We start from the raw sequence: 72,089 nt of genomic DNA on the forward strand, positions 1-72,089 counted from the left end.
AACTCCAGGCTCAATTTTGATTAATCAAAAATCTGCGTAGTAGTACAGTCTGAAGATGCTCTTACACATTCGGTGTCAAATGAACAAAAATGATGGGAGGATATAGGTTTAATAAGTTTTACAATTTTTGAAGTGAGTGATGAATTGATGTTTAGATGTGTTCAATATTTTCTTATCTTCAGACATAATAGTGTAGGAGATGTTTCTTTACCTGCTTGATAGTTTCGACTGGGACTCCAATCTTCCTCAGAAGAGTCATTAGTCCTTAAATTAAATTCATTATAGACGTGAACTCATAATCATTGTTTTATTTTATGGCCTCGGTGCCCTGGCTTTTGGCCTTCGTGCCCTCAAAAATTGACAGCACAAAAGGCCAAGTGGCCCCGCCCCTAAAATAACAAAATTCCAGGCCTGCTTATTTAACGGTAACAAACTTAAGCCCTATATGTTGAAATTCCTCTCTTATTCATTCGTTAATTTATCACACAGTCTTACCTCAGTCAACTTCTTCCCTCCTTCTGTGAAAATTCAACATCTCAGACTTTGTATCTGTATGTTAACTCAGATTGATTTTACAGGAAAATGTGTCTTGAAATCTGACCTTGTGGTGGTTATTATTATATTATCTTTATAAAAGATGTGATGTTAATTCATGCATTAAAAGGGGTTCAGTAGACAGTGTTTAGTATTGTTTTGAGCTTAACACTGCCAGGTTTAAAAATTTGAAAATGGTTAACGGCACAGAATACTCATTCAAAAATTAGAAAACTAATCAAAAAGTAATTACATTACTCAGATATAGTAAGTGAAATAGTTACACTACTATTACATTTTAAACAGGGTAACTGTAACGAATTACTTTTCTAAAGTAACCTTCCCAACACTGACCACCACCCCTGGGGGCATCTCAATGTGGTGTTCTATGAAGTGGGTGCGACTGGGCAAGGGTGAGAACACATTGGAACACTCCTTTTGCAGCCTGGCAACATCTGTGAGTTGGGATGGCGAGAGGTGGTCTCCATAGGGGACCAGGGCGGGACAAGTGGCAGATTTTGTTTTAACCTCCGGCCCCAGCTCCTCCCTCTCTGGAACTACCATTGCCAATGCCATGGGGATCCCCTCGTTCCATAGTTTGAGCAGATTAAGGTGGTATATCTGCTGTGCCCCACTCATATCCATTTGCTTCACCTCATAGTCAACGTCCCCAACTCGCCATGTGACCTCAAAGGGCCCTTGCCACTTGATGAGTAATTTAGAGCTTGATGTGGCTAATAATACAAGAACCTGATTTCTTGGTGTGAATTTTCTAAGCCATGTCCCCTGTTGTACAGCTGGGACTGGTGCTCTTGTGCCTGCTGCAAATTCTCTTGGGCTCGGTGACTGAGAGTGTGGAGTTTTGTGCGCAGGTCAAGAACATATCAAATTTCAGTTTTGCTGTCAGAAGGCCCCTCCTCCCAATTTTTCCAGATGATGTCTAGGATGCTTTGAGGCTTGCGCCTAGATAATAATTCAAATGGGAAAAATCCTATGGAGGCTTGCGGGACCTCTCATACTGCAAACAACAGGGGTTCTCATCATTTATCCCACTTTGCTTATGAATCAATTTCTGTTTGTGTGTGATAGATGCTGGTGCAGAAAAATTTAACCCCCAGTAACTCAAAGTTCACAAACTGTGCGTGACATTGATTGATTGATTGATTACTTTATTCTGAACAATAAAGAAGATATAAAAATTTAAATAAAAAATACAATAATCAAAACATCATCATAAACAAACAGAATAGCGTAGCCACAAGGCAATAACATAACAATGTTCAGAAAGGATTAGGAAGAAGTAATAACTTATCCAATCCTAACCCTCTGTACCACCGCTAATCAAATGTCACTTTCCACCATAATAAACTATATATACAAAAGAAAACAAAACCAATAAACAAAAAAGAAAACATACCAACATACCAAAACATACCGACATGGTACAATATCGACCAAATCAAGTCATATATACAGATACTTATGTTATGCATATAGACACACATACAATACATATATACAGTACATACATATACACATACCTATAACTATACACTAAATACAAGAAGACCAGTCACAGACTTACTCTCAATTTCATCATCACCTATATAGTCTGCCTGTCCTCATTCTCATATATTTTTATTAACATGTTTTTATATAATTTTTTAAACAGTTTTATGTTGGTGCTATTTTTGAGTTCATTTTCCAGACCATTCCACAATTTCACCCCACAGACTGTTCTGCGCATACTTTTCAGAGTTGTTCTAACATTTACTCTCTTAAAATTCATTTCCCCTCTCAGGTTATACCCACCCTGCCTTTCCATAAACGTATTTTGTACCTCACCCGGAAGAAGGTTATGTCTTGCTTTGTACATAATTTGTGCAGTCTTGTGTTTAACCAGATCCGTGAATTTCAGAGTGTGTGCTTTTACAAATAATGCGTTTGTATGCTCAAGATATCCCGTATTATTGACGATTCTTATTGCTCTTTTTTGTAACGTGCATAACGGCTGCAGGTTAGATTTGTAGGTATTACCCCATATCTCCACACAGTAGCTCAGATATGGAAGTATGAGTGCATTATACAGAGTATGTAGTGATTTATAGTCCAGAATGTGTCTTGATTTCCCCAAAATTGCAGTAATCTTTGCTATTTTTGCTTTAACATGATTAATATGCGGTTTCCAGCAGACTTTATGATCAACAATCACACCCAGAAATTTTATTTCATAAACTCTTTCTATGGTTATGTTGTCAATTTTCAATTCAACTTGAGTGTCAAGTCAAGTTTATTTGTATAGCGCTTTTAACAATAAACATTGTCGCAAAGCAGCTCTACAGAATTTGAACGACTTAAAACATGAGCTAATTTTATCCCTAATCTATCCCCAATGAGCACGCCTGTGGTGACGGTGGCAAGGAAAAACTCCCTCAGACGACATGAGGAAGAAACCTCAAGAGGCAAACTCCGCCCATGAGTATGAGGCGCCTAAGGTTAAAATCTTAGTGCAAGTGGGATACACAATTAAAACACTTTATTACAAGTTACAACCTGCATATTATACAGAGAACCTTGATGAGACAGATATTTATGAGGATTCGAGTAACAGAAGTGTAAATGCTGCAGATGGACAACAGGGGGCAGTAGATACATTTACAACTCAACAAGATCATTATTATTATTATGTACATTTTCTATTTATTCACTTTTATCTTCTCAGATCTGCATTTACCATTTTATTGAAGAGGAGAGAAACTGATCTACACACACACACACACACACACACACACAGTTCTTCTGAAATTATTTGTCTCAGTGGAAATAGATTTCATAGACTTGTTTGAATGGTGCCAGTAATCCTGGTGTTGATTTTAAATAATTCTCTACCTAAATCTAAACCTAGTCCAGACGCATTTGACATGTCCTTCAAAAACTATCGTTGTAACTAAAATTAGTATAAATACACAGGTGATTATAGAAAATCGCGTGCTCTGATTGGTTGAGAGATTCTGACTATTTCTCAATAATCACCTCGAGCGACTCGGCAAAATGGCGGCTGATCACTTCGTCACACTAAAATTGCTCAGAAATTTAGTCTGAAACTATTCAAAGGTAAGGTGGGATTGTGATTTATTTTATCGATTTCAAAACAAAGGATTTTATGTGACTCGGCGTAGAGAAGCGACACAAATCTACGCCGTGCCATTATCATATTTGCATGCCACTTTTGAAGTTTGAAATGAATGATTTTTTAAAAAAAATAATCACCTGTGTAATTATACTAAAACAATTATCTGCCTCAGGCTCAGTGAATATTGGTGAAGAATAATCTCGACCTCGACTTCGTCTCACTTATTATTCACTGACATTAACTTCACCTTTGGCAAAAAATTGTTAAATAACGTTTCTGCAATATTCTAAAAACATTTGCAGTAATAATGCTTTGCTCTGTTATGTGATGCGTTATTGTGGTAATGTTTCTAAATGTTATGTTAAAAATATTTACAAAAAAGACAGAAATGCTGGCAGATTAAATGATGCCTGACCTGACAAGTCCATATCCATATCCATACCTCACACATCCTGATCCTAACCTGATTCGATCTTTTAACAGATTGACATTTTAGTAAAGTTATAAGAAAATTAAAGTTGCTCTTTGTTTACAATGCAGAAAACCAAAATCAAAAAGAAGATATATATGAATTAAAAGAGCAATAAAAGTTCTAAACCAAAAAAACATGTGCATCAAAAATATGAAAAAGCTCAGCTAATCACTGACAATGTAACCCTGGGAGGAACAGCCCTGTGGACGTTCATGTTGTCCCCTGAGTCGCTGCTCATCTGCTGTAGCGGTGTTACGTTTGTTGGCGCAGCAAAAAGCATCCAGGTACTTCCTGTACTGCTGCCTGACCTGGAAGTGGGAGAGAAGATGGACAAAAATAGAAAAAAAAGTAAAACAATTTTTAAATTCTATTCAAGTTTGGATCAAAACAAAGTGTGGAGTGCTGACCTCTTGGTTGAAGAGACAGTGGACCAGGAAGATGAAGGTGCCCTGCTGGCTAGCGAAGAACATCCAGACATATGATGATCTATAATCGTTGGAGAAAACTAAAAGAATCCAAGGGCAGCCGAGGATAAAAAACTGGGCCAGGCTTTTAAACATCACACATAGTATGAGTTTTTGATTATCGGTGTTACTCCTCTGTAAGTTCTGAAGTTTCTGCCGTATTATAGTGAAGCTCAAGTTGATGATGATGATGATGAAGAAGATGAAGTTTAACTGCACAGGAAAAAAAAATAGTTCAGATGAATTAAATGAAATAGGTGTTATAATGACTTTCATTACCTGTGATTTTTAATTCTTTACTGTGTGTAGTACTTACTGCAGTAATGCAGAGAAAAATTGAATAAACAAAACCCTTAGTTTTTGAGTACCAAGATTCCCTGCATAAAGAAAAACACGTAATACAATCAGTAAAAAAATAAAACAAAAACTTTACCGTCCCCTCAAGATATTTTATAACAGCAGATCCTGGAGTGGTTTGTTTCTCTGATACCACAGCAATTTGCAAACAATTAAAATTAAGAAGGATGCGTCCTATTTTTCTTCATTAATAGTTACATTTAATGTTATGAAATGTCTGTGAGACAAGTTACTTCCTGTTCTTACTTACATTATAGCAGCTATAAACAGTGGTTCCCTCACCAGTCTCTCTTTATTCTCGCTCTTAAGTTTAAAGCTAGACTGCCTTTCAGGGTCATAAATAGAATTTTCCCAATGCCCAGTTATCTTTGTTTAGTGACCGAAAGCTACTGAATTTGAATCGCAGACTTCCAATTTTATTAGTTTTTTTTTAATAGAACAATTAATGACTATTTCCACGTGTCCCTAAATTCTCCGCTATTTTTTCCTGCTTCACCATGACCCAATTCAAGATACTACGTCATGCACCACGTGGTGGGCTTTCCCCGTTCACGCAAGGCATTGTGGGATACAAATTTGAAACAGGAGAGAAAAATGGAGGTTGTGAGTGTAAAAATAAAATGTGAAAGACCAACTGCAATAACAGAAAGCGAGAAGAAAAGACGTTATGTTCTATACGAAGGAAAGGAAACGCAGGACCAAACTAATAAATATGTGCGCTCAGCGAGCACCTCGGTGTGATCAGCTGTTCGTTTAGCGACAGAATGATGGAACTGTCAGTGCACGCTCAAAGGGAAACCTGTAGATGGCAGTAATGCAACACTGTGGATGCCAGCTGCCGTAAAACCCAAAAGGAGAAGGTAAACCTGCGCATGCGCACACAGACTTCCTCTGTCTGCTTGACTGCGCCAAGCGAGCGATTTCATGCACATTATTTGCTTTAATCCCCTCAAATTAAATAACTTCCCAGCCACAGAATGGCCTGATATTTTGTGAGACATTACAGAAATAAACAGATATCACAATCACCACATTTCATCTCATCTCATCTCATTATCTCTAGCCGCTTTATCCTTCTACAGGGTCGCAGGCAAGCTGGAGCCTATCCCAGCTGACTACGGGCGAAAGGCGGGGTACACCCTGGACAAGTCGCCAGGTCATCACAGGGCTGCACATAGACACAGACAACCATTCACACTCACATTCACACCTACGCTCAATTTAGAGTCACCAGTTAACCTAACCTGCATGTCTTTGGACTGTGGGGGAAACCGGAGCACCCGGAGGAAACCCACGCGGACACGGGGAGAACATGCAAACTCCGCACAGAAAGGCCCTCGCCGGCCACGGGGCTCGAACCCGGACCTTCTTGCTGTGAGGTGACAGCGCTAACCACTACACCACCGTGCCGCCCACCACATTTCAGACGGAACTAAATTTCACCGATTTTATGAAATGCAAAGGCCATCTACTTTTAATTAAACAAAAATATGCAGCATGACATGTTACTAACAAAGTGCAAAGTGTAAGCTCCTCTGTCCTGACGATGTCAGAGAATGTACAGTTAGAGCTTCATGTATTTATTAACATATTTCCAATGCAGCTATTCGTCTGAAATGTACACTAGATATTGCTACACAGCTAAAAAATTCATAATATGAGTGTGATGGTTGTCTGTCTCTGTGTTAGCCCTGAGATAGACTGGAAAGCTGCTCAGGGTGAACCTTCTTGCTGTGAGACTACAGTGCTAACCATTGCACCACCATGCTAACCTGTGTATACTGTAGCTGATTCTAGAGACTGCTGTGTGTGAAAATCTTAGGCAATCAGCAGTTTCTGAAAGGCTCAAACCAGCCCATCTGGGACCAACACCCAGGCCACAGTTAAAGTCACACAGATCACACTTTTACTTCATTCTGAGGGTGACCAGACATCTGATTTGGGGTTGTGTGTCCCGAGTCCCGACAAAAGTCTGTCAGGACACGGATATGTCCCGGTTTTCGCCACTCGCGACGTTTGCGACTGAGCAGCGTGGGATCATTAGCGGAGAAATGTCTGCATTTACTATTTTGATGAATTGACCGGTGTGGCAGCGGGGGCGTGGTCAAGCATCGGTCTGTGACCGGAGGGCGGAGTCAGGGAAGGTAAGTGGCAGAATCACTACATCTGATGTGAATTAATATGTTTGTGTGTCTTCCCCAGTGACCGCACTCTATATAAGGAGAGAGTGCGAGCTCTCTCCCCAACCAGACGACTGGAGTGTGTGCGTTGGCTGGGAGAGTTAAAAGTTTGCTGAAAAGTGAAAATAAAAAGAGTTTTGTGAACTCAGTTCTGACCTGCCGTCCTTCTGTGCTCCACCCAACCATACAGACTGTCACAGTGGTGCTGAAACCCGGGGCTGAGCACAGAAGGACGGCAGGCCAGAACTGAGTTCACAAAACTCTTTTTATTTTCACTTTTCAGCAAATTTTTAACTCTCCCAGCCAACGCACACACTCCAGTCGTCTGGTTGGGGAGAGAGCTCGCACTCTCTCCTTATATAGGGCGTGGTCACTGGGGAAGACACACAAACACATTAATTCACATCAGGTGTAGTGATTCTGCCACTTACCTTCCCTGACTCCGTGGTCACAGACCGACGCTTGACCACACCCCCGCTGCCACAACAGGAATCGCAAACTTTCCTGGTTACTGCCCCCTGGCCCTGTGGCATGGGTGTTTATTTAGCCACATTATTCCAGACAACAGAACGTGTTGCCATGCAACAATAAAATAAAACATTAACTGGCGCGAATGTTCTTTGTCTAGCAGCTAGCAGCAGTAATGCCGCAGCAATTATGCCGAAAAGAAAATGTACCTTTTCCAAAGATTTACAGGGCACCTACCCCTTCCTCCGAGAGGTGCAGAACAATGCACACGAAGCCTACTGCACACACTGTAAGTGTTTTGTTCTTGTACTGAGTTGGGTAGCCTATGTGGCAAATGCTGTGCGCTGCTGTGGGGGCTTTCCTCGGGCTGTCGCCCCTCTCCTCCTTTACTGCTGTTTTGTTTGAGTGTATATTCTCAAATCACTTGTCTTTTTTGTTTCTGTTTAACATACCATTCTGACAGTTTGGCCATATTGCTGTGTTGAACAGCTTGTTGCACCTTCCATTAAAGTGTTCACTTTTGTACACATCTTCTTGCTTTATTCATTCAGTTGTGGGGAATGGTTAGTAAGGTTGATTCTGACCTAGGCTATGTTGAGGTCACATATCTACTTTTTAAGTTCATGCTATAGTGCATACAATTTTAGAGATATAGCCTACATGTGCATATGCATTCTTCTTGGTGTTCTCACAAACAGGTGAAATAAATCAGTTTAAATTTGGCCTATGGACATAGCCTGGCCTATTCTCAGCCATTACAAAATCTGTTGTCTGACCATAATTTAACTGATCTGTATACCACTATGCTACTAGATAACAAAATGCCTGTTTGTTTTATTTCATGTGAGATGTTCATAAATGTGAGCTTCAACAAAATGATAAGAGCACCTCTCTGAGTGTCACGTTTACGTAAAAAAAAGGTGTGCATGCACGAGCATGGTCGCGTGCAAAAGTGTCCTGGTTTCAGACTAGGGAAATCTGGTCACCCTACGTACCTGTATGTTCTAATGCACTGTGCTGCTGCCACGTGATTGGCTGCGTGGATAACTGCATAAACAAGCAGGTCTATAGTTTTTCCGATTGTAGTGGACAACTAATGTATGGATGAATGTAGCCCTGTGATAGACAGCGATCTATGGTGAACCCCGCCAATCACCTGAGGTTAGCTGGAATTGGCTCCAGGTTCCCCCGTGACCCTGACAAATAAGCGATATGGATAAGCGATGGATGGATGGATGGATGGATGGATGGATGGATGGATGGATGGATGGAATTAAAACAGTTACATAAGTTGTGGTCCACTTATTTGATTGGACAATTGATTGGCCATTCCAAGAGTACTGATATTTCGTATAACAGCACTTGCACAGTATCACTCCACTTCTCTGTGTTCACGACATAAAATTCTAGCAATAGTTTGTTAGAATCAGAGCCATGCTGATATTCAGTATAACAGCACTCTTCCCTGTGTGAAATTACTGAAATAAAATGAGGCAATAAACCCACCCAGTTTCCCACACTCACTCGATACATGTTTGGCTTCCAGTAAACCTCAGAAGCATGAACAGCAGAGTCGCCAGAGCCAGGGGCACACAGTATCCAATCACAATTAACCATTTCCAGCTAAACCCCTCCCCCTGCATTGATCTGATATTTGATAGGTTCTTCACAGATATGAAGAGCAGGATGGCTTCAATGAACATCCACAGACCAAATGACAAATAGAAAAAATCCCAAAGCCAGTCCAGTACTAGCTTCCATACCTGTGGAAAGAAAGAAGAATGTTGTTAGAACACCTGGTTAATAGATATTATTGTGAATGGCGCGATGCAGCCATATTGTGTCAGGTTACTACGCACACAAGTGTCGATACAGGCCGATACCTTTTGACTGATAACTGGGTACCCATTTAAATTCATTTCATTTTTATTTCATCTCAGTTAGAATAACTGCCAGCTTTAGGATTTTAATATTACAGTTTGTGTTGATTTTGAAAGTGTCCTGCCGAATGCATGCAGTTTTTCGTCTGACTGAAAGACTGAGAGTTTTCACGTTTACACTGAACATGACTTGAAAGAAACCAAAAGCTGTTCATTTGAGTTTACAAATCTTTAAATTTGAATGTATACATGTAAATCTATGTACGAATATTTTTTAAATAAATAGTTAAACTTACTTGTTGCATTTCTGCATATTTCATGGATTATTTCATAGACTGGTAATAGTGAAAGTGTTTATATGTGCTAAATTCTTTAAATTACTTTAAAAGTTAAAGCCCATTAAAGTGCTAATTTCATTCTGTGTATTGGGTGGATTCGAACACATTCAGAGATTCTGATTTATTTAATGAGTGACATAGTGCATTACGTTAAAGGTTACGTGAAGGTTTTATTATTTATTTTGAATATTTCGAGCTGCTTAAATAGACCCATTAGTGATAATTAGTTCTTTACCTTAAAGCATTGATTTCATCAAAAGAAAGATATTTCTTGCTAATTAAAAGAATTCAGGAGCGCACCTCAGAGCTGGGGGGCGCTACACACACACACATACATACATACATATATATTCCTGTGCAGTGATCTTAGTCACATGTAAAGAAATGCTGTAGACCAAAAAATGCCTTAAAAATAATGAAATGAAATGTTTCAACATAGAAAAAAAAACATATACAGTAGTAATCCCCCCTCTCACATGTGCCTGGATAAAGGACTTTCTTACTAACCGGCCCCAGACTGTGAGACTTGGGCCCCCACTTCTCCTCCACCCGCACATTGAGCACCGGCTCTCCACAGGGCTGTGTGCTGAGCCCCCTCCTGTACTGCCTCTACACCCACGACTGTAGTCCGACCCACAACAACAACAACCTTATCGTCAAGTTTGCTGACGACACCACAGTGGTCGGACTCAGATCATCTCCAGGTTTTACTGAGCATCTTACAGAACCAGCCACAGTTCTTCTGGACACTTTGACTGTCACACTCACTTCTTCATTTTACAACAAAACCCAGCAGCCTTCATTATGTTTTCTTTTTTAATCTGAAAAGTGCTCTCTTATGGAATATGCTGCTCAGGTACAGACTTTTTTTTTCCTCTAACATTTAATTTTGTCCTAAAAAAATGAATGTTTGGAACTCTAAAATGTTTTAGATAACATAGAAGTCAGAAAACAGAAATCTATAACAAAGTTTGTATGAAGAAAAACAGGGTGCCTAAGTCTTTTGCACAGTTCTATATATAAAATTTAAAATGATTCATTTTTCACTTGCAGGTCAAATAGGGCAACACTCACTGTCTGGGAATATGGCAAAGGCAGGTCAAAAAGCAGAAGCATCAACAAGCTTATACACAGGTTTATCAGAGCCGTTCTGGTCAATTTTCTGTTTGGCGAACAAAAGGCGAGTGTCAGTATCGACAAAATCAGAAATATAATTCCCACTGCTATAGATGCTGTGATGAAAATGATCCCAGAATGATCCATCTGGAAAGATTAAAAGAAATGATACATCTCTATTATTAAAACTCTTGTGCTTATTAGAGGACTTGTCTTCACAATATGCTCATACAGATCATTCAGTATCCATGGGACACATGCAGTACCTTTACTGATTTTTTTTTTTTTTGGAGGTGGTAAATCAAGTGCAAAGACAAATAAATATCAGACAAGCCCACTGTCACCTAACAAGTGTGAAGAAGCAGAAACCAGGTTCCAGAAGATGTAGTTTGAAACCATATCTAGTGCTTGAAATTCAGAAAAATCACACAAAAAAATCCAAACCTTTTAATGCACTTTAACTGGGAAAGATTGTCCACCAATTTCTAACAGCTGCTACTAATGTGGGAGGTTTTGGAGAAAGCTATCTTCTGTGCTTCCTCAGAAACACATGAAACTAACCACTACCTCTTTTTGAACAGCTGCTTCTTATACAATATCTTGAGGATAGAGCTTACCGTATCCTGGTCACTTACAACTTGCATGATAGTAAAAGTACCCAGATGATCACAAGAGCACACAGTGTGAGTGGAGTTTTTGTCTGTGATGTTACAACCAGCTTCAGCCCAGTCTGTGTCTGTCCAGTACCCACAGTAGAGAATGCCTGCAGGGTCTAACTCCTAGTGAGGAAGAGGAGGGAATAACCAAAATCTGAAAACTGGTAATTAAAAATAATAAATAAATCCTCTCGAAGGGAAATAACTTACTCTGATGTGTGTGAACGTGAGATTGAGTGGTTTGGTGAGGTGTGGGTTGGTGGTTTGGAGAAGTGTCACTGATACCACAGCAGACATGGTTTCGCTTACAAATGTAGAAGGTGTCAGGATGTCTGCCATGTTGGTGTAGCTCACAAAGGCCACAGTAACTGAAATGAAATCAAGGTTAAAACTAGAAGGACACTCAGTAGAGTGCATACCTCCACCAAGTCCCATGTTAGAATATCCAGATGTTTACTAATCTGTGTTGTGGATCAACATCAAAATACAATCACTTGAACCTAGGATAACAGTAAAGCTCTACTCCCAATTTCATCCAAATCCATTCACTACTTTTGGAGCTTTACTGGGAACAGACAAAAAAAAAATCCTGGATCCACATACATATATGGATTTGCATCAAAATCTAACCAATTGTTCCCTGGCTCAGCTTTCCTCAAAATTTCATCAAAATCCGTTCACTACTTTTTAAGTTATGTTGGGAACAAACAAAGAAGGTTGGCAGAGGTAATAATAATATAAAAGGAAATCTGCTTGGACACTTAGACTTGATACCAATTCTTGAATTTGCCTACTTGAGTAGTTTGAGTTGTTTGTATGGAAAAATAATTAAATGAAGAGATTTTGATTTTACAACAATTAAAAAGAAGGTAAGCACAATTATTTCTGGTCAGATTTATTCTGAAAAAAATAAATAAATCAATAGCTGTGACAGTCACATCTGCACCTGTTGGCATGCTGGACTCCACTTCCCACTTCTGGACTCCACTTCCCAGCATTCAAAGCAACCTTCAAATATGGCCGCCACAGACTACAACACCCATCCTACACTTCCCTGCTCACAGTCCCCTGATTACTGACTGCACACACCTGGACTCAATCACCTGTTTTCACAAACTATTCTGCCCTAGCCTCGCCTGACCTTTGCCTGTTTCTAAATTCCAATTTTTGCCTATGATTTGGTTTGTCTGCCAGTGTTCCTAATAAATTCTGTTTCTGCTTTTACATCCATCTGTCACCTGCAGTCCTACAGTGACCTTAGAACAATTTATTTCACTGCAGTTATGAACTGTAACTATAGACTTCATCTTTCCATTAGTCTGGACTATTAGTTTATTTTGGAGGTAAACATTGGAGCGATGGTTTTGCTCATCTATGTGCAGTGGGGAATTTTACCCAGAGACATGGTAAAAAAAATGTAAAGATCACTACGATACCATTGCTGTTCTTTGAGATCCCAGTCAACTCGATATCCATGGATGCACTGCTTGTGATGAGAGAATGGACTTTATTCACAGAGGTGTTTTGTCCAACAGTAATTACCTGAACCTCTGGAAAGATAGAAATCAAGAGTCAGGATTGTCCTACTTTTTGCCAATCATGTTCAAGTTCTGTATTGTCTTATGATGGAGAATATTCTCTTTTGATGGAGATAACACAACACTGAATGTAATGTTATGGTGGTGCACATAGACGCAGTGGCTCAGGGCTCTCCTTTTCAGTGCTTTGTTTGGCTGGTTGTGTATGTGTTGTTACTCATCATGATGACATCCTGCTGGGCAAACAGCATCTAAAGCTAGCATGAGCACCTAAAAATAGGATTATGCAGTGAGTGGACTGTGACAGATGAGATTCTCCACTCCCACAACATCCTGGCGGACACAGCCAGGTGCCCAGGCTCTCCGTGGATTACCTTCCCCACAAGCAGGAGGCAGAGGCAGTGCAGGGACAGGAGGCAGAAGCAAGGCTGCAGGGCCAGCATGCTGGTGAGGTTACAGAGGCGGCCACACAAGCTGCCTCTTCCTAGTATCTTTCTCAACAACACAAGATCCCTTGTAAATAAGATGGATGGATTAAAGCCACAGGTTGCAGAAAATAAGATCATCAAGGACAGCTGAATTCTGCTAATCACAGAGACCTGGCTTCATTCACTCTTTCTGGATGCAGTTATTGAGCTAGCAGGCCAAACAGTACCCAGTCATGATGGGACCTTTTATTTCTCATCTCATCATCTCTAGCTGCTTTATCCTTCTACAGGGTCGCAGGCAAGCTGGAGCCTATCCCAGCTGACTACGGGCGAAAGGCGGGGTACACCCTGGACAAGTCGCCAGGTCATCACAGGGCTGACACATAGACACAGACAACCATTCACATTCACACCTACGGTCAATTTAGAGTCACCAGTTAACCTAACCTGCATGTCTTTGGACTGTGGGGGAAACCGGAGCACCCGGAGGAAACCCACGCGGACACGGGGAGAACATGCAAACTCCACACAGAAAGGCCCTCGCCGGCCCCGGGGCTCGAACCCAGGACCTTCTTGCTGTGAGGCGACAGCACTAACCACTACACCACCGTGCCGCCGGACCTTTTATTTATTAATTAAATACATAAAATATGTCCATATAATATATTTATTTATTCTTCTCTGAAGAATCACCACCTTAATGTTGTGGAGGGTTTTGTGTGTCCCAGTGATCCTGGGAGCTGTGTTGGTGGGGGCATTAGCCCCTGGTAGGGTCTCCCAAGGCAAACTAGTTCCAGGGAAAGGGCCAGACTAAGAGCGATTCATGGACCTTGATGAAACAGCTAAGTAGGAGCTGCAGCACCTCGCCTGGGTGTGGTGGGTAACTGGGGCCTCCTCCTGTAGCCAGACCTGGGAGAGGAGTTTGCTGGTGAGTGTTTGGTGGCCAGGCCTTGGCCCATGGGGCCCGGCCAGGCACAACCTGAAGAAATTACATGGAGCCGCGGCCATGTGGGCTCACCACCCACAATGACAGGCACCAGAGTTGGGTGCATTGTGAACCAGGTAGCAGGAAAAGGTGGGAGCTTGGGCGTGTTGATCCTCGGCAGCACAGACTAGTTCTTAGGATGTGGAATGTCACCTTTCTAGTGGGGAAGGAACCAGAGCTGGTGCGGGAGGTGGAGCGGTACTAACTAGAAATAGTTGGGCTTGCCTGCACACATAGCGCCGTTTCTGGAACCACAATCCTGGAGAGAGGGTGGATTCTCTCCTTTTTCAGAGTTGCTCAGGGTGAGAGGCATCAAGTGGGTGTGGGGATACTCACAAGCCCTCGACTAAGTACCACTATGTTGGAGTTCTCCCCGGAGAACAAGAGGGTCATCTCTATGCGACTGCAAGTCACTGAGAGGAAAACTCTGGCCGTTGTTTGTGCTTATGCACCAAACAGCAGTGCAGAGTATTCAGCCTTCTTGGAATTGCTGGGTGTTGTCCTGGAAGGGGTGTTGACTGGGGACTCCATAGTTCTCCTGGGGGACTTCAATGCTCATGTGGGCAATGATGGAGAAACCTGGAAGGGGGTGATTGGGAGGAACAGCCTGCCTGATCTAAACCCGAGTGATGTTTTGTTGTTGGGCTTCTGTGCTCATCATGGATTGGCCATGTTCAAACATAAGGTAGTTCATAAGTGTACCTACTACCAGAACACCTTAGGCCAAAGATCGATGATTGACTTTGTGTTTATATCATCAGATCTGCAGCCATATGTCTTGGACATTTGAGTGAAGAGAGGAACAGAGCTGTCAACTGATCACCACCTGGTGGTGAGTTGGATCAGATGGCAGGAGAGGCTGCCAGACAGACCTGGCAAACCCAAGTGTGTAGTGAGGGTGAACTGGAAATGTCTGGTGGAGTCCTCTGTTCATGGGGTCTTCAATTCCCACCTCAGGAAGAGCTTTTTTTTTGCATCCTGGGGGAGGTTGGGGACATGGAATCTGAATGGACCATATTCAAAGCCTCTATTGTAGAGGCACGTAGTAGGAGCTGTGGACAAAAGGTCATTGGTGCCTGTCGTGGCAGTAACCTAAGAACCCACTGGTAGACACCAGCGGTGAAGGAAAACATCAAGCTGAAGAAAGAGGCCTTTCAGGCTTAGTTGGCCCAGGTGTCCCTTGAGGCAGCAGGCAGGTACCAGCAGGCCAGAAGGGCTGCAGCTTCAGCAGTTGCTGAAGCAAAAACCTGGGTGTGGGAGGAATTCAGGGAGTCCAAGGAGAAACACTTTTGGTTGGCTTCAAGGAAGTTCTGCCAAACTGTTCAGTGACTCCGGAAGGGGAAGCAGGGCTTGCCTCAGGCTGTGCACAACTGAGGAGAACTATTGATATTGTCAGGCAGTGGAAGGAGCACTTTGTGGAACTCCTGAACCCATCCTACATATCTTCCATGGAAGAGGTGGAGTCTGAGGACTCCGGGGAAGCTTCATCCATATCTCTGACAGAGGTCACTGAGGTAGTCAAGAAGTTCCTCGGTAGCAAGGAACCAGGGGTGGATGAGATTCACCCTGAGATGCTGAAGGCTCCAGAGATTGTTGGGCTGTCTTGGCTGACATGCCTCTTCAGTGTTGCGTGGAGGTCAGGTACAGTGCCTGTGGAGTGGCAGACTGGAGTGGTGGTTCCTCTTTTTAAAAAGGGGGACCAGAGAGTGTGCTCTAATTATAGGGATATCACACTGCTGAAACTTCCCAGGAAAGTTTATTCCAGGGTGCTGGAAAGGAGGCTCTGACTGATTGTCAAACCTCAGATTCAGGAGGACCAATGTAGATTCCATCCTGGCAGTGGAATGGTGGACCAGGTCTTTACCCTGGCAGGGTTGCTGGGAGGTTCATGGGAGTATGACCAGCCAGTCTACATGTGTTTTGTAGATTTGGAAAAGGCTTATGACCATGTCTCCTGGGGGTATTGTGGGGGGCACTGCAGAAGTATGGGGCATCAGGGTCAGTGGTACAAGCCATCCAGTCCTTGTACAACCAAAGTGTGAGCTGTGTCCATATTCTTGGTACAAAGTCAAACATGTTTCTAGTGGGAGTTGGACTGCCCCTTGTCCCAAATCCTGTTTGTGATATTCATGTATGGGATCTCAGGGTGTAGTTGGGGTGAGGAGGGTGTCCAGTTTGGTAGCCTCAGAATTGCATCTCTGCTCTTTGTAGATGATGTGCTTCTGTTGGCTTCTTCAGAGCGTGGCCTTCAGCAAGCACTGGGATGGTTTGCAGCCGAGAGGGAAGTGGCCGGGATGGTAATCAACACCTCCAAGTCTGAGGCCATGGTTCTCTGCCAGAAAATAGTGGAGTGTTCCCTCTGGGTTGGGAGTGAGTTGCTGCCCAAAGTGAAGGAGTTCAAGTATCTCTGGGTCTTGTTCACGAGTGATGGTAAAATAGAGTGTGAGCTGAATAGGCGGATTGGGGAGGTGTCAGCAGTAATGCAGGCATTGTACTGGTCTGTCATGGTGAAGAGGCAGCTGAGTCAGAAGGCAGAGGCATTAGGATGCCTCCTGGGTGCCTTCCTTTGGAGGTTTTATGGGCATGTCCAACTGGGAGGAGCCCAGAACATGCTGGAGAGATTATTTCTCTCATCTGGCTTGGGGGCATCTTGGGATCCCCGAGGAGGAACTGGGAAGCATTGTTGGGGAGAGGGATGCCTGGAATACTATGCTTAGCCAGCTGCCACCATGACCCGGCCTCAGATAAGCGGAAGAAAATGGATGGATGGATGGATGGATATTTATTTATTTATTTATTTTTACTTTTGTAAGCAGATGTTGCACTGGTAGAATTGCATCTAATTTCATTGTCAATGCGCAATGACAAAGATATGTTCTCTTCTAATTCTATAAGCACAGCTAAACTGAAAAGAAATAAATGGGAGAAGAATGTGAGAAATGCATTAAATAAACTGTGTGAACATAATTACACAAGTGTAATAGCGATCTGTGGTCGCTGGGATTTGGATGGGGAGGATATCTCAATTTAATAGTTGAACTACAAAAACCTTGCAAAATTGATGTTTTTCTTGTTAATTTTCATTCATTCATTCATTTATTCATTGCATATATCCATTGCAGGTGGCAGGTGAGCACCTCCAATGGATATATGCAATGTTAGCTGACATTGGAGAGGCAGGGTCCAACCTGGACAGGTCGCCAGTCTATTATGGCACTAACATAGAGAGACAGGCTACATCCACACTAATATGTTTTCCTTTTAAAATGCATCACTTCCACTACATTTACACCTGGCATCCACACTGCTCTAGTGTCTCTGAGCCCCAAAGCCAGAGTCACTCATTGCATAAGTTACTGAGCCTGACTGCTGATCACCTGATACTTTGCTTGTCGATCACACTTAGTTTTGGTTTAGATTTTTCTGGTTCAGTCAGTAAAACCCTGTCTGTATCTGACAGTAAGATGTTGGTGTTATAAATGAAATGAGTTTTCTTCATTTTGTCCTAAGGATGTAAAAACTTTTGCTCCCAACTATAGATTTCATTTGCAGCAGCAGTGTTTAGAAATATGTTCCTTACCTAAAGTTTGTAGAGAAATGTTGATGGATTTGATGGGATCTGTTTTCCTCACCAGCGTAGACACCAAATTCTCAGTGACTTCCAGTATACAGTTTCCGTAGGATAGTAGAATATTCTGGTCAGTAACGAAGTCTTTCAAAAGAGTTATAAGCGCCATCATTTTGTTCAAATGAGATTCCACAATCTGTCCAACAATCAGAGTAAAATCCATGACATACACATTCAAATGCAATGACCATATTTATATGAACACACTTCAATTCACAATAAACAATCAACAACATCAAATAAGTCTCATGTCCTGTAGTGGCTCCTGCACTGTTCCGTTCTGAAATGGGGGCAGCGCCCACTCCAGTGCAGACTCTGCTAGCAAATCAACCTAGAGCACAAATTACTGATATTTCTCAAAAATAAAAAGTCTTCGAGAAGGCTTTTATCCTCACCACTAGGTTTAATCTTTGAAATGCAACATAACTATAACTATAACACAACTTAATCTCAGATACTTCTCAAATAAAATGATCTGATTTCTCATAAAACTTCTGTTGGCTGAAATATCTACTGTACAAAGATATTCAGATGAACATCGCTTTCAAATACAATCCTAAAATAAACACTGCAAAAAAAATGATAGCAAGTGAAAATATCTTGAAAACAGTTGAAATGATCTAGAATTTCCTATTAGAAGAATAAAAGACACCAATTCTGAGATTATTAAAACTAGTTCTAGATTGCAACCAACTTATTCTAAGATGTCTTATCAAGTAAAAATATCTGTCCATGCAGCAAGATAATTTCACTAGTATTAAGTAATTTTCTCCTCAAATTCAGTTTTCAATTTTTTGCAGTGAAACAACACACAAAAACGATTGAAACTTGATCACATTTGTCTTATCAGTGTGTCCTCAGGGGCAGTTCAGTCATACCTGGCATTTTTCAGGTAGTGTGAGATTCACATCTGAAAAAAGAGCAAAGGACCCAACTTTTATTTTTAGGAAGAAGAAGAAGAACTTTATTCATCACACGTACACTTGTGAAAGTCCTGTCTGCATTTAACCCATCTGAAGCAGTGGACACACACATGCACACACACAGGGAAGTACAGGGAATTCTAAAGCTATTAAGATTTCTGTTACGTTTTACATGAAGATTCTGTTAACATGATGCAGCTGTATGTCACTGGCACCCCATATTTAAAGATGTGAATAAAAGTATTTCGATTCATTTGTGCTCAAACAGTTTGAGAGACATTAACCCCATTAACACCCAGATGATTCCAGGCATGTCTGATTTGTTTGTGCATCATTTGTGGACCAAAAAAAAAAAGGTGCTCAAACAATTTTGGGACTAATGGAATGTTAAGTTTAGGGTGAGTGTTAATTATACTATATGTTTACACTGTTGCACAAACAATGGACAAACGAATCAGGCATGCTTAGAGCCAGTTGGGAGTTAATGTGGTGCTGGATGACGTCACATCATTAAAACATTTAATGGTTAATCTGTGGTTGGTAGAAGAGAACAACTGGACTTGCTTGAAAAGTCTTGAAGACGTTTCGCCTCTCGTCCGAAAGGCATCCTCAGTTCTGTCTGTCTAATAGGGAGTATCAAGTATTTATCCTCTCATGGATCATCATAGAATCCGAATCAGAATGCTGATGGCTGCATTGTAGGTACTCTCACAGATATGTTTCTATGCACTTTGGGATGAGTTCCCTTCGACTGGTGTGGGAGTATGAGAGGACTTCCAGAAAACTGGCAGACATCTTAGCCAGAGAGGATCGTTCATTTTTGTCAACCTGGAATGACCATCACTGAACAGAGGTGGGTGTCTATGACATCTATCAGCCACCTACAATGCAGCCATCAGCATTCTGATTCGGATTCTATGATGATCCATAAATACTTGATACTCCCTATTAGACAGACAGAACTGAGGATGCCTTTCGGACGAGAGGCGAAATGTCTTCAAGACTTTTCAAGCAAGTCCAGTTGCTCTCTTCTACCAACCACAGATTACTGTGTACCTGGATGACTGAGTATCTTCACAGATATTTAATGGTTAAGTTCTCCAAAACTGTTTGAGCATAAATTTAAATTTTTATGCACAAGTGAAATCGAAACATGTTGTTGGTTTTTTTCACTTTCTCATCATATGGGCTGCCAACTTCATGGAGGAACATGATCTACTGCATTATTAACACTCAGTGCGTTTACATGCACATCCAAATCGAGCTACTGTCGGTAATTGAGCTAAGGGTCCCAGCAGGGGTGCCAGAGAAATCCAATCCTACATGCACACAAGGAAATTGAGCTATTGTGTGAGGTACATTGTGCACCCGAGCCACAGGTGGCGCTACACGCCCCATCGTGTTGGTACACTTCCGGTTGTCGTCATGAAGAAGAGCTATTCAAGAGTATAAACAAAGTTATCAGTTCCGTGTTCACAAGACGAACACATTATATGAGCATATACTAGACTATATGATTCAAAGCTGATGAATTTTACTTAGACCTTGTTTAAATTGCAGTGTGTGTATTTCTCATCTCACTACTTTCTACACTACTAACTACTGTTGTCATGCCAACCGAGGCTGCTGTGTTTCCGGCTTGTGGTCTCGTCACTCGTCACTTCCAGAAGGGGCAGTGCTGAAGTAAGTAGCTCGACTACGTAGCTCGATAGGGTTTACATGCACTAAGTAGCTTGGCTACAATCGCATAATCTAGGTCGCGTAGCTCGATTACGAGAAATCCAGGTCAGTTCGATTTCAGCCGAGCTAAGGTGTTGACATGGCATTTAGAACTTTAATTTCAGTCGAGCTATGGCAGAAATTCGATCTTCTCTATGTGCATGTAAACGCACTGACTAACTCTGATCTACATGAATACACCACCAGTAACGTGAACAAAGTAAATTAACATCCAGTATATTAGTTGACATTAAATGTTAAAGAAGTCTATCTGCATTAGTGATGTAACCATTTAATGCATCAATCAAATCAATCAAAGTCCTTCCCACGCCATGTGGCGCATAGGGCGGCGCTGATCTGTTTCCATAGCCCTCGGCCTCTCGCCTATTACATAGCTAGGGTTACAGGTTATTATTACTTTTTATTATCCAGATTCTTTAGATAGTTAATACTGCATGTCAAACAAATGTAGATTAAATAGTACTGCTAAAATTTAAATGGATTGTCCATGTGAAGGAATACCTTGAATAAAAAAAATGATAAGACATAATACCTGGAAAACAAAACACTTATTGTTTCAATGTGTTTAGAAACAAAACTTATTAACAAGCATCTCTAAAATATTAAATGTTTTAGAAATGATTGATTTTGAACAAAATATAATATTCTTGAAATGTACAGAATCTTCAATTAAAAGAACTAGTTTCTTAAAAGGGGCGGCACGGTGGTGTAGTGGTTAGCGCTGTCGCCTCACAGCAAGAAGGTCCTGGGTTCGAGCCCCGTGGCCGGCGAGGGCCTTTCTGTGTGGAGTTTGCATGTTCTCCCCGTGTCCGCGTGGGTTTCCTCCGGGTGCTCCGGTTTCCCCCACAGTCCAAAGACATGCAGGTTAGGTTAACTGGTGACTCTAAAGTGAGCGTAGGTGTGAATGTGAGTGTGAATGGTTGTCTGTGTCTATGTGTCAGCCCTGTGATGACCTGGAGACTTGTCCAGGGTGTACCCCGCCTTTCACCCGTAGTCAGCTGGGATAGGCTCCAGCTTGCCTGCGACCCTGTAGAAGGATAAAGCGGCTAGAGATAATGAGATGAGATGAGTTTCTTAAAAGCTGGCATTCATTGGAGTCTGACACAAAATAGTTTTTATTTATATTATTATATAATGAATATTTTATTTTTGTAGAATGTTATACCAGAGATACTGACAACGGCAAACAACCGACATAGCAAAATAATAATGATTTCTGCTAAATAACTTAAATAAACTCAAGTGATTTGGAAGTGATTTAAATTTTATACTTTCCCCACAATGACCTTAAATTAACTGTCCATAGGTGTGGATACAATGAATGAAAGGGTTAAAATATGAAAACAGGAATGATGAAAAATTTAATTCCACCATGTTCCTAAATATTGGCATGAGATAGAAAATATAATAGAAAAAAATATATAATATCTGTTACCTCAAAAGATGTACAAGCCCAAATCAGAAAAAGTTGGGACAGTATATTGAAATCAACACAGAAGACATCCATCCATCCATTATCAATAACCGCTTATCCTGTGCAGGGTCATGGGCAAGCTGGAGCCTATCCCAGCTGACTATGGGTGAAAGGCGGGGTACACCCTGGACAAGTCGCCAGGTCATCACAGGGCTGACACATAGACACAGACAACCATTCACATTCACACCTACGGTCAATTTAGAGTCACCAGTTAACCTAACCTGCATGTCTTTGGACTGTGGGGGAAACCGGAGCACCCGGAGAAAACCCACACGGACACGGGGAGAACATGCAAACTCCACACAGAAAGGCCCTCGCCGGCCCCGGGGCTCGAACCCAGGACCTTCTTGCTGTGAGGTGACAGTGCTAACCACTACACCACCGTGCCGCCCCAGAACTAGATCTTTTCTGAAAACTTCACTCAGATCATGATATGGAATTTGCCTGGAATGGAAGACAAATTTAGGGGCTCAGACGTCTGTGGAGGGACGGTGACCTCTACTGGAGGTTGAGCAGATCATAGGCAAGAAGAGTGGCAGAATGAACTCTATCTGATAATTTTACCAGCAGACCAATTAATGTGAGGATTGTGTTGTTTCAACCAGGGATCGCCCAGAACCAAAGGTGCTTTAGGAGAAGAGATGATCTTAAACTGCTTTCCCTACAATTGCCAGACAGGACCAAACTTACAGGAACAGTACAGTGGGTGATTTGAGTCAGAAATGTTCCATTTATAGCATTGGCAGTGCATGGAGATTTAAGCTATTCAAGGGGAATACCAAATTGGAGAGCCAACTCTTTATCCAAAAAATTACCTTCAGCACCAGAGTCAATCAAAGCAAGGAGAGGCATGTAAACTGCTGGTGACACAGGGTAGCTTGAATTTGTGTCTTTGTGGAATCTGAGACAGAGAAAACTGTCTGGCTTGATAATATTCCCACAACTACTGGTGAGTCCTGTCATACTGGTCAGACTGGACAGGCAGCTAGGAAGTGACCAAGCTCATCCACTCTAAACCTGCAGAGGCACTCAGCAGGAAAAATATTTGCTTGACCCAACTGTATGGGTTCTTTTTCTGAAGTAATAGGAAGTGAAGAGACTCAGGTCTCAGGGCTTGAGCAAACTCCAGTTTTCACAAGGGATGGCAGAAGAGGAGTGGTGAGTGGTGTTGGAAACTGACCAGCCTTCTCCCTGCGTTGTTCACATAGCCAATTATCTACTGTGATGACAAGGGAAACAAGAGAGTCAAAGTTAGTTGATTCATCACAAGTGGCCGGTTCATCCTTTAATTGCTCACAAAGTCCATTCAAAAACACTCCCTGTAAGGCCAGGTTGTTCCAGCCAGCATCTGCTGCCAGCATACTAAACTCCACTGAGTAATCAGCCAGACTTCTTGTCCCCTGGAGAAGATTTAGCAGATGTTTTGAGGCATCTCCACAATGATCAGGATGATCAAACACACTTTTCACCTTCGCAACAAACTCTCTTAGCCAAAGAGTGCAAGGCTGGTTAGCTTTTATTGCTTCCACCTAAGCCAAAGCCCTTCGCCTCAGTAATCCCACAATGTAATGCACTTTGGATGGGCCTGGAGGGAAAGTCAACAGGTGCTGGATAAACACCAGGGAGCACTGGATGAGGAAGCTTCTGCATTTATTCAAGTCTCCAGCAAAGGGTTCTGGGTATGGAGCATACAATTATCTGGGTGAAGGAGACACTGAAGGTAGAGTTGTAGGAGCAAGCTGACTTGGCTGAGCTGCAGAAGTGAGTTAATTAGTTGGCAAGGTAACTTGTTTGGTTAATTGAGTCATTTGATCTACCATTGCCTGATGGTGGTTTGCGAGGGTTTGAATGAGCTGTTCATGTTGTACAAGTAGTAGTCCTTGACTGGAAACTGCCTTTAGAATGATGGCTAGTTCTGGGTTTCAATGCACTGGGTCCCTGCTGGCCAGATAATTCTGTTAAGTGTGTAGACAAGACTGGACCCAAAAGCAAGACTCAAGACTGGCAGTTCAGTCAGTAGGGTTGATTTATGAGACAAAAGCAAGCAGACGATCAGGGGTTTTCCAGGGGATCTGAGTGGACAGGTGGAGCAGGCAGACTGAGGTGGCAGGCAGACAGGTATCAGGAAGGCAGTGGATCAAACTAGTAGACTAAATGATCTGGAGAAGATTGGATTACAGACCCAGAGCATGAATACTGCTGGATCTTGATTGCTGGATGGATAACAGGTGTATGGGCAGATTGGCAGGAGGAGTTGATTGGCTGAAGCAGGAGAGTGGGAGAGCAGGACAGCCACACCCAGACACTCACACACACATTGACAAAATGAGAAACAAAGGGGAGGAGAAAAAGCTGAGACACAAGGAATGAGGAGGAAGCAAAACTGGACCATGACAGTACCTCCCCCTCAACGGGAGCCTCCAGGTGACAATGACAAAATCGTGATGACAGTCACCTGTTGGCATCACCTGTTTCAAAGCACATCATTATTTAATTTTTTACCTCATTACTAACCCTAAATTGCCCCCATCCCAACTTTTTTTTTTAATGTGTTGCAGGTCTGAAATGCAGGAATTGATGTATATTAACAAATGAAATTAAGTTGACAAACAAAACATGAAATATCTTGGGTTCATTTTGTCTGCAATGACACATAAATCAAAGTCAATTTAGAAATCACTGCTTTCTTTTTTTATTTTATTTTATTTGCATGTTCCAGACTGTCCCAATTTTTTTTTTTTTTCTAATTTGGGGTTAAATTTCTTGAAAGGAATCCGGAGTTGTATTCGTGCTTTTCTGGTTTACTTACCGGGAAGGGAAGCATCAAATGTTGTAACTATTGTGAGTAACAAAACAGCGACTCCTGGAGAAGAGAAACAGGAATGAATTTTATTATTTATTCATATTGAATTCACTCATTCACTCATGAAAGCTCCTGGTCAGGGAGGTGGAGGATCCAGAACCTTTCCCAGAAACTCTATCAGCATATATGTCATGCCAATTCTACTGAAAACACTATCTGATCAAGAGATCATTTTTTTGTGCTAGACATACATGTCTATAATATATACAGGGTGGGCAAAAAGTAGGTATACACTGTTTTGTGTCCCGATATGTATAAAGTGTATACCTACTTTTGGTCAACCCTGAATAGTCGGTGCCTAAAAGCTCGTGATGAGTATATTAGCAAAATATTTACAAAGGCACAAAATCAAACTGAATAGAATAGTAATATTATAGTATATTAATCACTGAATTGAGTCCTGTCATGTATTTCATCTCAGTAAATTGTTATATTGTCTTGTGACAGTGATACCAATAATGAGATACACATTGCAGTTATGATACATATTTATTCCTTTCTTTGATGCCGCATGCCATGCACCAGAAAAAAACACCACCACATTTATTATGGTGTGATTCTGCTGGGCACCTGGTGGACAGCAGTGTACCAGTGCTTTCATTTTACATCATTACTATATAGTTCCATCCATCTATCTATTATATGTAACTGCTTGTTCTATACAGGGTTGTGGGCAAGATGGAGCCTATCCCAGGTGACTATGGGCGAGAGGCGGGGTTCACCCTGGACAAGTCGCCAGATCATCGCAGGGCTGACACATAGAGACAAACAACCATCCACACTCACATTCACACTTAAGGTTAATTTAGAACAACCAATTAGCCTAACCTCCATGCCTTTGGACTGTGGGGGAAACCGGAGCACCCGGAGGAAACCCACGCGGACACGGGGAGAACATGCAAACTCCACACAGTGAACCCAGAACCTTCTGGCTGTGAGGCAACAGTGCTAACCACTACACTACCATGCCACCCTACTATATAGTTGCCATCCAATATTATCAGACATAAGAAGTAATGAATATTGATCCATGGTAGTTTAGATTATCTACCACTCAGGAAAGATGCTCATAATTGCTATTGAACTGCAATAGTTATATGTTTACATGAGTGTGCAGAGTAAGACACCATTCAGGTAAAAAAGCATACAATGCAAAGATACACACTATGAAAACAAAATAGTAGGATAAAAACCTTCAGGAGAAAACCAACTGGAAAACATCCTCCCCGACTGAGTGCAGCGTATGAGCTCTGAGGGTTCGAACTGCAATATTGATATTTAATCTTGATATGTCAAATAGTTGTCTGGTTCCAACTGTCAACTGTCCAACAAGCTCGCGGATGAATAAAACTGTTTTAACTCATTTTATATGAAACTATCATGAATATTTTCTATAAAATATGTTTGTCAATAATCCCATGTCATTTTGGAAAAAGATAATTAAAAATTAAGCGCTTGATGAAAACCCATCTGCCTTATGGAAATAAAGATATAAAATGTGTTTTCCAGTGGAAAAGTGTTTATGAGATACGTTGCCTTGCCCTTACGATTGTGTTCCCTGTGGTGGTACACGTACATCATTCATACAGTCACAAACGCCATCAAAAATCAGATTGAAGCTTTACCACATTCTCTTAAATATGGTGCTTTGCTCCGCTATAAACAATGTATGAACACACTATCCGTATATATAAAAGGCCAAGGGAAATGCAAACCATATTTTTATGTTTTATATGATTTATTTCAAATAAGTGTCGCAAATATGTAGCAGGGTTCAGGTAGCAGTATTACAAACTATTGAGTATAACGGACCAGTTGTGCATTTTTACTTTGGCAACTACAGATTTAATGTACTGTTTCTCTTATTTATATCATATTTTTTAAGGTTTTCATTTGACTAACCATCATATGTGTACTTATAAATATCATAAACAGATGCCTTATTTCTTAAAAAGAGATAAACCAGAAGTCAGATCAGAGTATTTGTATCACAGCTTTAACAACAGACAATATTGCAAATCGGCTTTACAGTAAAATAAAGACTTTAAACAGATGAACTAATTTTATCCATAATAAATGTGTTTATCCTTGAAGAGCAAGCCTGAGGCAACAGTGACTAGGAAAAACTCCCTCAGACGACATGAGCAAGAAACCTTAAGAGGAACCAGACTCAAAAGGGAACCCATCCTCATGATAACCATAAATATTGATTAGAAATAACTCGTGATTATAAACAATCTGTTTCTATAAGTTAATAGAAGCATAAAAAATATTGTACTGCTATTAAATAAAATGTTCGTAAAAGGAGCATTAACGTGAAATATAAATGACAAACCCAACACCTCTGTATATGAATAGAGGGACTTACGTTTCAATAGAGGAATCATCTCTCTCTATCTCTTGAGGAGTCTAACTCTCCTGGGTGTCTATGAACACATTCTTGCTCGAAATAAGAGGAAGTGAAAATGGGAAAATCCAAACAGAGCTGTATACTAAATGGCATATTTTTTTGTACATATCTCTGAATCTAAAATATTTGCATCTGGTACTTTAAAGATACCATTACTGGAAAAGCAGTGCATCATCTTTTGCATCTCTCTCTCTCTCTCTCTCTCTCTCTCTTGTTCTCTCTGAGACTGGCCAAGGCCAACGTAAAGACCTGTATAAAAAAGCAGACTTAACGATGCAATTAATAAAACAAACTAATGACAGTCTGCTTCCCTAACTAACCAAAAGTGCAGACGAAACACTCACATCCAACAAAAATGGCTCCCAGTGGCTTCAGTAAAACACAAAAAAAGATAATCGTTACACAAAAAGAAACATCTACAAGAAACCAGATGACTGAAGCCAAAATGGTCGGACTACTCTCATATCATATAAATACACAAGCTTAGGGTCCCTCTGGTGGTGTCTTATACTCCATCACAATGCTGATGTCACCACACCTGCAAATGGGGGAAAGTAAATGTGTAAATATAGCAATAAACAATAAAAAGATGGTTGTTCTGTCTGGATTTGTCTCTGTTGTCTTGCTACGTCTCCCTCTCATTCTCACATGTCCCCAGGGATGGAAGAGCTGCTGCAAGTTCAATGGCAAAATCCCATAAATCCACAGGTTAGGCAAACTCTGCTGTAGTGGTTAGCACTGTCACCTCACAGCAAGAAGGTTCTGGGGTCAAGCCCAGTGACCGACAGGTGCCTTTCTGTCTGGAGTTTGCATGTCCTCCTGTGTCTGCATGGGTTTCCTCCGGGTGCTCCGGTTTCCCCCACAGTCCAAAGACATGCAGGTTAGATTAACCAGTGTTCTCCCAGAGTGCTTTTGCATGTCGGGCCTGACACGTTTTAATTTCATGCCGACACGCTTAAAATTTGCCAACATGCTATTTCTTTGCTCTGTCACTCACTGAAAATTGCCCTGTCAACTCTCACGACTTGGCCGAGAGACTCACGATTTTTTGCACTGAATCACACAGTGAAAGGATGTTCATGATTGATTGACTGCAGGAAGTCCTCCAGTGAAATTGCATCTTACTTTGTCATCATTTCCACGTTACCGGTGAGAAAGATGCACCTGGTGAAAACAAGTGACACTGATTCTGGATCAGAGGTGTCAGTAACAGTGTTGAGAACACAAGCTTGAAGCAGCCTTCAAACATGGCCACCATGAACTGCAACTCCCAAGAACCACAGTGCCCCCTGTATCCAGTTTATTAAATGCACCTGTCTCTCATTATCATCATCAACAACCCTATATAAACACCACTCTCACTCACAGTGAAGTATTGCTCAGTGTTTCCTTCCTGTCATAACCAAGCCATTTATTTTCTGCCTGCCTGTCAATCAGTCATTCAAACTCTGAGGAGAACACCAGCAGATGCCCAGTGACCTCAACACCAAGATGGTTCAGCTCACTGTTGTGATGTCTCAGGCACTCCTAACACGCCCTGAAGCCTCTGTAAGCTCCACAAAGCTCCTCCCATTACCTGAGAAATATGCTGGTTTTGCTGCCACCTATAAGGGATTTCTTCTCCAATGCTCCCTTTATTTCTCATACCTCATCGGCATTTCCGATGATCAAAAGATCACAAAGTTTCTCACGCTGCTGAGTGGTAAAACTCTTCAGTGGGCAAGTGCTGTCTGGTAGCACGGAGGTGAACACACTACATCTTACGATCATTTCCTGGAATTATTTAAGCGAGTCTTCGATCATGAACCTAAGGGCATCGACGTCGGAGAGAGTCTGCTGACCATTAAGCAGGGAAATAGAAGAGTCGCCGAATATGCTCTGGACTTTCGAACCCTAGCTGCCGGCAGTGGCTGGAATGAGCCAGCTTTAAAGGCTACTTTTTACTAAGGTCTATGTACAGAAGTGTTGAGTGAGCTGGCATGTCGAGATGAACACTTAAGACTCATCAATCTAGCTATCCAATTGGATCATCTGGTAAGCAGTAGACCAACTTTACAAAATGCTGCCATGCTGTCTCCAGCCACTCACGTGCCCACACCCATGGAGGTATCTCAGGCTCATCTGAAGCATTCAGAGAAAGAGAGAGAGAGAGAGAGAGAGACAAGAAAACACGAGGGTTTGTGCATCTACTGTGGTGATCCTAACCATCTTATTTCTAAATATCCTGTTCATCTGCCTCGTGGCAATTCTACATGTCCTGCTGAAGCATACACTTTACATCATTACTATATAGTTCCATCCACCCATCTGTTATCCATAACTGCTTGTCTTGTGCAGGGTCGTGGGCAAGCTGGAGCCTATCCCAGCTGACTATGGGCGAGAGGCGGGGTACACTCTGGACAAGTCGCCAGGTCATCACAGGGCTGACACATAAAGACAAACAACCATTCACACTCACATTCACACTTGTGGTTAATTTAGGCTACGTTCACACTGCAGGCTGAAGTGACTCAAATCCGATCTTTTCGCCCATATGTGACCTGTATCCGATCTTTTATTGACAATATGAACGACACAGATCCGATTTTTTCAAATCCGACCCAGGCCGTTTGGATATGTGGTCCTAATTCCGATTCCTATCCGCTCTTTTCATATGCGACTTCAGTCTGAACCGCCAGGTCGCATTCATCCGACTTACACGTCATCAACAAGCCACAAACATCACTATTCTGCGCTGAAGTAGGCGGCGGGTCTCTCAAAAAAAGTTACAACAACATGGCGCATAATCACGGGCGCAGATAGAGGGGGGAACGGGTGGGATTCGTCCCACCCAGATTTAAATTTACTTCGTTCGGTCCCCCCCCCCACTTTGCATAAGGCAAACCTCACGGAAAAATCAAAAGACTAATTACCATTCGGTTTATTGAGGTGCACAGCAGTGTATACATAGTTGCAACAATTCACATAAAACAAAGACTGATATTCGGTTGGTTGAGCTGCGCAGACTGCACAAGTTGCAAGCTCGAGCTTGGTTGCTCTAGTAACCCACAACAAGTTTGACAGGCATATCGGGGTTGGGGTTGGTTTGCTGGCAGCTTTGTCCCCCCCAGTTTTTTGTCCCCCCCAGTTCAAAAAACGTATCTGCGCCCCTGCGCATGACATCAATGCGAGGGACGCTTCAGGTTGTGAAGGTTCTGAATCTTCTCAATGGAAGGACGCAGAGGTTAGGGAGCTGATTTCCATTTGGGGGGATACAGCTATTCAAGCTAGATTGGATGAGTCATACCGCAACCGGGCGGTTTTACTTCCGTAAACACTGGCCATGCTCACTGCGTGTGACGTCATCGTATCCTGCAATGCGCATGCGGAACACTTTTAGGTCGCTTTTCGTTCATACTGAGGATCACATACAAGTCGCATATATTTGTTAATGTGAACGACCTCACAAAAAAATCGGATTTCACAATAAAATCGGAATTGAGCATTAAGCCTTGCAGTGTGAACGTAGCGTTAGAGCCATCAATTAGCCTAACCTCCATGTCTTTGGACTGTGGGGGAAACCGGAGCACCTGGAGGAAACCCACACAGACAGGGGGAGATCATGCAAACTCCACACAGTGAACCCAGAACCTTCTTGCTGTGAGGCAACAGTGCTAACCACTACACCACTGTGCCAGCCTACTATATAGTTACCATCCAATATTATCAGACATAAGAAGTAATTAATATTGATCCATGGTAGTTTAGATTATCTACCACTCAGGAAAGATGCTCATAATTGCTATTGAACTGCAATAGTTATGTTTACATGAGTGTGCAGAGTAAGACATCATTCAGGGCAAAACAAAACATACAATGCAAAGATACATGACACGCTATGAAAAAACAAAACAAAACAAAACAGTAGGATAAAAACCTTCAGGAGAAAACCAACTGGAAAACATCCTCCCCGACTGAGTGCAGTGTATGAGCTCTGAGGGTTCGAACTGCAATATTGATATTTAATTTTATGTCAAATAGTGGTGGCACGGTGGTGTAGTGGTTAGCGCTGTCGCCTCACAGCAAGAAGGTCCGGGTTCGAGCCCCGTGGCCGGCGAGGGCCTTTCTGTGCGGAGTTTGCATGTTCTCCCCGTGTACGCGTGGGTTTCCTCCGGGTGCTCCGGTTTCCCCCACAGTCCAAAGACATGCAGGTTAGGTTAACTGGTGACTCTAAATTGACCGTAGGTGTGAATGTGAGTGTGAATGGTTGTCTGTCAGTACGTTTACATGCACATCCAAATCGAGCTGCTGTCGGTAATCGAGCTAAGGGTCCCAGCAGGGGTGCCAGAGAAATCCAATCCTACATGCACACAAGGGAATTGAGCTATTGTGTGAGGTACATTGTGCACCCGAGCCACAGGTGGCGCTACACGCCCCATCGTGTTGGTACACTTCCGGTTGTTGTCATGACGAAGAGCTATTCAAGAGTATAAACAAAGTTATCAGTTCCGTATTCACAAGAAATTTTACTGGTCGAAATCACTACAAATTGCTCTAATGACAGATTTGATGACATTTCCTGTACATTTTATTTATCTTTTTATTACATCCACCTGCCAAGGGACTACAGGCGGAAATTAGCATGTAGGGGAGAGTGGGGTAAGATGAGCCACTTTTTACATTTTTCATCATAACTACATGTTAAAGCCATTTTTGCTTCCAGTCTACACACCATACCAAATTTCAAAGTGTACTGTTACTATCTGAGCAAAACATAATTGATAAGCTCTTATGGTTAGAGTGATATTACCTCTTGAAAAAAAAATGTCAAGTGGCTCAACTTACCCCATGCACGGGGTAAGATGAGCCACTGTGTGGGGTAAATTGAGCCAACACAAAACATGTTAGGTTAACAAAGTAAACAACTTTTATTATTAGAAATGCAATCAATGAATCAAGTCAAGTCAATCAAGTGGGGGATAGGGCCGTTGCATAGAGAAGGGGAGATGAAGAGAGAGGTGATAGAACGAGGGATAGATAGGGATAGATAGGGAGGGATAGATAGATGGATAGAGAGAGATATATGCGTAGATAGATAGAAAGAGGGATGGTTAGAGAGGGAATGAGAGATATACTATCTTATAGAAATTACTAAAACAGTAGAATAGTGCCAAAAGAATCTTATTTCTTTCAGTAGGTTAAAACATTGCTAAAACATGCAGCAATCATTCCATCAATCATTCAATCATTTCATCATTATTCAATGTTCCAAGTGTTCAAATGGCAAGGGAACACCATTTGCCTCTCCCTCCGTGCTGTCCCCCCAACAGTAAAGGGGCGGGGCAATTTTTTCACAATATCCTGTCTTGACAGGACAGCCTCATCTTTCTCTTTGAAGACAAAGGTTGGCTTTCTTGCAGAGCCGTGGCATGACCGGCTTCTTTTGAGAAATCTTGCCTCTATTTCCAAGACATCCAATTTGATTATCTGGCCAATGAAGAAATGCACTTTCTTCTTCTCCGTGTATTTTGCCACAACATAATCCCCCACATCTAACAACTGGTCTTCCTCATCTGATGTCATATATATATATATATATATGTTGTTGTCATATATGACCAGTAAATGTGAAAACTTAAGTGTCATCCATATTGGGTAAGCTCAGCCACCAATGGGGTAAGTTGAGCCAGTGGCTCAACTTGCCCCACATCTAATGGCTCATCTTACCCCATGGCCACCATTTTGTAGAAAAATGCTAATAAAGGGGATTAGGCTAATCAAAATTATTTTTATTAGCATTCATATCATAGCTTAGAAAGCCACTAACTTAACCCTAATGTGTCTAAATATTATTCTACTTTTGTCTTCTCTAAATCATCTTCACTGTGGACAAACATGGAATTGACTTAGAAAGCACAAAAACACATTTTTATAAATATGTCCCTCACCTAGTTTGACATGTGGTGCTCCTCTCCACAAGTGTAAGTAAATGGTCCCGCCCCCCTTTGAATGTGGTCACATGGTCACATTTGTTTACTGTTTCTTAGAAACAGGGGGTGGCTCATCTTACCCCCTGGCTCATCTTACCCCGCTCTCCCCTACTGCTATAACCTGGTACAGACATCTGTCCTTACCACAAGGATAATGTTTAATTTGTACACTGCCCCTTTTAAAAATAAACTCTAAGAAGAGTGTTTGTAGTTTGTATGTACGAACAGAAGTGTTCCTAATAAAGTGGGCGGCTAAGGTGACGTGTCATGCCGACCGAGGCTGTTTTTTTTTTTTTTTTCCGACCGAGGCTGTTGTGTTTCCCGCTTGTGGTCTCGTCACTCGTCACTTCCGGAAGGGGCAGTGCTGAAGTAAGTAGCTGGACGACGTAGCTCGATACGGTTACATGCACTAAGTAGCTCGGCTACAATCGCATAATCTAGGTCGTGTAGCTCGATCACGAGAAATCAAGTTTGGTTCAATTTCAGCCGAGCTAAGGTGCTGACATGGCATTTAGAACTTCAACTTCAGTCGAGCAATGGCAGAAATTCGATTTTCTCTATGTGCATGTAAACGCACTGAGTGTCTCTGTGTCAGCCCTGTGATGACCTGGCGATTTGTCATGCAAACTCCAGACAGAAAGGCACCTGTCGGTCACTGGGCTTGACCCCAGAAGCTTCTTGCTGTGAGGTGACAGTGCTAACCACTACAGCAGAGTTTGCCTAACCTGTGGATTTATGGGATTTTGCCATTGAACTTGCAGCAGCTCTTCCATCCCTGGGGACATGTGAGAATGAGAGGGAGACGTAGCAAGACAACAGAGACAAATCCAGACAGAACAACCATCTTTTTATTGTTTATTGCTATATTTACACATTTACTTTCCCCCATTTGCAGGTGCGGTGACATCAGCATTGTGATGGAGTATAAGACACCACCAGAGGGACCCTAAGCTTGTGTATTTATATGATATGAGAGTAGTCCGACCATTTTGGCTTCAGTCATCTGGTTTCTTGTAGATGTTTCTTTTTGTGTAACGATTATCTTTTTTTGTGTTTCACTGAAGCCACTGGGAGCCATTTTTGTTGGATGTGAGTGTTTCGTCTGCACTTTTGGTTAGTTAGGGAAGCAGACTGTCATTAGTTTGTTTTATTAATTGCATTGTTAAGTCTGCTTTTTTATACAGGTCTTTATTACTTTGGCCTTGGCCAGTCTCAGAGAGAACGAGAGAGAGAGAGAGAGAGAGAGAGAGAGAGATGCAAAAGATGATGCACTGCTTCTCCAGTAATGGTATCTTTAAAGTATCAGATGCAAATATTTTAGATTCAGAGATATGTACAAAAAAATATGCCCATTTAGTATACAGCTCTGTTTGCATTTTCTCATTTTCACTTCCTCTTATTTTGAACAAGAACGTGTTCATAGACACCCAGGAGAGTTAGACTCCTCAAGAGATAGAGAGAGATGATTCCGCTATTGAAACGTAAGTACCTCTATTCGTATACAGAGGTGTTGGGTTTGTCATTTATATTTCACGTTGATGCTCCTTTTACGAACATTTTATTTAATAGCAGTACAATATTTTTATGCTTCTATTAACTTATAGAAACAGATTGTTTATAATCACGAGTTATTTCTAATCAATATTTATGGTTATCATGAGGATGGGTTCCCTTTTGAGTCTGGTTCCTCTTAAGGTTTCTTGCTCATGTCGTCTGAGGGAGTTTTTCCTAGTCACTGTTGCCTCAGGCTTGCTCATCAAGGATAAACACATTTATTACGGATAAAATTAGTTCATCTGTTTAAAGTCTTTATTTTACTGTAAAGCCGATTTGCAGAAGTGTCTCTTGTTAAAGCTGTGATACAAATAATCTGATCTGACTTCTGGTTTATCTCTTTTTAAGAAATAAGGCATCTGTTTATGATATTTATAAGTACACATATGATGGTTAGTCAAATGAAAACCTTAAAAAATATATAAATAAGAGAACCAGTACATTAAATCTGTAGTTGCCAAAGTAAAAATGCACAACTGGTCCGCTATACTCAATAGTTTGTAATACTGCTACCTGAACCCTGCTACATATTTGCGACACTTATTTGAAATAAATCATATAAAACATAAAAAAATATGGTTTGCATTTCCCTTGCCCTTTTATATATATGGATAGTGTGTACATACATTGTTTATAGCGGAGCAAAGCACCATATTTATGAGAATGTGGTAAAGCTTCAATCTGATTTTTGATGGCTTTTGTGACTGTATGAATGATGTACGTGTACCACCACAGGGAACCCAATCGTCAGGGCAAGGCAACGTATCTCATAAACACTTTTCCACTGGAAAACACATTTTATATCTTTATTTCCATAAGACAGATGGGTTTTCATCAAGCGCTTAATTTTTAATTATCTTTTTCCAAAATGACATGGGATTATTGACGAACATATTTTATAGAAAATATTCATGACAGTTTCATATAAAATGAGTTAAAACAGTTTTATTCATCCACAAGCTTGTTGGACAGTTGACAGTTGGAACCAGACAACTATTTGACATATCAAGATTAAATATCAATATTGCAGTTCGAACCCTCAAAGCTCATACGCTGCAGTCAGTCGGGGAGGATGTTTTCCAGTTGGTTTTCTCCTGAAGGTTTTTATCCTCCTGTTTTGTTTTCATAGCGTGTCATGTGTCTTTGCATTGTATGCTTTTTTACCTGAATGGTGTCTTACTCTGCACACTCATGTAAACATATAACTATTGCAGTTCAATAGCAATTATGAGCATCTTTCCTGAGTGGTAGATAATCTAAACTACCATGGATCAATATTCATTACTTCTTATGTCTGATAATATTGGATGGCAACTATATAGTAGGCTGGCACAGTGGTGTAGTGGTTAGCACTGTTGCCTCACAGCAAGAAGGTTCTGGGTTCACTGTGTGGAGTTTGCATGTTCTCCCCGTGTCCGCGTGGGTTTCCTCCGGGTGCTCCAGTTTCCCCCACAGTCCAAAGACATGGAGGTTAGGCTAATTGGTGGCTCTAAATTAACCATAAGTGTGAATGTGAGTGTGAATGGCTGTTTGTCTCTATGTGTCAGACCTGCGCTGATCTGGCGACTTGTCCAGGGTGAACCTCGCCTCTCGCCCATAGTCACCTGGGATAGGCTCCAGCTTGCCCACAACCCTGTACAGGACAAGCAGTTACATATAATAGATAGTTGGATGGAACTATATAGTAATGATGTAAAATGAAAGCGCTGGTACACTGCTGTCCACCAGGTGCCCAGCAGAATCACACCGTAATAAATGTGGTGGTGTTTTTTTTCTGGTGCATGGCATGCGGCATCAAAGAAAGGAATAGATATGTATCATAACTGCAATGTGTATATCATTATTAGTATCACTGTCACAAGACAATATAACAATTTACTGAGATGAAATACATGACAGGACTCAATTCAATGATTAATATACTATAATATGACTATTCTATTCAGTTTGATTTTGTGCCTTTGTAAATATTTTGCTAATATACTCATAACGAGCTTTTATGCACCGACTATACAGGGTTGACCAAAAGTAGGGATACACTTGTTCGAAATAAGAGGAAGTGAAAATGGGAAAATGCAAACAGAGCTGTATACTAAATGGGCATACTTTTTTTTGTGCATATCTCTGAATCTAAAATATTTGCATCTAGTCCCTCAAATATACCATTGCAAAGACCTGTATAAAAAAGTAGACTTAACAATGCAATTAATAAAACAAACTAACAACAGTCTGCTTCCCTAACTAACCAAAAGTGCAGACGAAACACTCACATCCAAAGATATACAACCCCGATTCCAAAAAAGTTGGGACAAAGTACAAATTGTAAATTAAAACGGAATGCAATAATTTACAAATTTCAAAAACTGATATTGTATTCACAATAGAACATAGACAACATATCAAATGTCGAAAGTGAGACATTTTGAAATTTCATGCCAAATATTGGCTCATCTGAAATTTCATGACAGCAACACATCTCAAAAAAGTTGGGACAGGGGCAATAAGAGGCTGGAAAAGTTAAAGGTACAAAAAAGGAACAGCTGGAGGACCAATTTGTAACTCTCTCTCTCTCTCTCTCTCTCATTATCTCTCGCCACTTTATCCTGTTCTACAGGGTCGCAGGCAAGCTGGAGCCTATCCCAGCTGACTACAGGTGAAAGGCGGGGTACACCCTGGACAAGTCACCAGGTCATCACAGGGCTGACACATAGACACGGACAACCATTCACACTCACATTCACACCTACGGTCAATTTAGTCACCAGTTAACCTAACCTGCATGTCTTTGGACTGTGGGGGAAACCGGAGCACCCGGAGGAAACCCACGCAGACACGGGGAGAACATGCAAACTCCGCACAGAAAGGCCCTCGCCGGCCACGGGGCTCGAACCCAGGACCTTCTTGCTGTGAGGCGACAGCGCTAACCACTACACCACCGTGCCGCCCCCCAATGTGCAACTCATTAGGTCAATTGGCAATAGGTCATTAACATGACTGGGTATAAAAAGAGCATCTTGGAGTGGCAGCGGCTCTCAGAAGTAAAGATGGGAAGAGGATCACCAATCCCCCTAATTCTGCTCCGACAAATAGCGGAGCAATATCAGAAAGGAGTTCGACAGTGTATAATTGCAAAAAGTTTGAACATATCATCATCTACAGTGCATAATATCATCAAAAGATTCAGAGAATCTGGAAGAATCTCTGTGCGTAAGGGTCAAGGCCGGAAAACCATACTGTGTGCCCGTGATCTTCGGGCCCTTAGACGGCACTGCATCACATACAGGCATGCTTCTGTATTGGAAATCACAAAATGGGCTCAGGAATATTTCCAGAGAACATTATCTGTGAACACAATTCACCGTGCCATCCGCCGTTGCCAGCTAAAACTCTATAGTTCAAAGAAGAAGCCGTATCTAAACATGATCCAGAAGCGCAGATGTCTTCTATGGGCCAAGGCTCATTTAAAATGGACTGTGGCAAAGTGGAAAACTGTTCTGTGGTAGACAAATCAAAATTTGATGTTCTTCATGAAAATCAGGGACGCCATGTCATTCGGACTAAAGAGGAGAAGGATGACCCAAGTTGTTATCAGCGCTCAGTTCAGAAGCCTGCATCTCTGATGGTATGGGGTTGCATTAGTGTGTGTGGCATGGGCAGCTTACACATCTGGAAAGACACCATCAATGCTGAAAGGTGTATCCAGGTTCTAGAGCAACATATGCTCCCATCCAGACGACGTCTCTTTCAGGGAAGTCCTTGCATTTTCCAACATGACAATGCCAAACCACATACTGCATCAATTACAGCATCATGGCTGCGTAGAAGAAGGGTCCGGGTACTGAACTGGCCAGCCTGCAGTCCAGATCTTTCACCCATAGAAAACATTTGGCACATCATAAAACGGAAGATATGACAAAAAAGACCTAGGACAGTTGTAGTGGCAGCTCCATCTACCTCTGCATGCCACCAAAGGAGCGGGTGAATAAGCAACCAGTCTGACGCGACAAAATCTTCCAACTCAGAATCTTTGGTTTAAAAAGTTTACTGACAAATAAAACATACAAAAACAAACAATTTCCTAGTCTATTTCTACTGTGGTGAGCTTAACTGGTTGGTGGTTCTTTCTTATGTTGGTCCATGCGCCGCTGAGCACCGTGCGCTGGTCAGAAAACTGTATCACCACCACCCGACCGTCTGAATGAGAAAACGGCACTTCACATGACTTATACACTACTGTATATCACGTGCATTACCCGGTAGTGATTAAACACTCTTCTAAACAACACTAAGTAATTTTTCTTCCTTTATGAATTTACACATTGTACATCAAAATAATATTCTAAGAAAATAACAATAATAATAATATATATATAATAATGAATTCAAAATAAAATCCATTCTCAATATGGCTCTTACAACAGTTGAGCAACTAGAATCCTACATTAGACAAGAATGGGTTAACATTCCTATCCCTAAACTTGAGCAACTTGTCTCCTCAGTCCCCAGACGTTTACAGACTGTTGTAAAGAGAAAAGGGGATGTCTCACAGTGGGAAACATGGCCTTGTCCCAACTTTTTTGAGATGTGTTGTTGTCATGAAATTTAAAATCACCTAATTTTTCTCTTTAAATGATACATTTTCTCAGTTTAAACATTTGATATGTCATCTATGTTTTATTCTGAATAAAATATGGAATTTTGAAACTTCCACATCATTGCATTCTGTTTTTATTTACAATTTGTACTTTGTCCCAACTTTTTTGGAATCAGAGTTGTACAAGAAACCAGATGACTGAAGCCAAAAGGGTCGGACTACTCTCATATCATATAAATACACAAGCTTAGGGTCCCTCTGGTGGTGTCTTATACTCCATCACAATGCTGATGTCACCACACCTGCAAATGGGCGAAAGTAAATGTGTAAATATAGCAATAAACAATAAAAAGATGGTTGTTTTGTCTGGATTTGTCTCTGTTGTCTTGATACGTCTCCCTCTCATTCTCACATGTCCCCAGGGATGGAAGAGCTGCTGCAAGTTCAATGGCAAAATCCCATAAATCCACAGGCTAGGCAAACTCTGGTGTAGTGGTTAGCACTGTCACCTCACAGCAAGAAGGTCCTGGGGTCAAGCCCAGTGGCCGACAGGTGCCTTTCTGTGTGGAGTTTGCATGTCCTCCCATGTCTGCATGGCTTTCCTCCGGGTGCTCCGTTTTCCCCCACAGCCCAAAGACATGCAGGTTAAATTAACCAGTGTTCTCCCAGAGTGCTTTTGCATGTCGGGCCTGACACGTTTTAATTTCATGCCAACACTTTAAATTTGCCAACATGCTATTTCTTTGCTCTGTCACTCACTGAAAATTGCCCTGTCAACTCTCATGACTTTGCCGTGAGACTCACAATTTTTTGCACTGAATCACACAGTGAAAGGATGTTCTTGACTGATTGACTGCAGGAAGCCAACCAAAGAAATTGCCTCTTACTTTGATTTAATCATTTCCACGTTACTGGCGAGAAATACGCACCTGGCGAAAACAAGTGACAGCGATTCTTGATCAGATGTGTCAGTAACAGTGTTGAGAACACAAGCTCAAAGCAGCCTTCAAACATGGCCACCATGAACTACAACTCCCAAGAACCACAGCACCTTCTGTCTCCAGTTTATTAAATGCACCTGTCTCCAGGGGCGCAGATACGTTTTTTGAACTGGGGGGGGACAAAGCTGCCAGCATCCTGACTTTCTAACTATGCCTGTGTGTTGCATGAGCGGCAGTCAGTCAACAACTCTTTGCAAAGTTTCCTTATGAAACAATATGCTTGCTGAAATTATGGCAGGGAACACCAGATTAAACATTAAAACTGCCTTCTGAGCACTGTATCTACAGGCTACCACCGAAAGAAGGAGGCTACCAGAAAGGCATCTCTACTCCGTACCAGGGGCGATTCTTGCATCTGATCTTTGGGGGTGCTTAGCCCCCAGAGCTGGCAGAGGCACCTGGCTTGAACGACAGTGTTTCCACGTTTATTCCACATTTAGACTAGACTTAACAATTGTAACTCCAGTCCGTACCTTCACATCTCGCTATGCCAGTAATACTCAGGTGCTACTTTGAGTTCCTCATCGGCGTGGAATCCAGTTAAAAAAAACACCATGTCGTAGCAAGCACTCGCGCGGACAGGCACCCCAATCAGAGGGGACGCAAGGAGGAGAGGTATTTTACTGGTCATAGAACTATCACGTAACAGGTGAATTCAAGAACACGCACACGGCCGCGCACACATTCATTGCGCAGTGCGCAAGGGCACTTATTTCTGAAAATTACGTCCAAAAGCAGTGTTTTTGAGGGTGCTGAGCTAGGGGGTGCTGAGCTCATTTTTGGGGGTGCTTGAGCACCCCCAAAAATAGGCTAAACATGCCCCTGCTCTGTACGATTTTACTTTCACTATGACATTACTTTGAAAAGACTATCAAAAAATTGCAAGGTGATATGATAAAGTAAGGCACAGTTTACTTACAGTCGTTGTTTTTTGAAAAAACGATGCAATCTTTTTCTGCCTTTTCGGTTTGGCACCCTTCATCATGCCGTGTTGGGGTCCTGAACTAGGAGCTGTCCCCGACATGCCTGTCAAACTTGTTGTGGGTAACCATAGCAACCAGGCTCGAGCTTGCATCCTGTGCAGTCTGGGCAGCTCAACCAACCGAATATCAGTCTTTGTTTTGTTTTATGTGAGTTGTTGCAACTATGTATGTACTGCTGTGCACCTCAATAAACCGAATGGTAATTAATCTTTTGATTTTTTCCGTGAGGTTTGCCTTATGCAAAGAAAGACAGCATAGACGTTTTTTCCTCCCTATAAGTGGGGGAGAGCAAACGAGGTGAATTTAAATCTGGGTGGGATGAATCCCACCCGTCCCACCCTCTATCTGTGCCCATGCCTGTCTCTCATTATCATCATCAACAACCCTATATAAACACCACTCTCACTCTCACTCACAGGGAAGTATTGCTCAGTGTTTCCTTCCTGTCATCACCAAGCCATTTATTTTCAGCTTGCCTTCTAGTATTTAACCTTTGTTTATGTTTACCTTGACCACGTCTCTTAGTCTCATCTATGTAATCCAGTTTGCTGATCGACCGACCTCTGCCCGTTTCTTTGACTACGCTTCTTGTCTACTGTTTTTGCTCTGTCTACAGTTTGCCTCTCCCACTCTCCCCTGCGCCTGCATCCATACCGGTAAGTGCCTGCACCCTGACAGGATACTTCGCCGTCAAATGGATGCAGCAGAGGAGGCGAAACAGACTGCCCTTAATGCTCAAGGGCACCTCTTAGGAAAACACCAGCAGATGCCCAGTGACCTCAACACCAAGATGGCACAGCTCGTTGCTCTGATGTCTCAGGCGCTCCTATCATGCCCTGAAGCCTCTGTAAGCTCCACAAAGCTCCTCCCATTACTTGAGAAATACGCCAGCAATGCTGCCACCTGTAAGAGATTTCTTCTCCAATGCTCCCTTTATTTCTCATCCCTCATCGGCATTTCCAATGATCAAAAGATCACAAATGCCGCTTTTCCACTACAAATGCGGCTGAGCCGTGCCGTGCTGAGTCGAGCTGAGTGGGGCTGTTGGAGTTGCATTTCGACTACAACCGTGCTGAACCGTGCTGGCTGGAAGTGGGTGGACACATTGGGTGGAGTTAGCGAAAGTGGGTGGGCGTCACGTGATGTCGTTAAGCGGTGCAAACAGTGACATCAGTGAGCTTTTAAGCGGTAGTCTCACGACCCGGATAGTAAACAATAAAATGGAGGACATGGAGTCGTTAGTGTTGCTGGTCTTGGTGCTGTGGCTTGTTGTCACCGACAACGCCAACAGATACTGGCAAGAGCGTATAGATGAGGCGAGGCGCATAAGGCTTCAGAAATTCTCGTAATTCGTAATTATTCTTCTTCCGGGTTTGCGGTGTTTACAGATCCCAGCGTGCTCGCGGGGAGTGTGTGGGCATGTGAGGACGCTCCTCCTCACCAATCAGTGCACAGGGGAGTGTCTGTTCACGCCCCCAGCCTCACTCGGCTCGCTTCAGCCCTACTCCAAAACAGTGCGAGTTTGAGGGGCTAAGCAGGGCTGAAGCGAGCCGAGTCGTGCTGTTTTTTGGTAGTCAAAACGCGAGCCGTGTCGGGCTGAAGTGAGCTGAAGCGAGCTGAAGTGAGCTGAAAAAGGGTAGTGGAAAAGGGCCAAAAGTTTCTCACGCTGCTGAGTGGTAAGGCTCTTCAGTGGGCAAGTGCTGTCTGGGAGCGCAGAGGTGAGCACACTATTTCTTATGATCGTTTCCTGGAATTATTTAAGCGAGTTTTCAATCATGAACCTAAGGGCTTCGAAGTCAGAGAAAGTCTGTTGACCATTAAGCAGGGAAATAGAAGAGTCGCCAAATATGCTCTGGACTTTTGAACCCTAGTGGCATGAATGAGCCAGCTTTAAAGGCTGCTTTTTGCCAAGGTCTATGTCCAGAAGTGTTGAGTGAGCTGGCATGTCGAGATGAACACTTAACTCTAGACTCTCTCATCGATCTAGCTATCCAATTGGATCATCTGATCAGCAGTAGACCAACTTTACAAAATGCTGCCATGCTGCCTCCAGCCACTAACGTGCCCACACCCATGGAGGTATCTCAGGCTCATCTGAAGTGTTCAGAGAGAGAGAGAGAGAGCGAGAGAGAGAAGAAAAAAACACAAGGGTTTGTGTTTCTACTGTGGTGATCCTCACCATCTTATTTCTAAATATCCTGTTCATCTGCCTCGTTGCAATTCTACATGTCCTGCTGAAGCATTGACCAACCCGATTCATCCCCTGTCACCTCATAAGACTCAATCTTTTAAAATACCAGTCATATTGAAGCTGCCAGTTTTGGCACATGTGCTCTCTGCATTTATTGACTCAAGGGCAGAGGGGAATTTCATCAACATCTCAAATCGCAGCAGTAGAGAACTACTAGCCATTAAGTTAGCCCTCAAAGAATGGAGACACTGGCTGTAGGGAGCCACACACCCCTTTGCAATCCTAACCGATCACAAGAACCTTGAATATCTCAAGACAGCAAAGCAATCAACCCACATCAAGCCAGATGGGCTCTGTTTTTTACTCATTTTAAATTGATGATATATAATCCAGGCACCAAGAACACCAAGGCTGATGCACTTTTCAGAATCCACAGCTCCTCACCATACAACTCCAAACCACACCCCATCCTATCACCTGAGTGTTTTGTTCAGGTCATTACCTAGGACTTAGAGGAAGAAATCAAAAGATCTCAACTGCAGACACCTCCAAAGAATTGGGACTTTCAGTGTCTTACCTCCGGCTATCACCCACAGTCCAATGGCCAAGTCGAACGGACCAACCAGGGAATAGGGTGCTTCCTGCAAATCTTCTGCAGGCAGAACCAGGGGGATTGGGCACAATTCCTTCCATGGGCCGAGTATGCACAGAACTCACTCAAACAATCTGCCACTCAACTAACCCCATTCCAGTACATACTCGGCTACTTCGTTGCATCAACAAAGTTATGTATAAACTAGAGCTCCCACCTCACAGCCAAGTTGCACCCACTTTTCATATCTCCTGTTTGAAACCAGCAATCCAAGGTCCACTATCAGCTAACACTCCCACCCAAGAAGCCCCCCACAAAACCTTGAGGGGGAACCCATCTACCAGGTAAACAAGATCCTGAACTCCTCACATAGACAAGGACAACTAGAGTACCTGATAGACTGGGAGGGTGGGAGGGCTATGGACGTGAAGTGAGTGATGGATTGATAAGTTTAGATGTGTTCAATATTTTCTTATCTTCAGACATAATAGTGTAGGAGATGTTTCTTTACCTGCTTGATAGTTTTGACTGGGACTCCAATCTTCCTCAGAAGAGTCATTATTCCTTAAATTAAATTCATTATAGACATGAACTCATAATCATTGTTTTATTTTATGGCCTCGGTGCCCTGGCTTTTGGCCTTCGTGCCCTCAAAAAATTGACAGCACAAAAGGCCAAGTGGCCTTGCCCCTAAAATGATGAAATTCCAGGCCTGGTTGTGACTTTGTATCTGTATGTCAACTCAGATTGATTTTACAGTAAAATGTGTCTTGAAATTTGACCTTGTGGTGGTTATTATTTTATTATCTTTATAAAAGATGTGATGGTGGCACGGTGGTGTAGTGGTTAGCACTGTCGCCTCACAGCAAGAAGGTCCGGGTTCGAGCCCCGGGGCCGGCGAGGGCCTTTCTGTGTGGAGTTTGCATGTTCTCCCCGTGTCCGCGTGGGTTTCCTCCGGGTGTTCCAGTTTCCCCCACAGTCCAAAGACATGCAGGTTAGGTTAACTGGTGACTCTAAATTGACCGTAGGTGTGAATGTGAGTGTGAATGGTTGTCTGTGTCTATGTGTCAGCCCTGTGATGACCTGGCGACTTGTCCAGGGTGTACCCCGCCTTTCACCCATAGTCAGCTGGGATAGGCTCCAGCTTGCCTGCGACCCTGTAGAAGGATAAAGCGGCTAGAGATAATGAGATGAGAAAAGATGTGATGTTAATTCATGCATTAAAAGGGGTTCAGTAGACAGTGTTTAGTATTGTTTTGAGCTTAACACTGCCAGGTTTAAATATCTGAAAATGGTTAAGGGCACAGAATACTCATTCAAAAATTAGAAAAGTAATCAAAAAGTAATTGAAAAGTAATTAGTTACATTACTCAGATATAGTAACTGAAATAGTTACACTACTATTACATTTTAAACAGGGTAACTTGTAACTGTAACGAATTACTTTTCTAAAGTAACCTTCCCAACACTGACCACCACCCCTGGGGGCATCTCGATGTGGTGTTCTATGAAGTGGGTGTGAGTGGGCAAGGGTGAGAACACGTTGGAACACCCCTTTTGCAACCTGGCAACTTCCGTGAGTTGGGATGGCGAGAGGTGGTCTCCATAGGGGACCAGGGCGGGACAAGTGGCAGATTTTGTTTTAACCTCCGGCCCCAGCTCCTCCCTCTCTGGAACTACCATTGCCAATGCCATGGGGATCCCCTCGTTCCATAGTTTTTTGCAGATTAAGGTGGTATATCTGCTGTGCCCCACTCATATCCATTTGCTTCACCTCATAGTCAACGTCCCCAACTCGCCGTGTGACCTCAAAGGGCCCTTGCCACTTGATGAGTAATTTAGAGCTTAATGTGGCTAATAATACAAGAACCTGATTTCCTGGTGTGAATTTTCTAAGCCATGTCCCCTGTTGTACAGCTGGGACTGGTGCTCTTGTGCCTGCTGCAAATTCTCTTGGGCTCGGTGATTGAGGGTGTGGAGTTTTGTGCGCAGGTCAAGAACATATCAAATTTCAGTTTTGCTGTCAGAAGGCCCCTCCTCCCAATTTTTCCAGATGATGTCTAGGACGCTTTGAGGCTTGCGCCTAGATAATAACTCAAATGGGAAAAATCCTATGGAGGCTTGCGGGACCTCTCATACTGCAAACAACAGGGGTTCTCATCATTTATCCCACTTACGAGTGTCTTTGCTTATGAATCAACTTCTGTTTGTGTGTGATAGATGCTGGTGCGGATCAATTTAACCCCCAATAACTCATAAAGTTCGCAAACTGTGTGTGACATGAATGTAGTGTCAAGTCAAGTTTATTTGTATAGCGCTTTTAACAATAAACATTATCGCAAAGCAGCTCTACAGAATTTGAACGACTTAAAACATGAGCTAATTTTATCCCTAATCTATCCCCAATGAGCACGCCTGTGGTGACGGTGGCAAGGAAAAACTCCCTCAGACGACATGAGGAAGAAACCTCGAGAGGCAAACTCCGCCCATGAGTATGAGGCGCCTAAGGTTAAAATCTTAGTGCAAGTGGGATACACGATTAAAACACTTTATTACAAGTTACAACCTGCATATTATACAGAGAACCTTGATGAGACAGATATTTATGAGGATTCGAGTAACAGAAGTGTAAATGCTGCAGATGGACAACAGGGGGCAGTAGATACATTTACAACTGAACAAGATCATATTATTATTATTATTATTATTATTATTATGTACATTTTCTGTTTATTCACTTTTATCTTCTCAGATCTGCATTTACCATTTTATTGAAGAGGAGAGAAACTGATCTACACACACACACACACACACACACACAGTTCTTCTGAAATTATTTGTCTCAGTGGAAATAGATTTCATAGACTTGTTTGAATGGTGCCAGTAATCCTGGTGTTGATTTTAAATAATTCTCTACCTAAATCTAAACCTAGTCCAGACGCATTTGACATGTCCTTCAAAAACTATCGTTGTAACTAAAATTAGTATAAATACACAGGTGATTATAGAAAATCGCGTGCTCTGATTGGTCGAGAGATTCTATTTCTCAATAATCACCTCGAGCGACTCGGCAAAATGGCGGCTGATCACTTCGTCACACTAAAATTGCTCAGAAATTTGGTCTGAAACTATTCAAAGGTAAGGTGGGATTGTGATTTATTTTATCGATTTCAAAACAAAGGATTTTATGTGACTCGGCGTAGAGAAGCGACACAAATCTACGCCGTGCCATTATCATATTTGCATGCCACTTTTGAAGTTTGAAATGAATGATTTTTAAAAAAAATAATCACCTGTGTAATTATACTAAAACAATTATCTGCCTCAGGCTCAGTGAATATTGGTGAAGAATAATCTCGACCTCGACTTCATCTCGCTTATTATTCACTGACATTAACTTCACCTTTGGCGAAAAATTGTGAAATAACGTTTCTGCAATATTCTAAAAACATTTGCAGTAATAATGTTTTGCTCTGTTATGTGATGTGTTATTGTGGTAATGTTTCTAAATGTTATGTTAAAAATATTTACAAAAAAGACAGAAATGCTGGCAGATTAAATGATGCCTGACCTGACAAGTCCATATCCATATCCATACCTCACACATCCTGATCCTAACCTGATTCCATCTTTTAACAGATTGACATTTTAGTAAAGTTATAAGAAAATTAAAGTTGCTCTTTGTTTACAATGCAGAAAACCAAAAACAAAAAGAAGATATATATGAATTAAAAGAGCAATAAAAGTTCTAAACCAAAAAAACATGTGCATCAAAAATATGAAAAAGCTCAGCTAATCACTGACAATGTAACCCTGGGAGGAACAGCCCTGTGGACGTTCATGTTGTCCCCTGAGTCGCTGCTCATCTGCACATCTGCTGTAGCGGTGTTAGGTTTGTTGGTGCAGCAAAAAGCATCCAGGTACTTCCTGTACTGCTGCCTGACCTGGAAGTGGAAGAGAAGATGGACAAAAATAGAAAAAAGTAAAACAATTTTTAAATTCTATTCAAGTTTGGATCAAAACAAAGTGCGGAGTGCTGACCTCTTGGTTGAAGAGACAGTGGACCAGGAAGATGAAGGTGCCCTGCTGGCTAGCGAAGAACATCCAGACATATGATGATCTATAATCGTTGGAGAAAAATAAAAGAATCCAAGGGCAGCCGAGGATAAAAAACTGGGCCAGGCTTTTAAACATCACAGATAGTACGAGTTTTTGATTATTGGTGTTACTCCTCTGTAAGTTCTGAAGTTTCTGCCGTATTATAGTGAAGCTCAAGATGATGATGATGATGATGAAGAAGATGAAGTTTAACTGCACAGGAAAAAAAATAGTTCAGATGAATTAAATGAAATAGTTGTTATAATGACTTTCATTACCTGTGATTTTTAATTCTTTACTGTGTGTAGTACTTACTGCAGTAATGCAGAGAAAAACTGAATAAACAAAACCCTTAGTTTTTGAGTCCCAAGATACCCTGCATAAAGAAAAAACACATGTAATACAATCAGTAAAAAAATAAAACAAAAACAAAAACTTTACCGTCCCCTCAAGATATTTTATAACAGCAGATGCTGGAGTGGTTTGTTTCTCTGATACTACAGCAATTTGCAAACAATTAAAATTAAGAAGGATGCGTCCTACAGTATTTTTCTTCATTAATAGTTACATTTAATGTTATGAAATGTCTGTGAGACAAGTTACTTCCTGTTCTTACTTACATTATAGCAGCTATAAACAGTGGTTCCCTCACCAGTCTCTCTTTATTCTCGCTCTTAAGTTTAAAGCTAAACTGCCTTTCAGGGTCATAAATAGAATTTTCCCAATGCCCAATTATCTTTGTTTAGTGACCGAAAGCTACTGAATTTGAATCACAGACTTCCAATTTTATTATTTTTTTTAAATACAACAATTAATGACTTTATTTCCACGTGTCCCTAAATTCTCCGCTATTTTTTCCTGCTTCACCATGACCCAATTCAAGATACTACGTCATGCACCACGTGGTGGGCTTTCCCCGTTCACGCAAGGCATTGTGGGATACAAATTTGAAACAGGAGAGAAAAATGGAGGACGAGAGTGTAAAAATAAAATGTGAAAGACCAACTGCAATAACAGAAACCGAGAAGAAAAGACGTTATGTTCTATACGAAGGAAAGGAAACGCAGGACCAAACTAATAAATATTGGCGCTCAGCGAGCACCTCGGTGTGATCAGCTGTTCGTTTAGCGACAGAATGATGGAACTGTCAGTGCACGCTCAAAGGGAAACCTGTAGATGGCAGTAATGCAACACTGTGGATGCCAGCTGCCGTAAAACCCAAAAGAAGAAGAAGAAGGTAAACCTGCGCATGCGCACACGGACTTCCTCTGTCTGCTTGACTGCGCCAAGCGAGCGATTTCATGCACATTATTTGCTTTAATCCCCTCAAATTAAATAACTTCCCAGCCACAGAATGGCCTGATATTTTGTGAGATATTACAGAAATAAACAGATATCACAATCACCACATTTCATCTCATCTCATCTCATTATCTCTAGCCGCTTTATCCTTCTACAGGGTCGCAGGCAAGCTGGAGCCTATCCCAGCTGACGACGGGCGAAAGGCGGGGTACACACTGGACAAGTCGCCAGGTCATCACAGGGCTGACACATAGACACAGACAACCATTCACACTCACATTCACACCTACGCTCAATTTAGAGTCACCAGTTAACCTAACCTGCATGTCTTTGGACTGTGGGGGAAACCGGAGCACCCGGAGGAAACCCATGCGGACACGGGGAGAACATGCAAACTCCGCACAGAAAGGCCCTCGCCGGCCCCGGGGTTCGAACCCAGGACCTTCTTGCTGTGAGGTGACAGCGCTAACCACTACACCACCGTGCCGCCCACCACATTTCAGACGGAACTAAATTTCACCGATTTTATGAAATGCAAAGGCCATCTACTTTTAATTAAACAAAAATATGCAGCATGACATGTTACTAACAAAGTGTAAAGTGTAAGCTCCTCTGTCCTGACGATGTCAGAGAATGTACAGTTAGAGCTTCATGTATTTATTAACATATTTCCAATGCAGCTATTCGTATGAAATGTACACTAGATATTGCTACACAGCTAAAAAATTCATAATATGAGTGTGATGGTTGTCTGGCTCTGTGTTAGCCCTGAGATAGACTGGAAAGCTGCTCAGGGTGAACCTTCTTGCTGTGAGACTACAGTGCTAACCATTGCACCACCATGCTAACCTGTGTATACTGTAGCTGATTCTAGAGACTGCTGTGTGTGAAAATCTTAGGCGATCAGCGGTTTCTGAAAGGCTCAAACCAGCCCATCTGGGACCAACACCCAGGCCACAGTTAAAGTCACACAGATCACACTTTTACTTCATTCTGAGGGTGACCAGACATCCGATTTGGGGTTGTGTGTCCCGAGTCCCAACAAAAGTCTGTCAGGACACGGATTTGTCCCGGTTTTCGCCACTCGCGACGTTTGCGACTGAGCAGCGTGGGATCATTAGCGGAGAAATGTCTGCATTTACTATTTTGATGAATTGACCGGTGTGGCAGCGGGGGCGTGGTCAAGCGTCGGTCTGTGACCGGAGGGCGGAGTCAGGGAAGGTAAGTGGCAGAATCACTACATCTGATGTGAATTAATATGTTTGTGTGTCTTCCCCAGTGACCGCACTCTATATAAGGAGAGAGAGCGAGCTCTCTCCCCAACCAGACGACTGGAGTGTGTGCGTTGGCTGGGAGAGTTAAAAGTTTGCTGAAAAGTGAAAATAAAAAGAGTTTTGTGAACTCAGTTCTGACCTGCCGTCCTTCTGTGCTCCACCCAACCATACAGACTGTCACAGTTGTGCTGAAACCCGGGGCTGAGCACAGACGGACGGCAGGCCAGAACTGAGTTCACAAAACTCTTTTTATTTTCACTTTTCAGCAAATTTTTAACTCTCCCAGCCAACGCACACACTCCAGTCATCTGGTTGGGGAGAGAGCTCGCACTCTCTCCTTATATAGGGCGTGGTCACTGGGGAAGACACACAAACACATTAATTCACATCAGGTGTAGTTATTCTGCCACTTACCTTCCCTGACTCCGTGGTCACAGACCGACGCTTGACCACACCCCCGCTGCCACAACAGGAATCGCAAACTTTCCTGGTTACTGGCCCTGTGGCATGGGTGTTTATTTAGCCACATTATTCCAGACAACAGAACGTGTTGCCATGCAACAATAAAATAAAACATTAACAGGCGCGAATGTTCTTTATCTAGCAGCTAGCAGCAGTAATGCCGCAGCAATTATGCCAAAAAGAAAATGTACCTTTTCCAAAGATTTACAGGGCACCTACCCCTTCCTCTGAGAGGTGCAGAACAATGCACACGAAGCCTACTGCACACACTGTAAGTGTTTTGTTCTTGTACTGAGTTGGGTAGCCTATGTTGCAAATGCTGTGCGCTCCTGTGGGGGCTTTCCTCGTGCTGTCGCCCCTCTCCTCCTTTACTGCTGTTTTGTTTGAGTGTATATTCTCAAATCACTTGTCTTTTTTGTTTCTGTTTAACATACCATTCTGACAGTTTGGCCATATTGCTGTGTTGAACAGCTTGTTGCACCTTCCATTAAAGTGTTCACTTTTGTACACATCTTCTTGCTTTATTCATTCAGTTGTGGGGAATGGTTAGTAAGGTTGATTCTGACCGAGGCTATGTTGAGGTCACATATCTACTTTTTAAGTTCATGCTATAGTGCATACAATTTTAGAGATATAGCCTACATGTGCATATGCATTCTTCTTGGTGTTCTCACAAACAGGTGAAATAATTCAGTTTAAATTTGGCCTATGGACATAGCCTGGCCTATTCTCAGCCATTACAAAATCTGTTGTCTGACCATAATTTAACTGATCTGTATACCACTATGCTACTAGATATCAAAATGCCTGTTTGTTTTATTTCATGTGAGATGTTCAAAAATGTGAGCTTCAACAAAATGATAAGAGCACCTCTCTGAGTGTCACGTTTACGTAAAAAAAAGGTGTGCATGCACGAGCATGGTCGTGTGCAAAAGTGTCCTGGTTTCAGACTAGGGAAATCTGGTCACCCTACGTACCTGTATGTTCTAATGCACTGTGCTGCTGCCACGTGATTGGCTGCGTGGATAACTGCATAAACAAGCAGGTCTATAGTTTTTCCGATTGTAGTGGACAACTAATGTATGGATGAATGTAGCCCTGTGATAGACAGCGATCTATGGTGAACCCCGCCAATCACCTGAGGTTAGCTGGAATTGGCTCCAGGTTCCCCCGTGACCCTGACAAATAAGCGATATGGATAAGCGATGGATGGATGGATGGATGGATGGATGGATGGATGGATGGATGGATGGATGGAATTAAAACAGTTACATAAGTTGTGGTCCACTAATTTGATTGGACAATTGATTGGCCATTCCAAGAGTACTGACATTTCGTATAACAGCACTTGCACAGTATCACTCCACTTCTCTGTGTTCACGACATAAAATTCTAGCAATAGTTTGTTAGAATCAGAGCCATGCTGATATTCAGTATAACAGCACTCTTCCCTGTGTGAAATTACTGAAATAAAATGAGGCAATAAACCCACCCAGTTTCCCACACTCACTCGATACATGTTTGGCTTCCAGCAAACCTCAGAAGCACGAACAGCAGAGTCGCCAGAGCCAGGGGCACACAGTATCCAATCGCAATTAACCATTTCCAGCTAAACCCCTCCCCCTGCATTGATCTGATATTTGATAGGTTCTTCACAGATATGAAGAGCAGGATGGCTTCAATGAACATCCACAGACCAAATGACAAATAGAAAAAATCCCAAAGCCAGTCCAGTACTAGCTTCCATATCTGTGGAAAGAAAGAAGAATGTTGTTAGAACACCTGGTTAATAGATATTATTGTGAATGGCGCGATGCAGCCATATTGTGTCAGGTTACTACGCACACAAGTGTCGATACAGGCCGATACCTTTTGACTGATAACTAGGTACCCATTTAAATTCATTTCATTTTTATTTCATCTCAGTTAGAATAACTGCCGGCTTTATGATTTGCGGTTTTAATATTACAGTTTGTGTTGATTTTGAAAGTGTCCTGCCGAATGCATGCAGTTTTTCATACGACTGAAAGACTGCGAGTTTTCACGTTTACACTGAACATGACTTGAAAGAAACCAAAAGCTGTTCATTTGAGTTTATGAATCTTTAAATTTGAATGTATACATGTAAATCTATATACGAGTATTTTTTAAATAAATAGTTAAACTTACTTGTTGCATTTCTGCATATTTCATGGGTTATTTCATAGACTGGTAATAGTGATATTGTTTATATGTGCTAAAGTCTTTAAATTACTTTAAAAGTTAAAGCCCATTAAAGTGCTAATTTCATTCTGTGTATTGGGTGGATTCGAACACATTCAGAGATTCTGATTTATTTAATGAGTGACATAGTGCATTACGTTAAAGGTTACGTGAAGGTTTTATTATTTATGTTGAATATTTCTAGCTGCTTAAATAGACCCATTAGTGATAATTAGTTCTTTACCTTAAAGCATTGATTTCATCAAAAGAAAGATATTTCTTGCTAATTAAAAGAATTCAGGAGCGCACCTCAGAGCTGGGGGGCGCTACACACACACACACACACACACACACACACACATATATATTCCTGTGCAAAGGTCTTAGTCACATGTAAAGAAATGCTGTATACCAAAAAATGCCTTAAAAATAATGAAATGGAATGTTTCAACATAGAAAAAAAAAACATATACAGTAGTAAACCCCCCTCTCACATGTGCCTGGATAAAGGACTTTCTTACTAACCGGCCCCAGACTGTGAGACTTGGGCCCCCACTTCTCCTCCACCCGCACATTGAGCACCGGCTCTCCACAGGGCTGTGTGCTGAGCCCCCTCCTGTACTGCCTCTACACCCACGACTGTAGTCCAACCCACAACATCAACAACCTTATCGTCAAGTTTGCTGATGACACCACAGTGGTCGGACTCAGATGATCTGCAGGTTTTCCTGAGTATCTTACAGAACCAGCCACAGTTCTTCTGGACACTTTGACTGTCACGCTCACTTCTTCATTTTACACCAAAACCCAGCAGCCTTCATTATGTTTTCTTTTTTAATCTGAAAAGTGCTCTTATGGAATATGCTGCTCAGGTACAGACTTTTTTTTTTCCTCTAACATTTAATTTTGTCCTAAAAAATGAATGTTTGGAACTCTAAAATGTTTTAGATAACATAGAAGTCAGAAAACAGAAATCTATAACAAAGTTTGTATGAAGAAAAGCAGGGTGCCTAAGTCTTTTGCACAGTTCTATATATAAAATTTAAAATGATTCATTTTTCACTTGCAGGTAAAATAGGGCAACACTCACTGTCTGGGGGCATACAGAGGACCTGGAATGTCCCAAGGCCAGGATAAAAAGCATCAACAAGCTTATACACAGGTTTATCAGAGCCGTTCTGGTCAATTTTCTGTTCGGCCAACAAAAGGCGAGTGTCAGTATCGACAAAATCAGAAATATAATTCCCACTGCCATAGATGCTGTGACGAAAATGATCCAAGAATGATCCATCTGGAAAGATTAAAAGAAATGATACATCTCTATTATTAAACCTCTTGTGCTTATTAGAGGACTTGTCTTCACAATATGCTCATACAGATCATTCAGTATCCATGGGACACATGCAGTACCTTTACTGATTTTTTTTTTTTTTGAGGTGGTAAATCAAGTGCAAAGACAAATAAATATCAGACAAGCCCACTGTCACCTAACAAGTGTGAAGAACCAGAAACCAGGTTCCAGAAGATGTAGTTTGAAACCATATCTAGTGCTTGAAATTCAGAAAAATCACACAAAAAAATCCAAACCTTTTAATGCACTTTAACTGGGAAAGATTGTCCACCAATTTCTAACAGCTGCTACTAATGTGGGAGGTTTTGGAGAAAGCTATCTTCTGTGCTTCCTCAGAAACACATGAAACTAACCACTACCTCTTTTTGAACAGCTGCTTCTTATACAATATCTTGAGGATAGAGCTTACCGTATCCTGGTCACTTAAAACTTGCATGATAGTAAAAGTACCCAGACGATCACAAGAGCACACAGTGTGAGTGGAGTTTTTGTCTGTGATGTTACAACCAGCTTCAGCCCAGTCTGTTTCTGTCCAGTACCCACAGTAGAGAATGCCTGCAGGGTCTAACTCCTAGTGAGGAAGAGGAGGGAATAACCAAAATCTGAAAACTGGTAATTAAAAAGAATAAATAAATCCTCTCGAAGGGAAATAACTTACTCTGATGTGTGTGAACGTGAGATTGAGTGGTTTGGTGAGGTGTGGGTTGGTGGTTTGGAGAAGTGTTACTGATACCACAGCAGACATCATGGTTTCGCTTATAAATGTAGAAGGTGTCAGGATGTCTGACATGTTGGTGTAACTCACAAAGGCCACAGTAACTGAAAAGAAATCAAGGTTAAAACTAGAAGGACACTCAGTAGAGTGCATACCTCCACCAAGTCACATGTTAGAATATCCAGATGTTTACTAATCTGTGTTGTGGATCAACATCAAAATACAATCACTTGAACCTAGGATAACAGTAAAGCTCTACACCCAATTTCATCCAAATCCATTCACTACTTTTGGAGCTTTACTGGGAACAGACAAAAAAAAAAAATCTTGGATCCACATACATATATGGATTTGCATCAAAATCTAACCAATTGTTCCCTGGCTCAGCTTTCCTCCAAATTTCATCAAAATCCGTTCACTACTTTTTGAGTTATGTTGGGAACAAACAAAGAAGGTTGGCAGAGGTAATAATAATATAAAAGGAAATCTGCTTGGACACTTAGACTTGATACCAATTCTTAAATTTGCCTACTTGAGTAGTTTGAGTTGTTTGTATGGAAAAATAATTAAATGAAGAGATTTTGATTTTACAACAATTAAAAAGAAGGTAAGCACAATTATTCCTGGTCAGATTTATTCTGAAAAAAATAAATAAATCAATAGCTGTGACAGTCACATCTGCACCTGTTGGCATGCTGGACTCCACTTCCCACTTCTGGACTCCACTTCCCAGCATTCAAAGCGACCTTCAAATATGGCCGCCACAGACTACAACACCCATCCTACACTTCCCTGCTCACAGTCCCCTGATTACTGACTGCACACACCTGGACTCAATCACCTGTTTTCACAAACTATTCTGCCCTTGCCTCGCCTGACCTTTGCCTGTTTCTAAATTCCAATTTTTGCCTATGATTTGGTTTGTCTGCCAGTGTTCCTAATAAATTCTGTTTCTGCTTTTACATCCATCTGTCACCTGCAGTCCTGACAGTGACCTTAGAACAATTTATTTCACAGCAGTTAGGAACTGTAACTATAGACTTCATCTTTCCATTAGACTGGAGTATTAGTTTATTTTGGAGGTAAATATTGGAGCAATGGTTTTGCTCATCTATGTGCAGTGGGGAATTTTACCCAGAGACATGGTAAAAAAAATGTAAAGATCACTACGATACCATTGCTGTTCTTTGAGATCCCAGTCAACTCGATATCCATGGATGCACTGCTTGTGATGAGAGAATGGACTTTATTCACAGAGGTGTTTTGTCCAACAGTAATTACCTGAACCTCTGGAAAGATAGAAATCAAGAGTCAGGATTGTCCTACTTTTTGCCAATCATGTTCAAGTTCTGTATTGTCTTATGATGGAGAATATTCTCTTTTGATGGAGATAACACAACACTGAATGTAATGTAATGGTGTAATGGTGGTGCACATAGACGCAGTGGCTCAGGGCTCTCCTTTTCAGTGCTTTGTTTGGCTGGTTGTGTATGTGTTGTTACTCATCATGATGACATCCTGCTGGGCGAACAGCATCTAAAGCTAGCATGAGCGCCTAAAAATAGGATTATGCAGTGAGTGGACTGTTACAGATGAGATTCTCCACTCCCATAACATCCCGGCGGACACAGCCAGGTGCCCAGGCTCTCCGTGGATTACCTTCCCCACAAGCAGGAGGCAGAGGCAGTGCAGGGACAGGAGGCAGAAGCAAGGCTGCAGGGCCAGCATGCTGGTGAGGTTACAGAGGCGGCCACACAAGCTGCCTCTTCCTAGTATCTTTCTCAACAACACAAGATCCCTTGTAAATAAGATGGACGAATTAAAGCCACAGGTTGCAGAAAATAAGATCATCAAGGACAGCTGAATTCTGCTAATCACAGAGACCTGGCTTCATTCACTCTTTCTGGATGCAGTTATTGAGCTAGCAGGCCACACAGTACCCAGTCATGATGGGACCTTTTATTTCTCATCTCATCTCATTATCTCTAGCCGCTGTATCCTTCTACAGGGTCGCAGGCAAGCTGGAGCCTATCCCAGCTGACTACGGGCGAAAGGCGGGGTAAACCCTGGACAAGTCGCCAGGTCATCACAGGGCTGACACATAGACACAGACAACCATTCACATTCACACCTACAGTCAATTTAGAGTCACCAGTTAACTTAACCTGCATGTCTTTGGACTGTGGGGGAAACCGGAGCACCCGGAGGAAACCCACGCGGACACGGGGAGAACATGCAAACTCCACACAGAAAGGCCCTCGCCGGCCCCGGGGCTCGAACCCAGGACCTTCTTGCTGTGAGGCGACAGCGCTAACCACTACACCACCGTGCCGCCGGACCTTTTATTTATTAATTAAATACATAAAATATGTCCCTATAATATATTTATTTATTCTTCTCTGAAGAATCACCACCTTAACGTTGTGGAGGGGTTTGTGTGTCCCAGTGATCCTGGGAGCTGTTTTGGTGGGGGCATTAGCCCCTGGTAGGGTCTCCCAAGGCAAACTAGTTCCAGGGAAAGGGCCAGACTAAGAGCGATTCATGGACCTTGATGAAACAGCTAAGTAGGAGCTGCAGCACCTCGCCTGGGTGTGATGGGTAACTGGGGCCTCCTCCTGGAGCCAGACCTGGGAGAGGAGTTTGCTGGTGAGTGTTTGGTGGCCAGGCCTTGGCCCATGTGGCCTGGCCAGGCACAACCTGAAGAAATTACATGGAGCCGCGGCCATGTGGGCTCACCACCCACAATGACAGGCACCAGAGTTGGGTGCATTGTGAACCAGGTAGCAGGAAAAGGTGGGAGCTTGGGCGTGTTGATCCTCGGCAGCACAGACTTGTTCTTAGGATGTGGAATGTCACCTTTCTAGTGGGGAAGGAACCAGAGCTGGTGCGGGAGGTGGAGCGGTACTAACTAGAAATAGTTGGGCTTGCCTGCACACATAGCGCCATTTCTGGAACCAAAATCCTGGAGAGTGGACTCTCTCCTTTTTCAGAGTTGCTCAGGGTGAGAGGCATCAGGTGGGTGTGGGTATACTCACAAGCCCTCGACTAAGTACCACTATGTTGGAGTTCTCCCCGGAGAACAAGAGGGTCATCTCTATGTGACTGCAAGTCACTGAGAGGAAAACTCTGGCCGTTGTTTGTGCTTATGCACCAAACAGCAGTGCAGAGTATTCAGCCTTCTTGGAATCGCTGGGTGTTGTCCTGGAAGGGGTGTTGACTGGGGACTCCATAGTTCTCCTGGGGGACTTCAATGCTCATGTGGGCAATGATGGAGAAACCTGGAAGGGGGTGATTGGGAGGAACAGCCTGCCTGATCTAAACCCGAGTGATGTTTTGTTGTTGGGCTTCTGTGCTCATCATGGATTGGCCATGTTCAAACATAAGGTAGTTCATAAGTGTACCTACTACCAGAACACCTTAGGCCAAAGATCGATGATTGACTTTGTGTTTATATCATCAGATCTGCAGCCGTATGTCTTGGACATTTGAGTGAAGAGAGGAACAGAGCTGTCAACTGATCACCACCTGGTGGTGAGTTGGATCAGATGGCAGGAGAGGCTGCCAGACAGACCTGGCAAACCCAAGTGTGTAGTGAGGGTGAACTGGAAATGTCTGGTGGAGTCCTCTGTTCATGGGGTCTTCAATTCCCACCTCTGGAAGAGCTTTTTTTGCATCCCGGGGGAGGTTGGGGACATGGAATCTGAATGGACCATATTCAAAGCCTCTATTGTAGAGGCACATAGTAGGAGCTGTGGACAAAAGGTCATTGGTGCCTGTCGTGGCAGTAACCTAAGAACCCACTGGTAGACACCAGCGGTGAAGGAAAACATCAAGCTGAAGAAAGAGGCCTTTCAGGCTTAGTTGGCCCAGGTGTCCCTTGAGGCAGCAGGCAGGTACCAGCAGGCCAGAAGGGCTGCAGCTTCAGCAGTTGCTGAAGCAAAAACCCGGGTGTGGGAGGAATTCAGGGAGTCCATGGAGAAACACTTTTGGTTGGCTTCAAGGAAGTTCTGCCAAACTGTTCAGTGACTCAGGAAGGGGAAGCAGGGCTTGCCTCAGGCTGTGCACAACTGAGGAGAACTATTGATATTGTCAGGCAGTGGAAGGAGCACTTTGCGGAACTCCTGAACCCATCCTACATATCTTCCATGGAAGAGGTGGAGTCTGAGGACTCAGGGGAAGCTTCATCCATATCTCTGACAGAGGACACTGAGGTAGTCAAGAAGTTCCTCGGTAGCAAGGAACCAGGGGTGGATGAGATTCACCCTGAGATGCTGAAGGCTCCAGAGATTGTTGGGCTGTCTTGGCTGACATGCCTCTTCAGTGTTGCGTGGAGGTCAGGTACAGTGCCTGTGGAGTGGCAGACTGGAGTGGTGGTTCCTCTTTTTAAAAAGGGGGACCAGAGAGTGTGCTCTAATTATAGGGATATCACACTGCTGAAACTTCCCAGGAAAGTTTATTCCAGGGTGCTGGAAAGGAGGCTCTGACTGATTGTCAAACCTCAGATTCAGGAGGACCAATGTAGATTCCATCCTGGCAGTGGAATGTGGACCAGGTCTTTACCCTGGCAGGGTTGCTGGGAGGTTCATGGGAGTATGACCAGCCAGTCTACATGTGTTTTGTAGATTTGGAAAAGGCTTATGACCATGTCTCCTGGGTGTATTGTGGGGGGCACTGCAGAAGTATGGGGCATCAGGGTCAGTGGTACAAGCCATCCAGTCCTTGTACAACCAAAGTGTGAGCTGTGTCCATATTCTTGGTACAAAGTCAAACATGTTTCTAGTGGGAGTTGGACTCCGCTAAAGCTGCCCCTTGTCCCAAATCCTGTTTGTGATATTCATGTATGGGATCTCAGGGTGTAGTTGGGGTGAGGAGGGTGTCCAGTTTGGTAGCCTCAGAATTGCATCTCTGCTCTTTGTAGATGATGTGCTTCTGTTGGCTTCTTCAGAGCGTGGCCTTCAGCAAGCACTGGGATGGTTTGCAGCCGAGAGGGAAGTGGCCGGGATGATAATCAACACCTCCAAGTCTGAGGCCATGGTTCTCTGCCAGAAAATAGTGGAGTGCTCCCTCTGAGTTGGGAGTGAGTTGCTGCCCAAAGTGAAGGAGTTCAAGTATCTCTGGGTCTTGTTCACGAGTTTTGGTAAAATAGAGTGTGAGCTGAATAGGCGGATTGGGGAGGTGTCAGCAGTAATGCAGGCATTGTACTGGTCTGTCATGGTGAAGAGGGAGCTGAGTCAGAAGGCAGAGGCATTAGGATGCCTCCAGGGTGCCTTTGTTTGGAGGTTTTATGGGCACGTCCAACTGGGAGGAGCCCAGAACATGCTGGAGAGATTATTTATCTCATCTGGCTTGGGGGCATCTTGGGATCCCCGAGGAGGAACTGGGAAGCATTGTTGGGGAGAGGGATGCCGGGAATACTATGCTTAGCCAGCTGCCACCATGACCCAGCCTCAGATAAGCGGAAGAAAATGGATGGATGGATGGATGGATATTTATTTATTTATTTTTGCTTTTGTAAGCAGATGTTGCACTGGTAGAATTGCATCCAATTTCATTGTCAATGCGCAATGACAAAGATATGTTCTCTTCTCATTCTAATGCTATAAGCACAGCTAAACTGAAAAGAAATAAATGGGAGAAGAATATGAGAAATGCATTAAATAAACTGTGTGAACATAATTACACAAGTTTATATCTGTGGTCGCTGGGATTTGGATGGGGAGGATATCTCAATTTCATAGTTGAACTACAAAAACCTTGCAAAACTGATGTTTTTCTTGTTAATTTTCATTCATTCATTCATTGCATATATCCATTGCAGGTGGCAGGTGAGCACCTCCAATGGATATATGCAATGTTAGCTGACATTGGAGAGGTAGGGTCCACCCTGGACAGGTCGCCAGTCTATTATGGGACTAACATAGAGAGACAGGCTACATCCACACTAATATGTTTTCCTTTTAAAATGCATCACTTCCACTACATTTACACCTGGCATCCACACTGCTCTAGTGTCTCTGAGCCCCAAAGCCAGAGTCACTCATTGCATAAGTTACTGAGCCTGACTGCTGATCACCTGATACTTTGCTTGTCGATCACACTTACTTTTGGTTTAGATTTTTCTGGTTCAGTCAGTAAAACCCTGTCTGTATCTGACAGTAAGATGTTGGCGTTATAAATGAAATGAGTTTTCTTCATTTTGTCCTAAGGATGTAAAAACTTTTGCTCCCAACTATAGATTTCATTTGCAGCAGCAGTGTTTAGAAATATGTTCCTTACCTAAAGTTTGTAGAGAAATGTTGATGGATTTGATGGGATCTGTTTTCCTCACCAGCGTAGACACCAAATTCTCAGAGACTTCTAGCACCCAGTTTCCATAGCATAGTAGAATATTCTGGTCAATAATGAAGTCTTTCAAAAGAGTTATAAGCGCCATCATTTTGTTCAAATGAGATTCCACAGTCTGTCCAACAATCAGAGTAAAATCCATGACGTACACATCCAAATGCAATGACCATCTTTATATGAACACACTTCAATTCACAATAAACAATCAACAACATCAAATAAGTCTCACGTCCTGTAGTGGCTCCTGCACTGTTCCGTTCTGAAATGGGGGCAGCGCCCACTCCAGTGCAGACTCTGCTAGCAAATCAACCTAGAGCACAAATTACTGATATTTCTCAAAAATAAAAAGTCATCCAGAAGGCTTTTATACTCACCACTAGGTTTAATCTTTGAAATGCAACATAACTCTAACACAACCTAATCTCAGATACTTCTCAAATAAAATGATCTGATTTCTCATAAAACTTCTGTTGGCTGAAATATCTACTGTACAAAGATATTCAGAAGATGAACATCGCTTTCAAATACAATCCTAAAATAAACACGGCAAAAAAATGATAGCAAGTGAAAATATCTTGAAAACAGTTGAAATGATCTAGAATTTCCTATTAGAAGAATAAAAGACACCAATTCTGAGATTATTAAAACTAGTTCTAGATTGCAACCAACTTATTCTAAGATGTCTTATCAAGTAAAAATATCTGTTATGCAGCAAGATAATTTCACTAGTATTAAGTAATTTTCTCCTCAAATTCAGTTTTCAATTTTTTGCAGTGAAACAACACACAAAAAAGATTGAAACTTGATCACATTTGTCTTATCATTGTGTCCTCAGGGGCAGTTCAGTCATACCTGGCATTTTTCAGGTAGTGTGAGATTCACATCTGAAAAAAGAGCAAAGGACCCAACTTTTATTTTTAGGAAGAAGAAGAACTTTATTCATCACATGTACACTTGTGAAAGTCCTGTCTGCATTTAACCCATCTGAAGCAGTGGACACACACATGCACACACACAGGGAAGTACAGGGAATTCTAACGCTATTAAGATTTCTGTTACGTTTTACATGAAGATTCTGTTAACATGATGCAGCTGTATGTCACTGGCACCCCATATTTAAAGATGTGAATAAAAGTATTTCGATTCATTTGTGCTCAAACAGTTTGAGAGACATTAACCCCATTAACACCCACATGATTCCAGGCATGTCTGATTTGTTTGTGCATCATTTGTGGACAAAAAAAAAAAGGTGCTCAAACAATTTTGGGACTAATGGAATGTTAAGTTTAGGGTGAGTGTTAATTATACTATATGTTTACACTGTTGCACAAACAATGGACAAACGAATCAGGCAAGCTTAGAGCCAGTTGGGAGTTAATGTGGTGCTGGATGACGTCACATCATTAAAACATTTAATGGTTAATCTGTGGTTGGTAGAAGAGAGCAACTGGACTTGCTTGAAAAGTCTTGAAGACGTTTCGCCTCTCGTCCGAAAGGCATCCTCAGTTCTGTCTGTCTAATAGGGAGTATCAAGTATTTATCCTCTCATGGATCATCATAGAATCCGAATCAGAATGCTGATGGCTGCATTGTAGGTACTCTCACAGATGTGTTTCTATGCACTTTGGGATGAGTTCCCTTCGACTGTTGCGGGAGTATGAGAGGACTTCCAGAAAACTGGCAGACATCTTAGCCAGAGAGGATCGTTCATTTTTGTCAACCTGGAACGACCATCACTGAACAGAGATGGGTGTCTATGACATCTATCAGCCACCTACAATGCAGCCATCAGCATTCTGATTCGGATTCTGTGATGATCCATGAGAGGATAAATACTTGATACTCCCTATTAGACAGACAGAACTGAGGATGCCTTTCGGATGAGAGGCGAAACGTCTTCAAGACTTTTCAAGCAAGTCCAGTTGCTCTCTTCTACCAACCACAGATTACTATGTATCTGGATGAGTGAGTATCTTCACAGATATTTAATGGTTAAGTTCTCCAAAACTGTTTGAGCATAAATTTAAATTTTTATGAACAAGTGAAATCGAAATATGTTGTTGGTTTTTTTCACTTTCTCATCATATGGGCTGCCAACTTCATGGAGGAACATGATCTACTGCATTATTAACACTCAGTGCGTTTACATGCACATCCAAATCGAGCTACTGTCGGTAATCGAGCTAAGGGTCCCAGCAGGGGTGCCAGAGAAATCCAATCCTACATGCACACAAGGAAATCGAGCTATTGTGTGAGGTACATTGTGCACCCGAGCCACAGGTGGCGCTACACGCCCCATCGTGTTGGTACACTTCCGGTTGTCGTCATGAAGAAGAGCTATTCAAGAGTATAAACAAAGTTATCAGCTCCGTGTTCACAAGAAGAACACATTATATGAGCATATACTAGACTATATGATTCAAAGCTGATGGATTTTACTTAGACCTTGTTTAAATTGCAGTGTGTGTATTTCTCATCTCACTACTTTCTACACTACTAACTACTGTTGTCATGCCGACCGAGGCTGCTGTGTTTCCCGCTTGTGGTCTCGTCACTCGTCACTTCCAGAAGGGGCAGTGCTGAAGTAAGTAGCTCGACTACGTAGCTCGATAGGGTTTACATGCATTAAGTAGCTCGGCTACAATCGCATAATCTAGGTCGCGTAGCTCGATTACGAGAAATCCAGTTCGGTTCGATTTCAGCCGAGCTAAGGTGTTGACATGGCATTTAGAACTTCAATTTCAGTCGAGCTACGGCAGAAATTCGATCTTCTCTATGTGCATGTAAACGCACTGACTAACTAACTCTGATCTACATGAATACACCACCAGTAACGTGAACAAAGTAAATTAACATCCAGTATATTAGTTGACATTAAATGTTAAAGAAGTCTATCTGCATTAGTGATGTAACAATTTAATGCATCAATCAAATCAATCAAAGTCCTTCCCACGCCATGTGGCGCATAGGGCGGCGCCGATCTGTTTCCATAGCCCTCGGCCTCTCGCCTATTACATAGCTAGGTTTACAGGTTATTATTACTTTTTATTATCCAGATTCTTTAGATAGTTAATACTGCATGTCAAACGAATGTAGATTAAATAGTACTGCTAAAATTTAAATGGATTGTCCATGTGAAGGAATACCTTGAATAAAAAAAATGATAAGACATAATACCTGGAAAACAAAACACTTATTGTTTCAATGTGTTTAGAAACAAAAATTATTAACAAGCATCTCTAAAATATTAAATGTTTTAGAAATGATTGATTTTGAACAAAATATAATATTCTTGAAATGTACAGAATCTTCAATTAAAAGAACTAGTTTCTTAAAAGCTGGCATTCATTGGAGTCTGACACAAAATAGTTTTTATTTATATTATTATATAATGAATATTTTTTTATTTTTGTAGAATGTTATACCAGAGATACTGACAACGGCAAACAACCGACATAGCAAAATAATAATGATTTCTGCTAAATAACTTAAATAAACTCAAGTGATTTGGAAGTGATTTAAATTTTATACTTTCCCCACAATGACCTTAAATTAACTGTCCATAGGTGTGGATGCAATGAATGAAAGGGTTAAAATATGAAAACAGGAATGATGAAAAATTTAATTCCACCATGTTCCTAAATATTGGCATGAGATAGAAAATCTCATCTCATCTCCTTATCTCTAGCCGCTTTATCCTTCTACAGGGTCGCAGGCAAGCTGGAGCCTATCCCAGCTGACTACGGGCGAAAGGCGGGGTACACCCTGGACAAGTCGCCAGGTCATCACAGGGCTGACACATAGACACAGACAACCATTCACACTCACATTCACACCTACGGTCAATTTAGAGTCACCAGTTAACCTAACCTGCATGTCTTTGGACTGTGGGGGAAACCGGAGCACCTGGAGAAAACCCACGTGGACACGGGGAGAACATGCAAACTCCACACAGAAAGGCCCTCGCCGGCCCCGGGGCTCAAACCCAGGACCTTCTTGCTGTGAGGCGACAGTGCTAACCACTACACCACCGTGCCGCCCCAGAACTAGATCTTTTCTGAAAACTTCACTCAGATCATGATATGGAATTTGCCTGGAATGGAAGACAAATTTAGGGGCTCAGACGTCTGTGGAGGGACGGTGACCTCTACTGGAGGTTGAGCAGATAATAGGCAAGAAGAGTGGCAGAATGAACTCTATCTGATAATTTTACCAGCAGACCAATTAATGTGAGGATTGTGTTGTTTCAACCAGGGATGGCCCAGAACCAAAGGTGCTTTAGGAGAAGAGATGATCTTAAACTGCTTTCCCTACAATTGCCAGACAGGACCAAAGTTACAAGAGCAGTACAGTGGGTGATTTGAGTCAGAAATGTTCCATTTATAGCATTGGCAGTGCATGGAGATTTAAGCTATTCAAGGGGAATACCAAATTGGAGCGCCAACTCTTTATCCAAAAAATTACCTTCAGCACCAGAGTCAATCAAAGCAAGGAGAGGCATGTAAACTGCTGGTGACACAGGGTAGCTTGAATTTGTGTCTTTGTGGAATCTGAGACAGAGAAAACTGTCTGGCTTGATAATATTCCCACAACTACTGGTGAGTCCTGTCATACTGGTCAGACTGGACAGGCAGCTAGGAAGTGACCAAGCTCATCCACTCTAAACCTGCAGAGGCACTCAGCAGGAAAAAGATTTGCTTGACCCAACTGTATGGGTTATTTTTCTGAAGTAATAGGAAGTGAAGAGACTCAGGTCTCAGGGCTTGAGCAAACTCCAGTTTTCACAAGGGATGGCAGAAGAGGAGTGGTGAGTGGTGTTGGAAACTGACCAGCCTTCTCCCTGCGTTGTTCACATAGCCAATTATCTAGTGTGATGACAAGGGAAACAAGAGAGTCAAAGTTTGTTGATTCATCACAAGTGGCCGGTTCATCCTTTAATTGCTCACAAAGTCCATTCAAAAACACCCCCTGTAAGGCCAGGTTGTTCCAGCCAGCATCTGCTGCCAGCATACTAAACTCCACTGAGTAATCAGCCAGACTTCTTGTCCCCTGGAGAAGATTTAGCAAATGTTTTGAGGCATCTCCACAATGATCAGGATGATCAAACACACTTTTCACCTTCGCAACAAAGTCTTTTAGCCAAAGAGTGCAAGGCTGATTAGCTTTTATTGCTTCCACCTAAGCCAAAGCCCTTCACCTCAGTAATCCCACAATGTAATGCACCTTGGATGGGCCTGGAGGGAAAGTCAACAGGTGCTGGATAAACACCAGGGAGCACTGGATGAGGAAGCTTCTGCATTTATTCAAGTCTCCAGCAAAGGGTTCTGGGTATGGAGCATACAATTATCTGGGTGAAGGAGACACTGAAGGTGGAGTTGTAGGAGCAAGCTGACTTGGCTGAGCTGCAGAAGTGAGTTAATTAGTTGGCAAGGTAACTTGTTTGGTTAATTGAGTCATTTGATCTACCATTGCCTGATGGTGGTTTGTGAGGGTTTGAATGAGCTGTTCATGTTTACAAGTAGTAGTCCTTGACTGGAAACTGCCTTTAGAATGATGGCTAGTTCTGGGTTTCAATGCACTGGGTCCATGCTGGCCAGATAATACTGTTAAGTGTGTAGACAAGACTGGACCCAAAAGCAAGACTCAAGACTGGCAGTTCAGTCAGTAGGGTTGATTTATGAGACAAAAGCAAGCAGACGATCAGGGGTTTTCCAGGGGATCTGAGTGGACAGGTGGAGCAGGCAGACTGAGGTGGCAGGCAGACAGGTATCAGGAAGGCAGTGGATCAAACTAGTAGACCTAGGCTGAATCCCATTTCACCCCTTGGACCAACCCCTTGGCCCTTCCCCTCCATTTTGCGCGTTCACGTGAAGGGGTAGGGGTATCCCAATCCCAGTTAACGCGGAGGGGTAGGGCTTCTGTACCCCTCCAAACGGAGATTTTCCTGGAGCTGACTCCGAACGAAGGGGTTTGAGTGATTTCCCACAATGCCATGCGGATTTCAGAAAGATGGCGGTTCCCGCGGCGAAAGATTGTCATAAATGTATTTTCTCCATTATTTACGTGTTTTAAGTTGTTATCTGATCAAGAGATCATTTTTTTGTGCTAGACATACATGTCTATAATATATACAGGGTGGGCAAAAAGTAGGTATACACTGTTTTGTGTCCCGATATGTATAAAGTGTATCCCTACTTTTGGTCAACCCTGTATAGTCGGTGCATAAAAGCTCGTTATGAGTATATTAGCAAAATATTTACAAAGGCACAAAATCAAACTGAATAGAATAGTAATATTATAGTAAATTAATCATTGAATTGAGTCCTGTCATGTATTTCATCTCAGTAAATTGTTATATTGTCTTGTGACAGTGATACCAATAATGAGATACACATTGTAGTTATGATACATATGTATTCCTTTCTTTGATGGCGCATGCCATGCACCAGAAAAAAACACCACCACATTTATTATGGTGTGATTCTGCTGGGCACCTGGTGGACAGCAGTGTACCAGCGCTTTCATTTTACATCATTACTATATAGTTCGATCCAACTATCTATTATATGTAACTGCTTGTCCTGTACAGGGTTGTGGGCAAACTGGAGCCTATCCCAGGTGACTATGGGCGAGAGGCGGGGTTCACCCTGGACAAGTCGCCAGATCATCGCAGGGCTGACACATAGAGACAAACAGCCATTCACACTCACATTCACACTTATGGTTAATTTAGACCCACCAATTAGCCTAACCTCCATGTCTTTGGACTGTGGGGGAAACCGGAGCACCCGGAGGAAACCCACGCGGACACGGGGAGAACATGCAAACTCCACAAAGTGAACCCAGAACCTTCTTGCTGTGAGGCAACAGTGCTAACCACTACACTACCATGCCACCCTACTATATAGTTGCCATCCAATATTATCAGACATAAGAGTTATTAATATTGATCCATGGTAGTTTAGATTATCTACCACTCAGGGAAGATGCTCATAATTGCTATTGAACTGCAATAGTTATATGTTTACATGAGTGTGCAGAGTAAGACATCATTCAGGTAAAAAAGCATACAATGCAAAGATACATGACACGCTATGAAAACAAAATAGTAGGATAAAAACCTTCAGGAGAAAACCAACTGGAAAACATCCTCCCCGACTGAGTGCAGCGTATGAGCTCTGAGGGTTCAAACTGCAATATTGATATTTAATCTTGATATGTCAAATAGTTGTCTGGTTCCAACTGTCAACTGTCCAACAAGCTCGTGGATGAATAAAACTGTTTTAACTCATTTTATATTAAACTATCATGAATATTTTCTATAAAATATGTTCGTCAATAATCCCATGTCATTTTGGAAAAAGATAATTAAAAATTAAGCGCTTGATGAAAACCCATCTGCCTTATGGAAATAAAGATATAAAATGTGTTTTCCAGTGGAAAAGTGTTTATGAGATACGTTGCCTTGCCCTGACGATTGTGTTCCCTGTGGTGATACACGTACATCATTCATACAGTCACAAAAGCCATCAAAAGTCAGATTGAAGCTTTACCACATTCTCTTAAATATGGTGCTTTGCTCCGCTATAAACAATGTATGAACACACTATCCGTATATATAAAAGGGCAAGGGAAATGCAAACCATATTTTTTTATGTTTTATATGATTTATTTCAAATAAGTGTCGCAAATATGTAGCAGGGTTCAGGTAGCAGTATTACAAACTACTGAGTATAACGGACCAGTTGTGCATTTTTACTTTGGCAACTACAGATTTAATGTACTGTTTCTTTTATTCATATCATATTTTTTAAGGTTTTCATTTGACTAACCATCATATGTGTACTTATAAATATCATAAACAGATGCCTTATTTCTTAAAAAGAGATAAACCAGAAGTCAGATCAGAGTATTTGTATCACAGCTTTAACAACAGACACTATTGCAAATCGGCTTTACAGTAAAATAAAGACTTTAAACAGATGAACTAATTTTATCCATAATAAATGTGTTTATCCTTGATGAGCAAGCCTGAGGCAACAGTGACTAGGAAAAACTCCCTCAGACGACATGAGCAAGAAACCTTAAGAGGAACCAGACTCAAAAGCGAACCCATCCTCATGATAACCATAAATATTGATTAGAAATAACTCGTGATTATAAACAACCTGTTTCTATAAGTTAATAGAAGCATAAAAAATATTGTACTACTATTAAATAAAATGTTCGTAAATGGAGCATCAACGTGAAATATAAATGACAAACCCAACACCTCTGTATATGAATAGAGGGACTTACGTTTCAATAGCGGAATCATCTCTCTCTATCTCTTGAGGAGTCTAACTCTCCTGGGTGTCTATGAACACATTCTTGTTCAAAATAAGAGGAAGTGAAAATGGGAAAATGCAAACAGAGCTGTATACTAAATGGGCATTTTTTTTGGACATATCTCTGAATCTAAAATATTTGCATTTGGTACTTTAAAGATACCATTACTGGAGAAGCAGTGCATCATCTTTTGCATTTCTCTCTCTCTCTCTCTCTCTCTCTCTCTCTCTTGTTCTCTCTGAGACTGGCCAAGGCCAAAGTAATAAAGACCTGTATAAAATAGCAGACTTAACGATGCAATTAATAAAACAAACTAATGACAGTCTGCTTCCCTAACTAACCAAAAGTGCAGACGAAACACCCACATCCAACAAAAATGGCTCCCAGTGGCTTCAGTGAAACACAAAAAAAGATAATCGTGACACAAAAAGAAACATCTACAAGAAACCAGATGACTGAAGCCAAAATGGTCGGACTACTCTCATATCATATAAATACACAAGCTTAGGGTCCCTCTGGTGGTGTCTTATACTCCATCACAATGCTGATGTCACCACACCTGCAAATGGGGGAAAGTAAATGTGTAAATATAGCAATAAACAATAAAAAGATGGTTGTTCTGTCTGGATTTGTCTCTGTTGTCTTGCTACATCTCCCTCTCATTCTCACATGTCCCCAGGGATGGAAGAGCTGCTGCAAGTTCAATGGCAAAATCCCATAAATCCACAGGTTAGGCAAAGTCTGCTGTAGTGGTTAGCACTGTCACCTCACAGCAAGAAGGTTCTGGGGTCAAGCCCAGTGACCGACAGGTGCCTTTCTGTCTGGAGTTTGCATGTCCTCCTGTGTCTGCATAGGTTTCCTCCGGGTGCTCCGGTTTCCCCCACAGTCCAAAGACATGCAGGTTAGGTTAGCCAGTGTTCTCCCAGAGTGCTTTTGCATGTCGGGCCTGACACGTTTTAATTTCATACCGACACGCTTAAAATTTGCCAACATGCTATTTCTTTGCTCTGTCACTCACTGAAAATTGCCCTGTCAACTCTCACGACTTTGCCGCAAGACTCACAATTTTTTGCACTGAATCACACAGTGAAAGGATGTTCATGATTGATTGACTGCAGGAAGTCCCCCAGTGAAATTGCATCTTACTTTGTCATCATTTCCACGTTACCGGTGAGAAAGATGCACCTGGCGAAAACAAGGGACAGTGATTCTGGATCAGAGGTGTCAGTAACAGTGTTGAGAACACAAGCTTGAAGCAGCTTTCAAACATGGCCACCATGAACTGCAACTCCCAAGAATCACAGTGCCCCCTGTATCCAGTTTATTAAATGCACCTGTCTCTCATTATCATCATCAACAACCCTATATAAACACCACTCTCACTCACAGTGAAGTATTGCTCAGTGTTTCCTTCCTGTCATTACCAAGCCATTTATTTTCTGCCTGCCTTCTAGTATTCAAACTCTGAGGAGAACACCAGCAGATGCCCAGTGACCTCAACACCAAGATGGTGCAGCTCACTGTTGTGATGTCTCAGG

At 42.1% G+C, this 72,089-nt stretch overlaps 3 protein-coding genes and 2 long non-coding RNA genes across 5 annotated transcripts; all 5 read right to left on the reverse strand.

The window, feature by feature from the left end:
* Positions 1–1,687: 1,687 nt before the first annotated feature.
* Positions 1,688–6,132, reverse strand: LOC132866821 (uncharacterized). The gene is made up of 3 exons (XR_009650629.1): positions 4,920–6,132; positions 4,547–4,816; positions 1,688–4,447 (listed from the first exon to the last, which is right to left on the reverse strand). It is a non-coding gene; the product is annotated as an uncharacterized LOC132866821 (long non-coding RNA).
* A 1,443-nt stretch (positions 6,133–7,575) lies between these two features.
* On the reverse strand, positions 7,576–18,304 carry LOC132866822 (adhesion G protein-coupled receptor E3-like). The gene is made up of 5 exons (XM_060899595.1): positions 18,130–18,304; positions 13,035–13,148; positions 11,809–11,966; positions 11,578–11,721; positions 7,576–9,371 (listed from the first exon to the last, which is right to left on the reverse strand). Exons 1-5 carry the CDS (start codon positions 18,287–18,289, stop codon positions 9,129–9,131), a joined length of 819 nt encoding a protein of 272 aa, XP_060755578.1. The 5' UTR covers positions 18,290–18,304; the 3' UTR covers positions 7,576–9,128.
* A 121-nt stretch (positions 18,305–18,425) lies between these two features.
* LOC132866825 (uncharacterized) lies at positions 18,426–26,511 on the reverse strand. Its single transcript, XR_009650630.1, has 4 exons — positions 26,374–26,511; positions 25,127–25,180; positions 19,056–19,087; positions 18,426–18,508 (listed from the first exon to the last, which is right to left on the reverse strand). It is a non-coding gene; the product is annotated as an uncharacterized LOC132866825 (long non-coding RNA).
* Positions 26,512–47,199: 20,688 nt separating this feature from the next.
* Positions 47,200–53,547, reverse strand: LOC132866823 (adhesion G protein-coupled receptor E5-like). Its single transcript, XM_060899596.1, has 4 exons — positions 53,121–53,547; positions 48,888–48,948; positions 48,516–48,785; positions 47,200–48,418 (listed from the first exon to the last, which is right to left on the reverse strand). The coding sequence occupies exons 1-4, from the start codon at positions 53,297–53,299 to the stop codon at positions 48,263–48,265; spliced, it is 666 nt and encodes a 221-aa protein (XP_060755579.1). The 5' UTR covers positions 53,300–53,547; the 3' UTR covers positions 47,200–48,262.
* A 1,574-nt stretch (positions 53,548–55,121) lies between these two features.
* Positions 55,122–70,561, reverse strand: LOC132866824 (adhesion G protein-coupled receptor E3-like). Its single transcript, XM_060899597.1, has 7 exons — positions 70,522–70,561; positions 63,076–63,107; positions 62,453–62,533; positions 62,155–62,338; positions 57,054–57,167; positions 55,822–55,982; positions 55,122–55,734 (listed from the first exon to the last, which is right to left on the reverse strand). Exons 1-7 carry the CDS (start codon positions 70,538–70,540, stop codon positions 55,519–55,521), a joined length of 807 nt encoding a protein of 268 aa, XP_060755580.1. The 5' UTR covers positions 70,541–70,561; the 3' UTR covers positions 55,122–55,518.
* Positions 70,562–72,089: the final 1,528 nt, after the last annotated feature.

The sequence above is a fragment of the Neoarius graeffei genome, chromosome 18, assembly GCF_027579695.1.
Source record: "Neoarius graeffei isolate fNeoGra1 chromosome 18, fNeoGra1.pri, whole genome shotgun sequence".
NCBI lineage: Eukaryota > Metazoa > Chordata > Actinopteri > Siluriformes > Ariidae > Neoarius > Neoarius graeffei.

Bases quoted from the DNA above. Each gene is read 5' to 3' on its own strand.
- LOC132866822 (XM_060899595.1), bottom strand. From the start codon at position 18,289: ATGATGGCGCTTATAACTCTTTTGAAAGACTTCGTTACTGACCAGAAT. The intron at 11,722-11,808 runs GTAAGTTATTTC...CTTCCTCACTAG, and splicing joins TCACGTTCACACACATCAGA to GAGTTAGACCCTGCAGGCAT. The intron at 9,372-11,577 runs GTAAGTGACCAG...TTCTTTCCACAG, and splicing joins CTTTTACTATCATGCAAGTT to GTATGGAAGCTAGTACTGGA.
- LOC132866823 (XM_060899596.1), bottom strand. From the start codon at position 53,299: ATGTTCATTGAAGCCATCCTGCTCTTCATATCTGTGAAGAACCTATCA. The intron at 48,949-53,120 runs GTGAGTGTGGGA...TTCTTTATGCAG, and splicing joins GGAAGCCAAACATGTATCGA to GGTATCTTGGGACTCAAAAA. The intron at 48,786-48,887 runs GTAAGTACTACA...TTTCCTGTGCAG, and splicing joins TTTTTCTCTGCATTACTGCA to TTAAACTTCATCTTCTTCAT.
- LOC132866824 (XM_060899597.1), bottom strand. The intron at 62,339-62,452 runs GTGAGACTTATT...ATTGTTGGACAG, and splicing joins TGCAGGAGCCACTACAGGAC to ACTGTGGAATCTCATTTGAA. The intron at 57,168-62,154 runs GTAAGGAACATA...CTATCTTTCCAG, and splicing joins CATTTCTCTACAAACTTTAG to AGGTTCAGGTAATTACTGTT.